This window comes from Eleutherodactylus coqui, chromosome 11, assembly GCF_035609145.1.
Source record: "Eleutherodactylus coqui strain aEleCoq1 chromosome 11, aEleCoq1.hap1, whole genome shotgun sequence".
In the NCBI taxonomy this organism is placed as follows: Eukaryota; Metazoa; Chordata; class Amphibia; order Anura; family Eleutherodactylidae; genus Eleutherodactylus; species Eleutherodactylus coqui.
This window is the reverse complement of record NC_089847.1, coordinates 49,243,376-49,315,464: the sequence shown is the minus strand read 5'-3', so window position 1 is coordinate 49,315,464 and position 72,089 is coordinate 49,243,376. Positions and strand designations below refer to the sequence as shown.

The 72,089-nt window shown below is 45.1% G+C and overlaps 1 protein-coding gene across 2 annotated transcripts; it reads right to left on the bottom strand.

Moving 5' to 3' along the window:
• Window positions 1-22,332: 22,332 nt before the first annotated feature.
• Window positions 22,333-71,163, bottom strand: RBL2 (RB transcriptional corepressor like 2). 2 transcript variants are annotated; one of them, XM_066584039.1, is made up of 22 exons: window positions 70,887-71,163; window positions 69,005-69,135; window positions 67,995-68,195; window positions 65,290-65,354; window positions 50,991-51,119; window positions 45,490-45,650; window positions 43,917-43,981; window positions 43,653-43,836; window positions 42,709-42,875; window positions 41,586-41,695; window positions 39,408-39,511; window positions 38,735-38,872; window positions 36,726-36,887; window positions 35,219-35,336; window positions 34,867-35,106; window positions 34,535-34,782; window positions 33,501-33,677; window positions 33,176-33,247; window positions 30,977-31,076; window positions 28,917-29,122; window positions 26,999-27,166; window positions 22,333-25,285 (listed from the first exon to the last, which is right to left on the bottom strand). In XM_066584039.1, the coding sequence occupies exons 1-22, from the start codon at window positions 71,049-71,051 to the stop codon at window positions 25,106-25,108; spliced, it is 3,291 nt and encodes a 1,096-aa protein (XP_066440136.1). In that variant the 5' UTR covers window positions 71,052-71,163; the 3' UTR covers window positions 22,333-25,105. The 2 variants fall into 2 exon arrangements, with proteins under 2 accessions (XP_066440136.1, XP_066440137.1); XM_066584040.1 differs by lacking the exons at window positions 65,290-65,354; window positions 67,995-68,195; window positions 69,005-69,135; window positions 70,887-71,163 and adding an exon at window positions 58,398-58,582.
• Between the last annotated feature and the right edge of the window lie 926 nt (window positions 71,164-72,089).

The window sequence follows — 72,089 nt, the reverse complement described above, 5'->3', positions numbered from 1 at the left end:
ACCAACCACACCACACAGAACAGTTTAGGGAGACAGGCTTACAGACCAACCAAATTTAATGACACCAACACAAAATCATGACCTCAGGACTATTCAAAGAGGTTACCACATACACAAAAAAACAAACAACAATATGGACACACAGACAATCCACACGGGGTAGACAAACATGTACTAGAGTGACCCTAACTTTGGGCCACTATACAGGTACATAAAGACTGTCTCACTGTGTTTTACAGGCTGCTTTACACTGGCTATTCACAGGCGCAATCCCACTACTGATCAGCACGGGGGTTTGACGACCTGCTCCGTTTCCGACCTGGGCCGGTTCACCCCTCCTTAGGACAACCTGGTGGCTCCGAGCTCCCCAAGAGTCACCATATTGATACCGAACTTTGGGTGGACACCCGATCAACATAGCACAGAGCAGACCAGAACTCCTGGACTCAAGTGATCCACCAGCCTTCCAAGTAGTTGGGATTGCAGATGTGCTCCACAAAGCTCAGCAATTGCCTGACACTATTTTCTCTTACTCGAAGCTACAAGTGTCTGACCTTAGCGGCAGCACCATAAATTGGCCTCATTATAGATGACGACATCTCTGATGCCTGCATGCACTCAGCTGCTCCATTAATTTCAATAAGGGTGACTACCCACTAGCGTTTGCGAATTTGCAGTGTTTTTTTTCCAGGTGTCTATGGGGCTAATGTTAAAAACGCATCGCGGCAAAATCACAATTTACCGCAAAATCGCGAATTTGCGCTATGCGATTTTAACATTACAAGTCCCATAGACCCCTGGAGAAAAAAAACGCTGCGAATTTCGCTGTGAAAAAGAACTGTAGTCGGTAGTCACCCTAAGACTGGAGCTAGCCCCAGCAGTCCCAATGAAATGAATGTGTATAAGGACACTTTTAGATGATTTGTTCATGCGCAGATATGCTTTGAAGCGGCAAGCATATTTTGACATCTGCTCGTCTAAAATCGCCCCTAGTCTGTATAGCTTTAAGTCTCTGCTGTGTAGGAAAGCAGAACATACTGCGTTTTTTCTATACATTCAAGCACTGCAAGAAAACGAACGATGCAATATGCATAGTATGCTTTGTTTTCCTACGGTGTAGCATACAGTTGCATATATTGGAGGCATTCATCAGAGCTACAGATTGAAGGCATTTTCAACATTTTATATATATATATATATATATATATATGTGACATAAACTGAGCCCAAGATCAGTCAACTACAGAATGTCTGAAAAAAAGTTAACCATGAGTTAGGTCTTTCTCCTTCTCCACGCGATGAGTGATGCAGGGTTAGTGCGGTGTGCAGTATGACCTCAGGAACAGAAATGACTACATGTGCCATGTGCACTCAGCGTGGACTACATTGTCTACAGCCCTGATCTGTGCACACAGACATGCAAAAAGTGAAGATGAACAGCAGCACCAAATATCAGATGCACTATAATAAGTGTGGAGAATCCTTAAATACTCGCCGTGCTCGCCTCCTGGATCCTGGACACAAAAGGACCCACAAATGGGTAAATAGTAGATACTTCTTATAGATGACAGCACCGGCTCACGGGATAAACCGCAATAATAAAGCTCACGGGATAAAGTTGCGGTAGACGATCACTTAAATATTCATCACTTTATTGTACAAAGTAAAAGCCCAGTATGTACAACAGCATTGGCGACGTTTCGACAGCACCGCTGTCTTTGTCAGGCTCATATTGCAACAGTAAAATGCTTCCTTAAATAGTGAAACTCCCTGCCCATAAAATTAACACACAATACAAATCACCTGAGTCCTAGGTGGTGCGTCTCCACAGCGGCCTCCCACCGGCTACCTTCATTTTCAGTCACTATGTGGAACCGGAAGTACGTCACACTCAGCCTCACAACAGGGCGGAAGTGACGTCTCGCGCATGCGCAGATCATTCGACACATTTAGCCTCATACCAAGGCGAAAGTGGCGTTGCGTGCTTCACAGCGCTTGCGCAGTACATTCACAACACCGTGCCGGAAGAAAACCCGAGGTACATAAAACCGGAAATACGTCACTCTCGGCTTCATAACATGGCGGAAGTGACATCGCGCACTGCACATCGTCTACACAGAACAATCCCATCAACAGCATCACACCAGAGGGAAACCCGAGATGTGTAGAATAGGAAATACATCACACTCGGCCTCAAGGCCGGGCGGAAATTACATCGTGCAATGAGCAGCGCGGGTGCAGAATATAAACCTGTGTCTATAGCTACATAGTAAGCATGTCAGGCCAATAAAAAGCCTATGAGAACACAGGCACCCGGGAGTGACTCCCAAATAATAGATTTAAAATAAAAGATGAAGCATATTTCAACCAATTCAATGTATATGCACCCGCAGTGCATTAGGACCAGTGTCAAAAAACTTGTCATGGCTTAGTTTATATGCTGGAATTATAATAAAGTCAATAATCAAAGAATAGATGATGAATGGCCACATAAACGTCATAGAAGGAAATGTTATACCTAAACAAATATGTCCCAAATATACACTAGGGTACCATGAGAACCACATATTTCATATCAACAAGAAAAGGTACCATGTTTCATATATATATGTGTGTAAGTACCACATGTTCCACATAGACGAATCTATCGATGTCAAGTCCAATATATGTGAAAAACACAACCATTTTATTTGCAATATATGAATTACATTAAATGCCATAAATGCGCTGTCAATATGAAAATCGCAAATATGAAAAATCGCAAAATGCATAATCAAAATCCACAGTAAATGACACAAATGGAAGAAATGAGTAGGTGCAGATGGAAAGCCATGTTGGAGCCGCCATACCAAGGACAACTAAAAACATAAAGAGAAAGAAAAAAACTGTTAAAAACATGGCAGCAGAACAATCAGTGCAATAACAATAATCATAAATACGGAAGAAAATAATATTCAAGATTAAGGCCCTTGGGTTGGAGCGTGTCTAGTTCGAATATGCATTTGAGTTCCAACAGCTTAAGTTTTTTATCTCTGTCCCCACCGCGAATATTTGGTGGTACCCAATCTATGACCCTATAGCGGAGTTGGCCGATGGTGTGGCCAGCATCATAAAAGTGCTTTGCTACTGGAAGGTGCTGTCGAAACATCGCCAATGCTGTTGTACATACTGGGCTTTTTCTTTGTACAATAAAGTGATGGATATTTAAGTGATCGTCTACCGCAACTTTATCCCGTGAGCCGGTGCTGTCATCTATAAGAAGTGTGCACACAGACATCACCACCACCAGTGCACTCATTGTCATCAGCCTGGAACATCCCTATATTCAGTGACACTGCATTCATCCTGATGAGTGCATACACTGAAAGGGAAATTCCACCTTACCTACAGCATATTATTTAACTGCAATTCTAGGACTCACCTGTGTAGCTTATATTTTCATGCCCTGAGGACAAACATGATTCCCCCAAATTCTATTGTTATGTTCTTTAGTGGAATGGGGATAATTTTTCAGCTGAGTGCAATGATGTGAGTTTTGCAGATACTAGCTCTACAGACTGAAGTCAACCTAAATGTGGTCATAAACATAGAGGCATAGCTATAGAGGTCGCAATTGTGACCAGGCCCATAAGCCAGAGTCCAGAGGCCCCCCTTAACATAGTCACTGAGATGTTGGGCCTCTGCCAGTCCATAGACCCCAAAACTCCAAAGAAAGCAATGAAGCAGCCAAGAAAAATGTACTATAGTTTGCCACTGACACTGCTGCCTGATGCCACTACATTGATTGACTTATCCCCCTCTCTGACAGCTAGAGACTAGGGGGCGGTTTGGGCTGTGCCTTGTATGCAGCAGCCCAGTGTCATCAAGCAGCAGCATCAAAGTATGTTTTTTGTGACTCTGTATACTGTGTGCAACCTTGTGTGACTCTGCAGGTTTTGCACACAGCATGTTCCGCTTTGTACATTGTCTTTACGCATGTGGGTTTGGTAAAAACCTCTGCAGCGCCACCTATTGGATGGCAGCATTCTGTGAAATCAATGTGACTTTCTAACAAGTCTAACAATGATTGGGAATAAGAAGCCAGAGAACCATGCACTGACAGCTGTTTCGGGGTGTTTGGCCCTCATCAGTGTGCAGTAGGTTTCTGGCTTAGCTCGTGGGAGGCCAGCGACGTGGGTCAGGAGGGGTGTCTTATCTTGTATTTTTTACTGCCGTTTTTTAAAATTGCAGCATGACCTATTATTGCCGTATTTGCCTCCATATTGCTCATTTTTATTTAGCAAAAACGGGTGAATATTTATCCAGTAGTTACAATGTCTTTCCATGTTACAATGTCAGAATGTTCTTCCTACAATGTGTTGTGACGGTCAGCGATGGGACGGCTGTATTCCCCCAGAATGCAGCTAGTGCCGGTGTACATAGTAGTATCAGCAGCCTGCAGGGGTTCATTAGACTGTTTATTGTCATGGAGAGAAATCTCTGCTAGTTGATGTCCCCCGAGTATCCTAAAAGCCTCATGTCCACGGGCAAATTATGAATTAAAATCCGAAGCGTTTTTTCTGCATGCGGATCCGCGCCCCATAGGGATGCATTAGACACCCGCAGGTAGTTAAATACCTGCGGATGTCATTTTTCCCTGCAGGCACGGGTCCCGCGTGCAGGAAAAATCCGGACATGCTCCATTTAGGCCTCATGTCCACGGGCAAAGTCTCCTGAGCCCGGGTGCAACCGCATCCCTTGCTTCCCTTATAGTTACGCCAGTGCCTACAAGTCACCCAATTCTGACCGGGAAGTGCATAAAGAAGACCCGGTCACAGACCTGTACACCAGCGTATTCTCATGGATAGGCCGCACTGTTTCTTGCTTTATTACCCAGTAACGTCTATGCATTTGTTTCCCTCTTATTTTTCTCTATGTCTCTCTTTCTGGTAATCTGAATAAAAAAACTCCTACAGTACGAGAACAAGCTAAATGGATACTCAGATTGAATAGTCGGAATCCACTAGATCTAAATGAGGGGTTCTCCTCAGCATTTATCTGAATAATTGTGGGTTATTTTTCAATCCCGTTGCCTCACATATATACATGTATTTCGGTGCACATGACTATAGGTGTTGTATTCTCATTCAAAAGATGGAGATTTGACTTAACAAATGCATTCTAAGTTCATTTGCATGCATTGTTGTGGCATTTCTGAGATGTAGCAGCCTTCCTTTTTTATTTGCTCTCTCTTCATTTTTCATTTGCAGCAGTTTTCGACTGGATAAGATATAAATATCAGGTCATATTATCTAATAAATATATGTCTCAGCGTGTACTGTGTCTGTTTGCAACTGAAATACTGCCACCTTGTGGTTGGATGATTACATGACTCGCTAAGGTATTTATATATGTGGGCCAATAAAGGGGGACTTGACACCTAATTGTTTATACAGTAGAAGACATTGTGTCCCGCACTCACCAGCGGAAGGGTTGGTGGTGAGGGAGAATGATACCGTGCCACCCACTCAGCAGTGTGGCAGAAAGCAGCTCCCATTACACTAAGCTGTGCGCATGGCTCTGCTGCTTCTGCTTCACCAACCTGTGTCCCGCCTCTCCTGCTGCATTCAGCGCTCCCATCGAAGCCCTGTACAGAGATGTATAGCGTGATGTGGGTAGTACCAGGCTGGGGGAGGGGTGGTTGGGGTCAGTGCTCCTGTGCCCAGCAGATTCTGCCCCATTCAGTGCTTACATCTAAACCCTGTACAGGAATGTACAGCGTGATGTTGGCGAGCACATGGGAGTCCATACTTAGCGGCCCCTGTGCCAAGCCTTTTCTGCCCTTAAGTAGATGCCTTATGAGACGGGCTATCCAATAGTTTAATAATTTGTATTATTGGGTTTTGTTACCTAATAATGATATTTTTCTACCTATTTATGAAGGTCACATGATTTGAATTAGACTATATTTATACTCATATTTACCTATATGTTCATACTGACATTTTTGTGGTAGGATTAATATAAGGTGAACAGATTTTTCCAGGGTCAAAGCAGGACAAAGGGGTGTGGTCAGGGGGCGGGGCTTATCACAACATATGATTATATGTTATAAAAAGTACAAGGCTGTTACAAAAACCACAGGCAGCAAATTCCACATCCAAAAACAAGTCAAAATTCGTACAATTGGTTCGAATTTTGACTGGAAATCAGACGCGTATCCACAGCTGATTTCATACTATGCGGTGCTTCCCCTCCTCCGAAGGCTTCCTGCTGTCAGCGCTCCACAGCTTCCAGTTCCCAGCGGCCTGTAGTGGCCTCACCTGACCAGCATCAACTGACCAGCAGCGCCGCACCTCCCGGTCTTTGTTGTGAAATGGACACCACATGACCGGCCAATCAGAATCCACAGCATCGCTGCCCATTCTCCTGGCATCAGTGCCCACATCCTGGGCACCATGATGCCAGGAGGCTGCAGCAGTCAGGTGACTTCCGCTGACATCATCTGTGACAACAAACACTGTGACCATGGCGGGGCTGCAGCACCGGATAATGGTGGCAGGGGAGGGGTAAGTACTGATCCTTTTGTTAGTGGTATTGATGAAATGTTGTCTGGTGAACTACCAACCTCTTAATGAGAGCCCTATAGTGTAAGCTTTACAGTATATAAATTATAATAATTAGGGATGCTTCATGTTGGGCCGTATTACTAAAAGGCACATTTATCCTGTTAAAGGAATCTTTTTTGGCTTAGATTTCTTCAACTTGATGGAAACTGGGGTGTTTAGGCCCTGAAAGGGGTTGTCCCGCGAAAGCAAGTGCAGTTATATACTTCTGTATGGCCATATAAATGCACTTTGTAATGTACATCGTGCATGAAATATTGGCCATACAGAAGTTATATACTTACCCCCCCCCCCCCCCCTCCGGTGTTGGCGTCCCTGTCTCCATGGCGCCGACCGAATCCGTCTCCTGGCTCGATTAGACGCGCTTGCGCAGTCTGCCTCTCTGTCCCGTTGAATGGGGCCGCTCCGGTGTGCTCACGCCGCACAGCTGACCTGTGCGGCGCGAGCACGCGGAGCGTCCCCATTAAACGGGACAGAGAGGCAGACTGCGCATGTGCGTCTAATCGAGGCAGAAGAAGGCTTCGGTCGGCGCCATGGAGACGGGGACGCAACACCGGAGGGGGGGGGTAAGTACCATGAAATCAAGATAGGGCTGCACAGTTCACCACCCTAACTGGCAGCTCTGTCAGCCCATAATCAGACAAAACAATAGACAGAGACTTAAAGGGGTTGTCCAGTTGTAAACTGTCGATGGTCTATCCTCAGAACAAGTCACCAATAGTTATCGGGAGCATGTCCGTCATCTGGAACCCCATCAACGAGCTGTTCACATGACCGATACACTAGCGCACTGCGACAAATTTTGCAGAAAACAGGCGGCTCAGTTTTTGTTGCGTGCAGTGACCTTGTGAAGAGCTGATCAGCGGGGATCGTGGGCGCAAGATCCCCATTCGATTCAATATTTATGACCTGTCCAGAGGATAGGCCACCAATAGTCTACAACTGGATAACTCCTTTAAACTTTCACAAGTAGATATGGCAGAGAGGCAGGTCAAAGGTCAACACCCCCACCCACCCCGCAGTTGCCACTGTTATATACATTCAATATTTTGATCATTATATCCAAGCTTCTAAAAGGTCGTATTAGTTATTTCAAACAACTTATCAGTTATTGAAAAACGATAGAGGACAACTCATAGTATACAAAATGTGTGGTTTATGGTATACATATACACACAGATAGGATTTTAGCATAAAATTGAGGATTTTCTCAACCAAATAAAAATGCTGAGAATGCAGAAAATAAAATACGATAAAAAATAATAAGCACTAGTCCATAGAACATTTCATTAGTTTTCTATATCTGTACTAGAACATTGTATTAACGATATATAGTCAACAGATGTCACTGTATCTCTACTTCCTCCATCGTGAGACTTCTATGTAACAGCTTTGTATCTATTGTTATAAATTTATGGGCATACTTATACATATGAGATCCTGTTATACTAAATAAAACCAGGTTAAAAGCTAGCAGTAATTACATTAGTAGATAGATCCTAATATTAACTTCCTGGATATCACTGCACATGTGGAAAACCATGGGGGAACTAGAGGGAAACTTTAAACTAAAAGCTATCATAAGGATATAGATACCAAGAGCTGTATAGCTCTATCTAGTTGTCATCTCCCAATTTGGCCCCTTAATATTCCCAAGAGCCAATTTATTTGTACCCGCTGTAAGTGTACAGATAGAAAGGAATGTATGAAATTGGCTGACAAACTTCAGGGGAATTTTTTGGCAAGTGGGTATGATGGTCAAAAGTTAGACAATACTATAAAAGAAATAGGGGAAATATTGAGGAAGGACCTATTAGTCCTTCGCTCCATCGGCCTAAACGACACTGCTTTCCTGGTTCTCCTCCTACCTATCTCATTCAGCATATCCTTTGCTGGCTCTACCTCCCCCTCCTCTTCCCCTTGCTGTTGGGATCCCCCAGGGCTCAGTCCTTGGCCCCCTCCTCTTCTCCATTTACATGGCCCCTATTGGACAAACTATCAGAAGATTTGACTTTCAGTACCATCTCTATACTGACGACACCCAGCTATACACCTCTTCCCACGACATCACAGCACCATTCCTTCAGAACGCAATCGACTGTCTGTCAGCTGTCTCTAAAACACTCTCTTTACCTAAAACTGAACCTCTCAAAAACTGACCTACTGTTGTTTCCGCCCTCTACTAACCGACCTCATCCTTACATCTCCATCTCAGTGTGTGGCGCCACCATAACTCCCAGACAGCACACTTGCTGTTTTGGGGTTATATTTGACTCTGATCTCTCCTTTACCCCCTACATCTAATCTCTGACCCGAACATGTCAGCTGCACCGCAAGAACATCACAACAATCCACCCTTTTCTCACCGTGGACACACTTAAAATGCTTACAGTTGCCCTCATCCACTCTCGGCTCAATTATTGCAACTCGCTGCCTATCGGCGTCCTCCGCGCCAGACTCTATCCCCTGCAATCCATCCTGAATGCGGCAGCCAGGCTCATTTTCCTGTCCTGCCACTACTCAGACACCTCTGACCTGTACCTGTCACTGTACTGGCTGCCTGTCAAATACAACTCAAATTCATTACCCTCATCCAAAAAGCTCTCTCCATGCTATCTTTCATAAACTTTTGAAAAAAAAACAAATATCTATAGCCAGCACACTTCTATGAATACTGTATGCGTATCTATAACGATCCAAGCCACATGAAATGTAAATGTTCCTATGTTTAATTGAAGTCTCGTATTTTTTGTGGTGGTTTAAAAGGATGAGCTTTTCTTTTTGCTGTGTTGAACTGTTATCATTGTACGCTTTTCGTAGTTTTACTGCACAACTCGGCTTGTAGTTACATCTCAGGCAAATATGGAAATGATTACAGTTGTGGTGTGATTAGATGAGCGGTCTTGGTAATGGAGGTCCTAAAATTGATTTCACCCTCTGGCCTTTAAAAAGGGTCTCAAAGGCTACTTGTATGTAGTGACCTCTTTTTCTGCTTGTGTAGAGCTTGTTGACCACTAGATATCCCTTTACACTGTAATCAGAAATTTTACCTAGTTAACAGAGTTCGAGTGGGGGCGTATTATTGGATTGTGAGAAGCTGGATGGTCGAATTGACGAATTCCCTGCCACATGGGCTGTTCTGACCAGATTGTTAGGAGGTGTTCGGACCAGTGGATGTGTGAGGGTATGCACACAAGGTGACCTGGCTCAGGATGTCTTTAATAGACCAGCAGTGTAGAGGTTTATCTGATCGTCCAACAAGCACGAGCAGCTCCAATTGCTTCATTATCTGCTATTCAGAGACAGGTGTTACCATCGTTACACCTCTGTGTCTGTCGGAACCAGTTCCATGCACTTTGGTAAAGGACATTTGGTCTCATGGCGCCCATCACATGAGCTGCCTTTGACACCCACCCACCATCTCCTCAGTTTGCATTCATGAACGACGAAACTGGACTGCTATGGCGTGGAACCAGTGTCTTCGGCAACAAATCCAGGTTTAGTTTGGGCACTGACGACGGCCGTGATCGTGTCTAGAGACCTAGGTGAGAGTGCCTCAGTCCTGCCTTTGCTGTGGAGCAGCACACTGCGCCCTGCTGGTGTGATGGTCTGGGGGGCATCACATGACAACTGGGCACCCCAAGTAGTGGTAAGAGAAGGACAATGACAGCTCGGCGATATGTTCAGGACATCCTGCAGCCACATGTGTTCCTCTTATGGTGGCTTTCAAGAGGCATTTTACAGCAGGATTATGCTCGGCCGCACACACAAGGGGGTCACAGGAATGTCTCCACAACATCGCTATATTTCCATGGCCTGCCCAGTCGCTAGGTTTATTGCCAATGGAGCAAATAGAACATTTATGGAACTATCTGGGATGCCAACTTTGACAGCCTCTATGCCCGCCCTTTTCACATCTTGTATCCAAACTAGAGGTGATACAACAGGGTACTTTGTTGCTGTGTGCATTTCTGTATTGCACTACTGGAATGGCTGCTAGATGCCACTTGTTCTATAACGGCAGGATTTAGTAGTTATCTCAAAAAAACTTGTCTAAAAAACAAACTGATTACTTTTCTTTATCTGGCCATAGTGTGTACACAGAAATCCATGTGAGCGCCATCCCCATTACAATGTTACATGGTCACAGGTAAGTAATCACTGCCCTGCCTAAAGCTCCCAGTCCGAAATCCAGTGTTTTATTTAATGTGAACTTAGATTGAATTCATATTTCCATTAGTATGGAGGTTTGAATGCAGACTACATATATTTAGAGCCAAGGACAAAATCATATTCAGTCAATTTCTTGTAATAACAATGTAACTGTGATGAAAAACTATAAGATTACTCAACATAATAGGACTCTTTCACATTGACATTGGAGGTTCCCTTAGGAGTCTCTGTCTCCGATTCTGTCCAAAATACTGGAAAAAAATTGCACAGCAAGCAGCTTTTTTCTGGTAATATTCCAGTTACCATGACAGAAACCCAACAAACCCCATTGTAGACAATGGGGTCCATCTGGTGCCGTGGATGTCCAGCGTATGCCAGATCCAACATCGCCAATAATTTTCCCTTTCTACTCCTGTATCCAAGTAGAACAATGGAGAGTTGTAACAGTGTGCAAATGCCAATGTGTACGTGGCCTTACATGCTCCATACTTGTGTTCAAAAATCCATACATAGGTCTAACATTTCACGTGCTTATGTTCTACATGCTAAAATGTCTAAGAATGTCTAAATGCCTAAGAGATAAAAGATCTACAGAAACTAATCCCTTTCCATTTCAATATCCCTTTCATCATATTCTTTTACTCGCATATTTCAGGTGGCAGATCTGCATGCTGAGTGATTATCACATATTCCCATCATTGAACTCAGCACTTGACATATACTGTATGTACATAATTTTTTTCTTTGATTTTGGCATGTTTTTGTAATATTTGAGTTAGGCCCCCCCCTGTCCACGGCCGTTGTGGAATATCGCTAGTGGGGTATGAGGGGGGCCACTGTCAGTTCTCTGCATGCTGCAATTTGAATCCTGCGAGCGGAGAATATAGGGTAGAAAAAAAACAAAAACTAAAATAATGTGAAGCCATAAAAATGCACACCCTGAAACCAATTCTTTGTTGATGTACCCTTTGACTGTATAACAGCATTCAGTCTTTTTAGGTAGGTGTCTATCAGCATGGCATATCTTGACATGGCATTCTTTGCCCACTCTTCCTTGCAAAAGTACTCCAAATCTGTCAGATTGTGAGGGCATCTCTTATGTAGCGCCCTCTTCAGGTCAGCTCACAGATTTTCAATGGGATTCAATGGGCTCTGATTGGGCCAGTCCAAAACTTTGATCTTCTTCTGGTGAAGCCATTCTTTGGTGATTTGGAGGTCTGCTTTGGGTTGTTGTTGTGCTGAAAGATGAAATTCCTCTTCATCTTCAGCTTTTAGCCGAGGCCTGAAGGTTTTGTGCCAAAATGGCGTGATATTTGGAACTGTTCATAATTCCCTCCACCTTGACTAAAGCCCCAGTTCCAGCAGCAGAACAACAGCCCCAAAGCATAATGCTGCCTGCACCATCTGTGTGGAGTTCTTTTGGTGATGCTCAGTATTAGCTTTGTGACAAATATACTTTTTGGAATTATGGCCAAAAAGTTCAACCTTGGTCTCATCAAACCATAACGCCATAACTCCTTCTCCCACATACTTTTGTCAGACTTAATGTAGGTTTTGGCAAAACATAGCCAAGCTTGGATGTTTTTCTTTGTTAGAAAAGGCTTTCATCTTGCCACTCTACCCCACAGCCCAGATATATGATGAATATGGGAGATGGTTGTCACATGCACTACACAACCAGTACTTGCCAGTAACCCCTGCAGCTCCTTTACTGTTTCTGTCCGCCTCTTGGCAGTCTCCTGGACCAATTTTCTTCTGGTCTTTTCAACAATCATTGAGGGACATCCAGTTCTCGGTAAGGTCAGTGTTGTGCCAAATTTAATCTTCTTGCTGACGGTCTTCACTGTGTTCAATGGTATATGTAATGCCTTGGAAATGCTTTGTTCCCCTTCTTCTGATACCTTTCAACAATCAGATCCCTTTACAGGTTTTTCTGACAAATGCAACTAAGAAAATGTCAGAAAAATCCTCCTAGAAGAGCTGAACTTTGTATAGGGGTAAATCAGAATCCCTGTAAATAATGGCAGCGGAGTACTGACTGCTATTTATCATGAGTTTAACCCCTTAACACTGCAGGGCGTACATTTACGTCCTGTAGCGTCGGGGTATGTATAAAGAGAGATCGCGGGGTGATCTCTCTTCATACAGCGCGAGTCGCGGCTGTTTATTACAGCTGACACCTGGCGGCAACAACTCTGATCAGCCACATAGCTGATCAGAACGGTTAACCTTTCTGAGGCTTGCACTGAAATAGGACATGCTGCGATTTTAATACTGCACAAGCTTTCACGCTGTCAAATCGCGGCTCTCAGCATAGGATTGCATAAACTAATTCGATCCTATGGCAGCGTGCAACGTCGGAAATTATGCGCGAAATTTCCGGCCGTAGACATTGGGCCTTAGTGAAACTCTAATCCGTGTGATTGTGGCTGTAGTTCAACGCTATTGACTGGAATGAATTTATTTATTTGGGACAAGAAGTATATGGACAGTGACACAATTTCGATAAATTAATAATCTGGCCTCTGTACACCAATGGATTTACAGCAAGGACATCAATATGACTTTCAGCTTAAGGCTTTTTTCACACAGGCAACAGCGATATCGCAGCAAGAAAATTACAGTCACACTGTGCACGTCCGTGAGCGTGTGAAACGTGGGCATTCACAGTGCACTCGCTGTCATACAAGGTCTCTGCCAGTAGAATGTATGCCTGCAAAATGGGTAAAAGGCTGCAGAGAGACCTGCAGTATACGCTCATAGGCATGAGCCCTTTGTAGGAGTTCTAGTGATGTTGTGCTGTATAGGCAGAAGATGGTGAATAGTATGTATGACCGCCGGCTGCGGTCGTCGGCATTCTCTCTCACCTCCCCCTCCCTGTGCCCTACACTGATTTTTCAGGATTTTCAGGAAGGCTAGAAAAAGAAGCTCTACCCCGAAAATAAGCTCCAGCTGCGTTACATTAATTTAAAAACAAAAAAGGAATACATTACCTTGCAGGCTCGGTCCAGGTCCCTCCCGCTGCTCTCCAGAGCTCTAGCGCAGTTACCGCAGTCCTCGGACACTCATACAACATCACTTCCTGGTTACAGAATTCATAATTCCTGCCTCCAGGAAGTGATGGCTGTGATTGGTGTTTCGAGCGCTGCTAAACCAATCAACGCGACACTCTATGAACCAATGAGAGCCATCGCATTGATTCATTAAGCACTGCATTAATTGGTTGAGCAGCGCTCATAGAACCAATCAGAGCCATCGCTTCAGGGCGGCAAAATTTATGAATCCTGTAACCAGGAAGTGATCTTCTGTGGGCGGCCAAGGACAGCAGGAACTGTACCGGAGCTGTGGAGAGCAGCGGGAGGGACCCTGACTGAACCTGCTAGGTAAGTATAAGACATTCCTGAAAAGACACACAAAACTCGCATGAATCTTGAACTCCATTGTTTTGAATGGACATGAGTCATTAAAAATCGCAGCATGTTCTATCTTTGGGCGCGCAGAACGCCTTGTCCATTATTTTCAATGGGACCTTAAAAGACATTGCATGGCACTCGGATGCCGTGCAATATGCATTCAAGTGCGATGTGATGTTTTCCATTGAAATCAATAGGAAACACTTGCAATCCTCTGATGCCTGTGAAACAAGCGCCAGAGAATCGAAATTTCACAGAATAAAAAAAATGCCTCCCATCAGTGTGAAAAATACACGTTGGCAAGCACAATATTGGGTTGAGAACCACATTCGCACGGGCAAGCGTGATATCCGGTTATTGCGCCCGCCCATGTGAATGTAGCTTAAAAGTGGACTGTAACTATTGGACTAAATCTCAGACTAACAGGCAAGGAGCCAAAGGAGTGCCAAGGTATATATTGGGAAGAAACCAGTGAACAAGAGACAGGTGATCGATGGCAGGGGAGTCTAGAGCAGGGAGTTAATGGTGAGCTGGGGGGCTTTTTTTCCCCTCATGACATATATTAAATCTTTTTTCACAGTCTGTTTTTCCTGTTTTTTAGTTTTAAAAAGCTAAAATAAATGTTTTATTTTTTTATTTTATAGGTGTGTATTTTTAATATTCATATATTTACGTTAAAATAAAGTACAGGAATGCGTTTCTCATTTTGTTGTTGAAGTTTTAATATACAATTTGTATGATGAATGACATCACTGGATGGCTGTGATTGGTTCATCGAGCGCCGTCTCTGATTCGCTGAACCAGAGGCGCTCATGATCCAATCACGGCACTCGCTTGCTGGAGGCAGGGTATTCAAAGCCCTGTCACCACAGAGTGATATGTCAGAGCAGAAGACACAGAAGCCTGCCACAGCGCCGGAGAACAGAGACTCAGACGCTGCAGGCCAGGTGAGTATAAGACACCCCCCAAAATTAAGATGCTGTGCCTCTTTTGGGACAAAAATTAATATAAGACAGTGTCTTATTTTCAGGGTAACACGGTAGTTATTTGATCACCCCTTAACCGTCTTTTTTCCAGGGTAAATAATTCCAATTTGGATAGCCTCTCTGTGTAATCTCGTCCTCCCATTCCATTTATTAATTTAGTTGCTCTTCTTTGAACCCCCTGAAGTACTGTAACATCTTTCCTGAGCACCGCTGTCCAGAACTATGCGCAGTATTCCATGTGGGGCCTAACAAGAGCCTTATATAGTAGAAGAATAATGTTCTCATCCTTCGCTCCTATACCTCTTTTAATGCACCCCAAGATTTTGTTTGCTTTTGCAGCAACTGACTGGCATTGATTGCTGCAGTTTAGTCTACAATTCACTAGTATCCCCGGGTCTTTTTCCATATCACTTTTCCCTAGCGGTACCCCATTAAGTGAATATTTGTGACATCCGTTTCTCCTGCCCATGTACATAACCTTACATTTATCAACATTGAACTTTATTTGCCATTTTTCTGCCCAAGCCCCCAGCTTATCTCGGTCCTTTTGTAGCCATACATTGTCCTCCGTTGCATTGGTTATATTGTATAATTTTGTGTCATCTGCAAATATTGATATTTTACTGTCGTTGATAAATATATTAAACAGAATGAGGCCTAATACTGAACCCTGTGGCACCCCACTATCAACGATGTCCCAGTCAGAGTATGAACCATTTATTACCACCCTCTGCTTTCTATCTCTGAGCCAGTTCTTTACCCACTTACACACGTTTTCACCCAATCCGAGCTGTCTCATTTTATATATCAGCCTATTATGCGGCACGGTGTCAAATGCTTTTGAAAAATCCAGATATACGAGATCAATAGACTCTCCCAGGTCCAGCCAAGAGCTTACTTCATTGTAGAAGCTGATCAAATTGGGCTGACCTGATCGACCCCTCATGAACCCATATTGATGAGGAGTTAGGAATCCTGCACACTTGCATATTTCTTGGGCTTTTTTTTCACTGCGTTTTTTTCACGCGATTGTCAATGGGACTTTCTAACGTTAAAAACGCATCACAAGTTGGTGCTTTGCAATTTTTGTGCGATGCATTTTTAACATTAGAAAGTCCCATTGACAATCGCGTGAAAAAAACGCAGTGATATGGCATAAAAAAACGCACAAGAAAAACGCAAGTGTGCAGGAGCCCCTATACTGTTGTTTTCTTTGAGGTTTTCTAGGATGGCATCTCTCAGAAACCCCTCAAATATTATTGAAGTGAGACCTACCGGCCTGTAGTTACCAGGCTCCCTTCTTGACCCCTTTTTGTATGTTGGAACTACACTGGCAATACACCACTCCAGTGGTACAAGCCCAGTCTCATTAGTGTCCTTAAATATAATAAATAGTCTGTCTATCCATCACTCAGTAACTGCAGAACCCTTGGGTGTATTCTATCTGGGCCCAGCCATTTGTCAATTTTAATCTTTTTTAAATGGCTCTGCACTTCCTCCTGAGTTAGGCAGGTGATATTTTGTGGTGGGGTTCGTTTTATCTCTTGCATCTCATGTGACAGTTCTATATTCCTTCGTGAATACACCTGAAAAAAGTATTTAATAGATTTGCCTTTTCCCCATCATCTTCTATGATTTCTTCTGCATTGTTTGTTAAAGGACCAGTGCTCTCATTGCAAACCTTTTTACAGTTTATATAATTGCCAAAGAGAGCAAAAATAACCATAAACTATTTTTCAATCAGTCTCAGCCTCCTCCTTTGGAGTTTTTATTTGTTTTTTACACGATTTGTTCCCTATATGTTTTTAGTGCTTCTTTGGTGCCTTCTTGTTTTAATAATTTAAACGCTTTCTTTTTTTCATTTATTGCCCCCTTAGTCTTAACGAGCCACATTGGTTTTCTTCCACTTGTAGTTCTTTTACTTTTGAAGGGTATAAACTGCTCACATGAGGTAATTAGGATGTTTTTAAACTTCTCCCATTTGTCGTCTGTACTATCATTTTTGAGGATGTTGTCCCAATTAATGTTACCGATAGTAGATCTAAGCTCATCAAATTTTGCTTTACTAAAGTTTAGTTTTTTTGTCCCACCATGATAAGGCTTCTTATTGAATGACAGCTGGAAATGAACTATATTGTAGTCACTATTGCTCAAGTGTCCCTGCACCTGCACCCCCGTGATTCTGTCCAGTTTGAGACTTATTACAACAGTCAGTTAATAATAAGTCCAGAGTGACCCTTCCTCTAGTTGACTTCAGTACAAGTTGGGTAAGGTAGTTATCTTTAATTGTTCTCAAGAACTTATTCCCCTTGTGAGTTTCACAGGTTTCGTTTTCCCATATTATATCTGGATAATTAAAGTCCCCCATAATAATTACTTCAATGCGGTTTGACACCTCTTCTTACACCAACTCTGGAGCCACTTATTTACCTTGCTGAGCTCCCGCTGCCTTTCTGGTGTGGCTTGTGATACAGGTAGTATTTTCAAGAAAACTACCTTGGAGGTCCTCGCCCTAAATTTAGATCCTATGTCCCTGAAATCGTTTTTGACGGTCCTCCATTGACCACTAACATTGTCGTTGGTGCCAATGTGCACCATGACCGCTGGATCCTCACCAGCCCCTCCTAGCAGTCGGTCAACCCTATCCATGATGTGTTGAAATCGAGCGCCAGGAAGACAACACACCGTTCGATGATCGCGGTCTTTGTGGCAGATTGCAGTCTGTCCCCCTTGTAATTGAGTTTCCCACCACTATGACCTGTCTAGCCTGCACTGCGCTCCCCTTCTTACTGGAGCAGTCATCTCCCTGGCGTTCAGAGGGCATGTCATGCTGAAGCAGTGCTGGCTATGTAATGGCATCGCCCTCATCTGCCAGCTTTGTAAATTTATTAGGGGGTGCCAGTTCAGGACTAGCCTCCCTGGTTCTCTTCCCTTTACCCCTTTTGTAACCCAGTTAGCTGCCTACTTGTCCTGCTCCCCCTAAACTACTATCCTCCCCCGCACCTAAACCAGCGAGTGCCTGCTCAGTGAACAGCAAACTCCTTTCCATATTGTCAATGGATCTCAGTGTTGCCAGTCGCTCATTTCGATCCAGGATTTGGGCTTACAAATGTGCAACGAGTACGCAGCTTGCACAACAGTATGCGACCTCGATCGGCTGGTCAAGCAATGCAGACATTGCACAAGTAGCACACTGAACGGCATTGTCAAGCATGGAGCTCATCCCACTGGGGATCTACAAATTTACTTACAGAGGTAACAAAAATAAATCATAGAATGGTAGAGTTGGAAGGAACCTCCAGGGTCTGTCAATCCAAGACTGTCAATCATTGAGTGAAACCACCAGCTCAACTCCTAAACCCAGAATAAGCTGAGGTTTAAACTGCTTTTATGATAGTGTGCAGGAGATGTCTATGCTATATTTGTAGCCACCCAGTGGCTGTGTTGCTAATTGCAATGTGTCATGATATTGTATGGAAATGGTATCATGAGAAATTGGAGTTCTTAACTAAATTTTTGAAAAATTAAGCATGGCTACATGTGTATGATGGGCAGGTGCCACATGCATCAGCCGAGGGGTGTAACTTGCTAAGTCATTAATAAGAAACAGCTATCATTTGATAAAAGTACCAGGACTGAAACGTTGCAAACCATATAGATAGTGTATGATGGCATTTATTTTTGCACTGTGTAGGATCTCTTTGCTTTCGTCACCATATTTTCCCACATCATGTGCCAACAACAGCCGATGCCAGAAGGTAATGTGTACAACTAATGTTATAGGGTAAGTTGGGACAAACTGCTTTGCACCAGCATTTGTGCATGTGGTTTCTTGAACTTTATATTGAACATATCATTTTGGTAAAGGCATTCAACTCCTTGAGCAATGACTTGCCAGAGCGCTCATACATAGTAGATAATCTACAGCTTAACAAGGAGAGCTGCAGTGTGAGGGTGCGTTCACACGAACGTATATCGGCTCGGTTTTCACGCCGAGGCGATATACGTTGTCCTCATGTGCAGGGGGGGGGGGGGAGGCTGGAAGAGCCCAGGAGCAGAAACTGAGCTCCCGCCCCCTCTCTGCCTCCTCCCCACCCCCTCTCCGCCCCTCTGCACTATTTGCAATGAGAGGAGGCGAGACGGGGGCGGGGCTAAGTGCCGTGAATTAGCCCCGCTCCCGTCCCGCCTCTCCCCATTGAAAATAGTGCAGAGGGGCGGAGAGAAGGCAGAGAGGGGGCGGGAGCTCAGTTCCTGCTCCTGGCTCTTCCAGCCTCCCCCCCCCCTGCACACGAGGACGACATATATCGGCTCGGCCTGAAAACCGAGCCGATATACGTTCGTGTGAATGCAGCCTAAAGCAGTGAGAAATTGTTGTGACTGAAGATCAGTTCTATTCATCTGAATGGGTTGCTTCTGCAACAAGCACATGGTATTATGCAAGTCGCAGGAACTAAAATCTCTGAAACAAATTTGCCAACAGTGAATCAGGGCGGACTGATCCAGTTGTGTACCTGGAAACTTACCAATGGCCCGACTGCTGCGGATCACTGTACACATGAGCGGTGGCTGTCACTGAAGTAACTACAAGCGACCTGCCCTGTATATAAGAACTGCACCACCCCCAGCCCCACGTACAGCATCTTACTCCAGGAGAGGAGGGAGGACTCTTCCTTCTATCATTCTGCGCTGCACCCCCTCACCGGTCCGCTGCTTCCAGAGGAGTCTCACCGGTCTCTAGGCCATAATCACATAATGTGGAGCTGGTCTGGAGACATTAGAACATCCTCAGCGGAGCACAGATAACAGGGTAGCTCCCCTCTCTCCGATCCTTCCGATGGACCAGCAGCAACTACTCAAGTTCACCAGCCCAACTCCCATGGGCCGCAACCGACCAGCAACTTATGAGGAACAGACAAAGAAGGGCTTGGACTTTATTTCAGTATTGTTTACCTGCGAGTTATACATTCCACGCCTTCAGATGTTGATGGTCTATCCTGAGGATACACCATCAATTTTTTAAATCGGTGGGGGCCTGCACTCAAGACCCCCACTAATCAGCTGATTGAGAGGGGGTAAATTCTGTAGCCTGTTCAATGTTTACATCTGAGCACAGCTATGCTTGCACTGAGTGGCACTGTGAATACAACAGGCTGTTCTCATGCACGGCTACGGTACAGGCCTGCAGTACTCAGAATGGCCACTATAAATAATACAGTGATCCAGGTACGAGCACAATCCTGCTCAGATGTGAACAATGAAGAGGCTGCGGTGCTGCAACGGGATTGGGTTCAGTTGATTGTGGTGGTGCTGAGCAACGAACCCCATTGATCATAGATTCATTGCCTAGCCCAAGGATAGACCATCAACTTTTAAAGGTTGGGTAATCCTTTTAATCTCCTAATGAGTGGCCTATTGTTACTCCTTAATGACCAGCCAATTTTTTCCCCCGGTTTTTTCAATATTGCATTCTAAGAACGGCACCATTTTTACCTTTTAGTCAACATAGCTGTGTGAAGTAGTTTTTGTTTTGGGGGGGAGAAGAGTTGTATTTTTAAATAGTAACACTTCGGGGTACATATGATGCATTGTTTAACTTTACAACTTTTTGGGGGATGTGAGTAAAATACAAATTCCGCCTTTTTTTTTTTTTTTGCCGAGTTCACCGTACTGTACAAATCACATGGTACTTTTATTCTGTGGTTCAATACGATTGCAGCGATACCAAATTAAGATTTTTTTTTTTTATCCATCACTACTTTTCCACATTTAACACTAAAAAAAAATAAAAAAATAAAATTTAAAGAGGTTATGGGTCTTGGAACGTAAAAAAAAGGCATTTTCACCACCAGAACTGTGTGAGATCTCATTTTTTGTGGGAGGAGTTTTAAGTTTTCATTGCTACCTTTTTTCATACATACAACTTTTTGATTACTAATAATATATATATATATATATATATATATATATATATATATTTAAAAAAATATATATTTTTTTTAAACACCTTACAAAATGGGGCCAGTTTTACATTTTTCTCCAGGGTCGCTTTACGTTTTAATCCTCTCCTGCTGTGAATTCACCTTCTTGTTCATCTGTTCCTGAAACTTACATTGCATAATCTTTATGGCGAGATGGTCCAAACTGTGCGCTTCACATACAGATGAATGTTCCAGGGCTCCCGCACACTTGTGTTTTTCTTGCGTGTTTATTTTCACGCGATTAACATTAGAAAGTCCCATTGACAATCGCGTGAAAATAAAACACGCAAAAAAAATGCAAGTGTGCAGGAGCCCTCAGCGCAACGTTTCTCAACTCCAGTCCTCAAGTACCCCCAACACGCCAGGTTTTCGGGACTTCCTGAAGCTAAGCACACAAAGTCCGGCTGACCCTGTGCAACCAAGACCTGCTGTGCCACGGTGGTCGATGGACAAACACTCCTGTGGTAAAGGCGGGTGGGCTGGGCTTTGGCCACATGTAGTGCCCCAAGTATTGCACAGGCGATGTAATTAATCAATGCCTCAAAAATTAAGGTGCCTTCTCCATAGGACATCCTCAAATATTCTCCTATTGGGGAATGTGAGGACTGGAACTAAGGAACCCTGATTTAGGGTGAGGGTTAAACCGGTGAAAGTCACCAACCATGCCCGCACGCAGGGGTGAATGACTGCAGCTTGACTATATGAATATACACTAATGCTCTAAGGGGGATGCCTTAGGAATCTTTCACATGGAATGGGATTGTTCTGCAACATTCAGTAGGATTTGCCACTGTAGAAATCCAGAATTGCTGGCAGATGTAAGCCATTTCCAATTTCGCATCCTACAGATTTTGGTTTCAATGTTTGCACAAAGGCAAATTATGCTGAAAGTTGTGGAACTACCCCACCGCTGTGAAAGGTCCCCATAACGCCATTTAAAGTATAAATACAGTAAATCTGTTACAATACACCAGGATACCAGAACGCTGGAGCACAAAATTATTTCATATGACACGCAATACACATGAGAGCATCGACGGGGTCCAAACACTGAGACCCCCACTGCACCCTATGACTCCCATCATCCTCTCTTAAGAATAGGGTTATCCTATCCTTAAATGTGCTGCTGTAGATTATTTTGCTTTGGAACAAAACAGGAATGAAGCAGACCATAGAATTCTGTACAACGGGTTATTCATTAACAAGCAGTCTTGTACAACCACAGGGTTAATACAGCAACATCTTAAAACATTATGTACATAAAAGTGTAATTTCCACCATCTGTTTAGGATTATATGTAATTACCATTATTTTTCATTTAGAACTGATCAATCACTTATAAGCCACACAGGAGCGGCCGATATTAAAATAAATAAAATAATTTATACCTTAATAAAACTTTTATATGAGGTGTTCTCCAGCACCGACAAAGGTTTAGGCCTCATGTCCACTAGAAAAAAAAAAACAATCTGTGCAGAATCTGCCGCGGATTTCCTTCAAATGGTATTTTTTTTGCATGCAGCTATCCGCACACATTGCTATCAATGTGATAGCAATGTTGCCGATCCTCGCACAATGGAGCATGCCGCGTTTTTTCTCCTGCGCGTGAAAAACGCAATTCTTTTAAAATGCCATCCGCGGGTGCAAAAATCAATTTAATGGACCGCAGATGGCCAATGATTCCCTATGGGCAAAATCCGCTGCGGAATCCGCAATTCCATTTAGCTAGTGGACATGAGGCCTTAGCAGTGCATGCCATCACTTTGTAACTGCACCCAGTCATGTGAGAAAGGAAGGACACGCTATGGAAGGTGTCTTTGGAATTTTTTTTTTTCTGTTCTGCTACATCATCTTAAAATATAGACTATCGAGTGGACTTAGAGCAAGGTGACGCATTCACTCTGCTCTAAGTGCTATCAGAGGTAGCAACAGATGGTTGACCTGCTCTCCCATAACTCACTGCAGTCCCAGTGTCATTCAGCTTCACACTGCTCTGCTGCCTCCTGCTCTCCATAGGGTTCTCTTACAAGCAGGAGGCAGGCAGAGCGGTGTGAAGCTGCATCTTATAGGATACACTGAAGATTCTGCACACATAGTATGGCCGCTGAAACAGGCTGTGCATGCAAGAAAACTCTCAATTATCGCCTGCTGCTTGTAGTGGTTTCTGCCAAATAGCAGGTAGCAGTACATACTTTTTCCATGGCAGATCTGCCAAATCTAGAGGAATCCACATGTTAAGCAATAAAAACACTTTGCATTGGGTGACCTAACTTTTTGACATGACTTTAGATAATAAGGATTACAAAGTGTGAGCACTTGATTGAACGTAAAAGGGTTTTCCCACGACTTAAAATAGTTTCACAACCGCTCCATCCTTCCTGGCTGCTGCAGCCCATCACTGGCCCCTGACCTTCTATTGGCTGCAGCAGTCCCATGGTCTGGTAAGCAACAACCAGAAATGAAAAAGTGGTCGTGAACCAATTTTAATTTGTGGAAACCCCCTCCCTTTAACTTCATTTATTAGCCCAATAAAAACATTTTTACTGCCGATGTAGTAGGGTGCAGTTAGGCTTGAAAGCACCACAAGTCTGCTCAGTAAGCCAGTGCACTCATGTAAAACATCATGTGTCTTAACTAAAAAGTCTCAGAGAACATCTCTGCCGGGCAGATTGTTGCTTGCGACATCCACAATGATTTTATAGAGCATAGTTTGGCCAGGCTTTACACATCTTAAAAGGTTAATGTTGCCCAGTTATCCCTAGCACAGGGTAATGGCACCTCGCTCTACAATAGCCACTTCGCCATTTACCCTAAGAATCCTTACTCCTCTCCCATATTTAAACATAAATAGTTGGTTAAAGAGAAAAAAAAAAAAAAAGTAGAAACACACAGCTGCTACTGAAAAGAACGCAACGAGTATAGGCAGGACCGTACGGAGGGGCGATCAATAGTTTACAAGGACTGCTGCATAAAGCCGAGTGGTTCTGTCTTCTATAGGTAGAATAAGAATATGTATCCCGTCCACTGCCAGAGGTAGCCGAGCACTGGGCTTTTTTTTCTCTTCATCAGTCCCATAGAGATAAATGAACTGGCAGTGAGCATGCTTGGCTGATGCTCCACTCATGAGGGAACTCAGGACTCCCATTCCCATGATTTGGTGGGAGTTCCAGCGGTCAGACCCCCACCAGTCAGATACCTATTCCCTAGGAGGTAACTTTATTTCCTGGGACCTTTAAAGAGTACATTGGAAGTTTAAGCCATGTTGTAATGATCGGATCTCTGTGAGATAGAACCGGGTCTTAGGGTGCCAAGCCATAATACAGTGTCTCACACTGCCAACTTGGGAGAATTTTCCTATACTGCTGTGCCAAACAGAGGCACCATACAGCAGCATATAGACTGCTTAGCCGTATGTTCCTTCTGTGCTGGCCTAGAGGTTCTGCTGTACTAAGTCTATAGTGAAACCCTGGATACTGCAGCATGTCTGCTCTAATGTCCATGACGGCATGGATGCCCATCAGGGAGGCCAGATAAATTACCAACTAGCTTACTACCATATTCTAGAGTGCATTGCAGACATAGGACCTTAGATTGATAGATGGTGACCATACTAAGATTGTGTATGAAGACGTTACAGATTTGTCCATCTATAGGGTGGAATAAGATTTGTTAAGAGCCCTAAGTGAACCCCAACACTACAGTCGTGTGCATTATTGCTTCAGCTGGTGGCATCAACTATCTGTAAGACTTTTGAATCTAAGTTAGCAGGGCTCTGTCCTGTACAAGATGTTTCTAGTCCAACCTACAGGCAGGGTTACGGTCACATATAACTCCGATTGGAGATGCTACAGGGCACACTCCACAATCGGGTGTCTCTACTTACATAATGTTACAGAATTATTATATATATTAAGATCTGTTATATTCTAAAGCTGGGAGAATCCAACCATCTAGCTTGTACAGAAAGTGCCTCTGTCATTAGCCACATCTTGCAGTTTTCTATAGAGGACATTGTGGTTTTCTTGGCATATCCGCTTTGCTGGAGATTCACTTCCTTCTTCCAAGAGGATCCCCCGTTTCTTGGTTGGCGTTTCTCCTGTTCTGACCATGCTGTTGATCTCTTGCAATTTCTGTTGGTTAAAGTCAATGGCAGATTTAACAAAGGCAAGGTTTTAAGACGGTACTTCAGAATTTAGCTTTTTTCTAAGGGTATTTGCCCCTTTTGCATTTTAATAAAATGGCATTGATAAGCGGCATCTGAAGTTAAGCCGAGTAACAAAAATTGTAAAACCAATGTAATGAAAAAAAAAAAAAAAGGACTGATGAGTAGGGGTCTCTACCATTGTCCCCCCCTCTCCTCCTCACTGCACCTACCTGAGGAGATTGAATGGAGCAGCAGTTGAGCATGCGCAGTGCCTATGCATTCATCTTCAATGGGACTGCCGGAGACCGCCAAGTGCTTGTACTCTGGTATTTCTGACAGTCCTACTGAAATGATCGCAGTGGTCCTGCACCTGTTCAATTGTCGCTTCATTCAATCTCCACGTTACTGCAGGCGGTACAATGGGCCCACAGTGAGGAGGAGAGGAGGTCACAGGACCTCCATGCTTAGGATCAATGGGGATCTCAGACCTTCATCACCTATGGTAAGACCCTACGGCCATAAATTTTATTTTCGGGATACCCCTTTAAGTAACCAGCAATATCAGCCCCCAATTATGCAAGAGCCTCAAACTCAAATGCATGCTACATTACTAGACTATTAAATGTGAACCTCCAGGATGCCTGACGGGGTGAAGTTGGCCATAGGAATTACATTTTTGTGGGCTCATCCAGCCTGACAATGTCAGGTCTAAGGAGTACAGTACAAGTTTCTCCTGGTTGCAGAAATTGGGGCATAAAGGTTCCGACAAACTGAACTTTAACCTGACTAATATTTTTTTCCTCCTATAGATAAGCAACGTAGAAGACGAACATATGTAAATTGGTCAGTGCACTTTGAGGCAACTTGTGTTATTCTAACAGCCAATGTAATACCTAGCAAATAGTAAAATTACTTAATTTAGCCAAAATGGCATTTTTGTGCTGTATTTTTTTCTCTAAAGTGCTGGCCACTAGGGGTCTCCCTTCCTTTGAACTTGCTCTCCACTGCCTTTTGTACAATCAAGTCTGTCTCTAGTAACAGTTACATCAAGTCAGATTACAAGAAGTCGAAGTGTTATTGCTTCAATCTGCCCATAGAAATCTATGGAGAAGTGAGGGGATAGAGGATGCAGTTGCGGTAACACATCCACGCGAGTCTCTCTCTGCAGCAAATACTAAGTGCTACTGGAATCACATCTACACCGTTCAGTACTTCTCTAATGTCCTCCACGATGCGGTTATTTCTGTGCGTGTGTTGCACGGTGTTAGGGAACAGAAGCCGCAGTTTTCTCTATGTGCGGTGTATAGAAAACATAGCAGCTAGTTTCTACCCTCCAGCACATGGAAGACTGAGAATTAGAGCTACATCCTGCAGAGTGGAAAATTGGTGATAACTGCAGCATGCAAGTCATATAATGGCCTTATAAACAAACATGGCAGCTTATTCTGAAAAATCATCTGAAAAGTGCAGGTCTTCTTTAAAGGGAGCAGGTCTGATTTCCTGTGGCTTCACTGCAGCTTTTACAATCTGCCCTCCATCTAATAGAATACAAGCTCTTAGGTTACTTTTGGTAATTATCAGAGTAAAGGCTGGTATATCTCTCCCTTGAGCCCTACAGATCTATGTGGGGGGGGGGGGGGGTCTTTATGTGCATATAAGAGTATATATGATATTAATTATATCTATCTCTCTGACTCACCTTTGCAGGGCTCAGGTTAAAATAGTAGGAAATCTTTTCTCGAGGAGATAAGGTAGCCGAGTCCTCATTGTGAGGATAGATGAAGATCGGGTGGCTGTGGGACAATTTCACACGCCGAGGAGACAAGATCCGCATAGATGGATAAGGGGAGAGCGGAGTAGCTTCACTCTGCAATACAAAACAAGCAAGAAGCTGAGTATTTGTACAACTGCTGCACTGAAAACAAAATAGAATATGTCCGCCTGCATTTTTTAGATGCTGTATTAGCAGCATACAGCTCCACTACATTGGTATGTCAACCAACCAATGGAAATAATCTATACAAATGCAATTTTTTTCTCTTTTGCTATATTGTTACATTAATAGCCAACGTAGAGAAGTTGGGAACGCCAACTATTTAGTTGCCGTGAACAATTTTTGATTGCTCCAGTAACATAACCATAGAGTCTATTAAAAGCAGCCTGTGGATGTAGAATTATGTTCCTTCTTAGAAGGGGATGTTTTTTTGTATATCCTCTGCATATTGTGACATTAAAAATGTTGAACCACCAAGCAGGACCTCCAGTCCATACATTTTGTTGTCACCCATTCATTTGAATGGTCAGCATGTAATACTACACTTGTGTTGCCACTTGAGCTTTCCCTGGTGATAGCAGATGATTGCCAGGGGTTAGATAAGACCTGCTACAATCATCTGATCACAGGACTGGCTTTTATTTAAAAGATTTTTACAGAAGCCCGCTGAAAATCTCCAGCAATAAGATGGTGTTACAGGGACTTACAAAATGAGGAAGAATTGTCTAGAGCAGGGCATCTTAAACCTTTTTCTACCAAGGCCCTACCGGCCAGCACAATGAGCCAACCTCAGCCATGTTAAAAATTACAAATATTATATTTTGTCCATTTCTTGCACCAAATATAAAATAAAATAGGCAAATGGGGAGTCTTTTCATGTTTCTAAACCAGATGTTGCTGCAACCAAATAATGGCCTATGCAGCAGGAGAGAGCAACGCTCCTGACAAACTCCCTCCTGTGCCATGTCTCAAGGGCTGAAATGACCAGTGATGCCCTGGTATAAATTCCCTTTACAAAATTAGAATAGGAAATCTCTGTTTAGGCAGTTTGGTTGCCGAGTAGGAGTACATTTTTGAAAGTGTTTTTGCAACTTGGCAATCTATCTGCAAGCACTTCTATTGGTTTAAGCTGTGGACGTGGCAGAAAGACGTGACAGGTTTACACTTTATAGAGTAGTGTTCCCCAACTCCAGTCCTCAGGGACCACCAACAGGTCATGTTTTCAGGATTTCCTCAGTATTGCACAGGTGATGTAATTATCATCAGTGCCTCAGACATTGCCACAGGTGTTCTTACCATAGGATATCCTGAAAACAAGACCTGTTGGTGGTCCCTGAGGACTGGAGTTGGGGACCCCTGTTATAGAGTATCTGCCCTTTTTTAAATGTACAAAATATGCAATTCTAAGCATTTTTGCAAATCGGACTATTCTGCATGTTTTTCTTAAAAACAACCCTATAGGTGAAAACATCACTGAGAACTCAGTCTTCACCTATTTGTATAATAGCAGAAAGCGCTGCATGCAGATATAGAACAGATGCAGGCACTACTGTACTGTTGTGTATAACTGTATATGTGGGTGTTTATTGGATAGATTATTTGTCAATAACGCCTTGCCGCACTCTGTCCTCCCCTTCCATGTGTTGTGCTACTCTCCACACTCATAGGCAGCCGCCATTCCCGGGTGCTGTGAAGGGAAGCTGTTCTATTCCACAGACGGCTTCATCCCTCACAGCGTGCTCACTAGATATACTGACTGGGCTCTCTGTGCGTCGGGTTATGTGCAGGTACTTGTTAAACTATGCTCACTGTACTAACAGAAATCATCTGAAAGGACATTTACCGCATTTGCTTGCGAGTATTTCAGGGCAAAGCTTTTCATATTTCCAATATAGATGTTGTTGTAAAAGTGAACAAGGTCTCCTCTTTCCTCCTCCTCCATGTCACTGCTGGCTCCAGTTATTCGTGTCGGAGTAGGGGGAGCACTGTTGGGCTGGGGTACAGGCAGAGTACTACTAGATCGCATTACTGGACTGGGCTCTCTGCTTCCTGGAAAACAAAATTTGACACAGAAACCTGCTGAGATGCTTAGGCATAAAGAGTTTTCTCTAAATAGCAGAAGTTCTCAATACATGGATGATGATATCCGAGTTAGGGCCAGTAGCTCCACATCTCTTGGCTGCCTTCACGGTTCAATTCAAAAAGGCAAATTCACTTGCGACAGAAACTTCTGCAACTAAACATCCATTTCATTCATGTAAATTGGGTTGTTCCAGCAGCAAGCACACAGATTTCTGCAAACCCCATTCAGATGAAAGGAACAGTCGCAGAAGTTCCGGTAACAAATCACTGCGTGGGACTTCACAGTTAATACCTTGGGCTGAGTTATCGTGTTCACATCACTCTAGAGCTTTCCGTCAACTTTCCAAGCCTCTAATGGAAGCCCTAATAGCAGAATATGGTTTTTGACTGGATGCATCTGTATAGAATAGCTGCATCTATTGACATCAGCCAGGTGAATACGGTCCTACGGATAAGTTTGACATAAATGCCAGAATGTTTCCAAACATATACAGCAAACTTAGGACTCTAACGCGATGTGAACTTAGCCTTAAAGAGGTTGTGCCAGGACAGAAACTTATCCCTTATCCACAAGATGGAGGATAACTTTCTGATTGGCTGCGGTCCAACCACTGGAACCATCACTGATCCCAAGAGGGTCCCTATATGAACGCAGCACCAATCACTTGAACTTGGCCTTCTCTAGCGCCCCAATTGAAATGAATAGGGCAACAATGTGCATGCATAACTGCTGCTCCATTCATGCGGGGACCTATGTCCTCGGGATTGGTGGGTTCCCAGCAGTTGGACCACAACCAATCAGAAAGCTATTCTCCATCCACAGAATAAGGGATACCTTTCTCTCTTGGCACAACCCCTTTAATCCGGTTTGTAAATTGAACAGTTTTGCTGCTCCCTATTGGATGCTTGTGTTCCAGTATGTGAGTAGTGGCACGGGCTGTGTGATGACTACACATCTGCACATGAAAGACACGCACATAAAATCTGCAGGAATTATTTACGTTCTGTCCCACTATGGACGTGCGGGGCCTCTTTACATAGAGTTCTGTGGACCCTCTGCATTTGGGCGTGTGTGTAAGTAGCAACAGCAATATAAACAATATTGGCCCCAAAGACCCTATGGGGGGTGTAAGGTTAATAAAAATCCTGTAAAAGTACAAGACACCATTAACTACTTCAGTACTGGGATATTCTATCCTGTTTAAGAGCAGCCCCAATTAGCAACCTTTATTACTAAAATGGTTTAACTATCAGAATAATGGAAACAACTGGATAAGCATTATATGGCGTTTCCATTGTTTTGATAAACCCCTGTATACTTTTTTTGATGTTACATGGGACTTTATTTATTTTTCACATTTTTACTATTAAAATTTTGTTACATAAAGTTGCACAAAAGGTCTTAAAATTCCCATTTACGGCACACTCAAACACATGGCAGGTATAGTTTTGGGGATGTTCTGGTTCCATTTTGTTTTCTTTTCGATGGTTTTAAATTGTTTAGCATTTTGAGATTTATTTATTTATTTATTTTTTAAACACAAAGTGTCCCCAATAATCTTACATTTGGGGATATTATGTTTTCTCTGTAATAATGGCTATGGTTGGTAAATCATTAGAACACCACTGGTGGATTAGACCTCATTTACTGTATCTTTGATCGTGGTCCTTGCATTAGAACGTTGACTGTCACGTACTAATGGATCCTGGTCGACGCAGTAGTCTATGGGAACGGCCTGCTTGCTATTGTGGGGCAACCTGAACGGCTCACAGATTAATCACATTCATAACTGTGTTTAGGAGTAAAGAGCGAGTGCTTACCCAGGTCCTTATTGGTTTCGGTGGGGGAGCCCGACGGTGCATGGTCACTGCCACCAGACTGCTGCCTTCTCCTTGATCTTATAAGAACACTTCTATACACCTGTGTGGGACATAAAAAAAATGAGCTATTTCTTTGTATTAAAAAATAAATAAAAAGGTTACTATTGCCCTCCGATTCTGCGGGCATGACGTATGATGAATTTATGTTAAAGGCTATAATCACCTTAACCCCTTCCCGCTCCAGGACGTACCGCTACGTCCTGGGAGCCTGGTACTTACCGCAACAGGACGTACCGGTACGTCCTGGGGATAGCGCGAGATCACATAAGATCCTGCGCTATCCCGCAGCGGGAGTCGGCTGTCAGTCACAGCCGGCGTCCCGCAGCAACAGCGGAGGGGCATCGGAGATGCGCCCCCCCCCCCCCGCTGTTAACCCCTTCCCTGCCGCGATCTAACTAGATCGTGGCAGGGAAAGAGTTCACAGAGGGATCGCGCTCCCTCTGTCTCCAGCCGGCTCTCGCCCGGCCTGTCACCATGGCAACAGGACGCCAGAAACAGGCGTCCTGTATTGCCTGTGCCTATAATCGCTGTACAAGCGATAAGGCATGGCAGAGCAGTAGCTCTGCTATGCCTTATGACAGCGATCATAGGCATAGTGCTGCAAGTCCCTCAGAGGGACTCAAATAGTGTAAAAAAAAAAGAAAAGAAAAGGTGTAAAAAAAAGAAAAATGTAAAAAAAAAAATGTAAAAAACACCCTTTTTTATGCTTTTTCTAATATTAGCATAAAAAAAGGGAACAAAAATTAAAACCCCACATATTGGGTAATGACGCGTCCGTAACGACGTGTACAAAATGTTTAACACGCTTTTTATTTTGTACGACAAAGCGTTTAAAAAAAACGCTAAAAAACAGAGGCAAAATGCTAATTTTTAGCATTTTGCCTCACAAAAAAATGCAATAAAAGTGATCAAAAAAGCTGTACATTCCCCAAAATGGTACCAATAAAAACTACAGCTCGCCACGCAAAAAACAAGCCCTTATAAGGCCGCGTTGACGGAAAAATAAAAATGTTATGGCTTTTGAAAAATGGAGATGGAAAAAAACCAAAAAAAAAAAAAAAAAATCGCTTGGTCCTCAACGCCAAAATAGGCCATGTCATTAAGGGGTTAAGGACCAAGTTTGACTCTTTTTTTCATTGTCCCAACACATGCAATATGAAAAATGAAAAAAAAAACTTTGTAATAGGTTTTAACCTCTTCCCATACAGCACTATAATACTACAGCATTGGGCACAGGTAGTTCTTGTGCCACACAATTACAGTACAAGAATGCTGCAGGCTCAGGAGCCGTGCCCACACAGGGGGGTCAAGATACAGCTGACACCCTGCTCCAATGGCCAGGGATGGAGTGAACTCTGATCACAGCAATTTAACCCTCAGATGTGCAATCAATACAGACACAGTACCCAAGCGATTTTGGAAAGGGAGGAGGTTCCCTTAAGTCCATTGGAGCCCAGTCAATGTGATCACAGAGTGTCGGTGGTTTGCCATGGGAGCATAACAGAAACTCCCATGTCTGTCATGCCAGAGAGCTCATAAGACCTTGTGAAAGGCAAGATCTAATAGGCTGCCTGCCAGTGTAACCCATAGTAACCCACTGACAGGCATAAAACAGTACAATGTGAAGTATTGCAGTGTATTAGTGCGCAAACAATTGTATTGTCAAGTCTTCTAGTGGGACTTAAAACAAAAAAAAAAACTAATTTTTTTAAAAAAAGGGGATCTCCCAATCTTGTGAGGGTGACAGGCACTTGAATTGCATGTATAACGATTAGCATAAAAGCAATCCAACTCACCAACAAGTTTCAAACTAGTATTGGTAGAGCATGGGCAGCGTTTGGCCAACTGCAGATACTAAAGAAATGTTTAATAGGTATTGGCTCATCCAAAGATTGGAAAATAAAAAAATATTATTAATGCATATTAAAAATACAGATAAGCCATCACCCCACTGTTACTGCTTAGAGGAACAGTGTGGGTTATTTTTTTTTTAATTTTAACATGCATTAATAAAGTATGGTTTCTAAATTTCCCAAAGTTTAGAGGAGTCAGACCTCTCACATAGATCTTCTACTGCATGTACAACCCACTGACCTCTTACTTCTATTCTTTCAAGCCTGTCTGCGGCATTGTACTTACATGACTCTTGGCATGAGGTTGTGTGCGATAGCATCTCATGATGTTGTGGAATGACGTGTCTTCTCTTGTCACCTGATAAAAAAAAAAAAGGTTACCGTATCTTTTTTATCCTTCATGCTTTATACCACATTCCCAAGCCCACGTGGAAGTCCTTGTAAGATTGTAGATTTTCATGACCAGAAGAAAAATAATTTATACAATAGGAGGAACTAAAGCCCGACAAGAAAGAGTATGTGGCAATTCATTTTCACAGAAAAAAATTCTCTCACTTATTAAAGCTACGCTTTCCTATTCCGTGTTTTGGATATTTAAGGAATATCCTCACCTTGGCCATCACATACACTGCGCACATCAAAAGCTGGTCCAGATGTCGGTCCTTCATCAGGTCTGGAAAATGCACCAGTGAAAACTCAAAGCAAGTCCAGATCTTTTTCCGAAGTTCATCCGTAATATCCAGCTTGTGACAGAGATCACGAAGGCGAACACTGGCTAGATGATAAACCTTATGAAGAAGAACAGGAACACCTCAAAATCTACTACACACTATATAAAAAGGTGCCCACATATTTTAGAACATAGTCCTAATCCTAGAAGAGTTCAGGGAGTTCTGATCTTCATAGACATGTACAGTTGGTAAGATATTAGAATATTTGAAGACCAAGGCAGATGCTGGCAAACTCTTTAAAGGGGGGTGGTAGCACAATTGACTTTTTTCACCTATCCAAAGGATAGCCGATATGAGTCTAATCAGTGAGGGTTTGACTGCTGAGACCCCACTGATCCCAAGAATGAGAGTTACATGTATCCTTGTTCTTTTCGCTGCAGGGCTCGCTGCCCCCTCCCACAGTGACATCCGACCGTTCATTTCAATGGGGCTGATGGAAATAGCTGAGTACAAGCATTCGGCTGGGATCTGAGACCCCACTGATCAGAGTTTTATCACCTATCCTCCAGTTAGCTGATAAAAAGCCAACTTGGGAATACCCTTTAACTATAGACATAGATGCATGCTTGGCTCTCCATGGGTTTTCAAGGGGAAGAGAAGAATAAGTAGCTTCCAGATACTTTAGACGGTCACTTATCTATTGCATGAAGATAGACTTTTACCATAACAGTCGGGTTAAGGATTGCTACATCAGGCAAATTTCCCACTGAAGTGAATTGGAACTTTGCCTGTAATAGAACTGTCGCTTCCTGAAAAAAAATCAGCTCAGTGTACGCACACAATGGCCTGGCAAACAGCTGGTCTATGGGGATTCAGGCAGCAAAACGCTGCTGATCTACTATTGCTGACCTTATCCTGAAGATAAGCTATCAATAGCTTACAATTAGACACCCCCTTTAAGTAAGTGCTCTTACCCTTCTGCAGAAAAGCACCAGAGAACCAACTTTCTTTAATTTGTTGTTGACCTTTTGTTTTCCTGGAGAAGCTGGGGCCTTAGGAATGGGTACTTGTCCTGCAACCTGCATCTGTTGTGTGTTCATTGGGCCAGCAAGTGCCTGAGCTGTGAGTGGCTGAATGGAACTAGAAGAAACCCCACGGGGTTGTCCACTCATACTGACTTGTACTGGAAAAAATGTGATCCCTCCATTCTCATTAGCAATACCTGGCAGTAGGATAATAAAAGAAGAGGGTCACAACACAAGAAAGTCTAATGTCCACAAATATCGTAGCCTTCAGTATGCCTCACCTTGTACAGGGATAGTGAGGGTTTGGCCATTATTTGCAGTCACTGTGGCAGTCGCCATTGTTACTAGGGTCTGCCCGGGAACAGGGGAGGGAGTGGATTCCGCAGTGGAATGTGGAGATGCTTGAGCTGGACTCCCTTCTTCAGATGGGCTATCGGAGTCATTGAAGAGACGGCGGCGAGCTGTGCCAGCTATAGGTGAGCTATATCGGTCAAACAAGGTAGGCGAGGAGGAGGAGAGACCTAAAAAGGCGTGAAGTACATATGTAATAAGAGCTGCAAGAACAAAAGACTAACAAACATATATTATTTGTAGACTTTCTATTCTACTAGAGGGAATATAAAGCTCACGCACTTTTTGCTAGACTAGATGCATCTGCCCGGAGATCACTGACTCGTTTTGGAGTAAGAGGAGCGGATGAAGCTGTTATGCTGTTACCATCAGCTGCTTCAAAATGATGTTCGTGCATTACCTGGAAGAAAAAAATATAACTACAGATTAACCCCTTAATGCTCCATGATGTGCAATTGAGTCATGGAGATTCAGAGTTTGTATGGAGCAGGATCAGGGGGTCGATCCAGCTCCATACAATGTGGGTGTCTGCTGTCTTTAACAGCCAACACCCACCCGTTACAGCTGCTACCAGCGTCCAAGCTAATCATGACTGTTAAGTTTTCATTTCCAAAAACACATTGATTATCCGTTTTTTTTTCCCCTCCTTTTAAAGGACGCGGCCCGCTTAGACCCAAATAATGCGGCGATTTGTTTTTCATTGTAACATTCTGAGATTTATTGCTTTATTTTTTGGTGATGAGGTCAAACCAAGGCTTGTTTGTTTGGTGGTTCCTATTGACTATTGTGAACTCTTGATGGGAGGAATGAAAAAACACACACCGCAATTTCAAATTTTTTAACAAATTTAATTTTGCACTATGGCATAAGCATTCCCTCTATAATGTGGATCATAATTATTAAGATTATACCAAACTTCTATTTTTGTAGTTTTTTTTCAACTTTTGTGCAATAAAAGTATTTTTTCATTTTAAAAAATTTGCAATCATTTTAGACAGCCATAACATATTTGTCTGTCACAATAACTTTGTCAGGGCTTGTTTTTTCCAGGACAGTTCTTCCTGGTTCCATCTTGAGGTACAGCCAACCTTTTGATCCCTTAGTTTTTTTTCACCTTTTCTTCAAAAAATGAAATAAAAACAAAACAAAAAAAAGCCATTTTGTTGTTTTTTTTCCCCTTTAAATTGTGTCCACAGGGCAGGATAAAATAGTTTCGTTTTGTACTATGGGTTACTATGAACACAGCGATATCACTTATTTGTATTTTATTATTCTTCTATTTGTCTTTTTTATTGTTTCATATGTTCTAGCCATGGCCACACTTTTTTTGAAAAGTCCAACATATCAGGATTTTTTTTATCTATAAACCAAAATGTAGAAGACACATTTAACATAGAAACTTAATTTAAACAAAGGGTCATGTTGTGACAACAAATTCACTTTAAACAAGTTATTAAAACTTTTTTCACTTTTTCTTTGTCTCGTGTGACTGCTTGTATAGTACACTGCAATACTTCTGTTTTATACGGACAGGCAGCCTATTAGACCCCATCTCTCACTGGTTTTCATAGACTTCTTTAGACGGCAGGCTTGCGATGCATTTTTAGGTCTTTGACTGCCATAGCAACCCATCAGCACCCCGCAGTGGGGTCACATGGGTGTTAGTCGACAAAGACATATGTTACAGAGCGTGAATAGATGAAAGAACAAGGTCTGGTTTTTATTCATATTGACTAAACACCAGGAGGTCTCATCAAGTGGCTCCAAGAAGTTGGTACAAGAATGTTACCTCTTTACATAACGGAACTTTGCTCTCGTCTCTAATCTTGTCCCACAGAGGGGAGTCACGAGTCCAGGCCATGCTCTCAAGAATCTGCTCTTCAATGTGGTTCAGGTGTTTTACGACTTCGCGACATAAACCATCTTCTGCCTTGATGACAAGCTCAATTACCTGGCGAGTAAAAAATAAAAAGGCAACATCTAAAAATCGACAGCTAGATACATTTACCAGGTTTCCCAATCATCAGGGATCTCCTAGATCCCGCATGCATCACTCCCAGAAAGGCGACTGTAACAAACAAGTTATAGTTCCCATACTATGAACCAGGCTTGATGACAGTTTAAAGTTGCTTATATTAAAATTCTGTGCTTCTAAAGGAAATTTTAGGAGAAATTATGAAACAAGAAGCTTTGGTGATCAACCTGATTGCACCCCACAATCTAGTTGCCCAAGGTGGGAGGAGATGGCTGTTCAGAGGACAGACTATACTGCCCTTTAGATGCCATGCTGAGTTTGACCGTGGCATCTAAAGGGTTACCGACCAGGATCGAAGTTCTCTCTGATCCTGGCCACTGTTGTACAGCACCTTACAGCCAGCACTTGCTGCTCATGGAGTGAGCTCCATCTTTTCCATACTAAACCTGCATAATATGACATTAATTAACGCTGGATTGCGCAAAAAGGTTGAAGTCTACATATAATAAGGGGGAGCTGGTGTGTTAGCACAGAGCCTCATGTAGTCCGTCCTGCTATGCTTATGTCAGGCTCCGTTTATCTGGCGGCAGTTATCACACATGCTCGCAGTTTATGCAGGGACCCAATCACTTGCTGAATCTTCAGTACATTGCAGTGTACTGCTGCCTGGTAGCACGCACCATCTCCAGCAAGTGTTACAGTCATGACCCTGATACTTTTATATAATTAGCAAGGCAGGATAGCGTCTCTCATAGACCGGTTTTGTCTAATCTGTTACACTCGTGTTCATGCTATATTGAGACTCTGATCTTTTCAATTCATTGCTACCACAATATATTTTACGATATATTAATTAATAAGGCCGGCTGCACATGGCTGGATTTGAAATGGGGACAATCCATTGCATTCCACATCCATTAGCAAGAATAGAACATTCGCATGCCCGCTACCACAAGTGGACAGCAGTTGCAATTTCCGCTCATGGAGGAAAATGAATAAATAAATAGCAGCATGTTCTATTTTTGCGCGGATTCTGCGCGGGCGGCTTCCATTGAAGTCTATGGAAGTTGTCCGACCTACAGCCCTTACACAATTGACACTGCAGAAAGGTCATGGATTCTACATCATTGCCTAGCGATGGCCCAGGAAAAGCAGGGACCATCAACATACAGATTAAATACAGGTATGTGCGGATGCCAACCGGGCACAGGGTTGGATTATACAGGTAGCCTAAAGTTTACTTTTTAAGGGGATCCAACTTTGGATTTCAGCTTATGGCAAAGGCTGTGGTGGAATTGGTTACATATAAGAAGAGACATGCTTTGCTGCAATTGTGGACAAAAACAATTAAAGCTATATTCTTGCAGATAACTGCATACGTAAAACTGCATTGTTTAGGCGCTTAAGGCCCTTTTACACTGAACGATTATATTGTTTAGGTTCTGGCTGGATGGTGGGAATCTGAATATATTGTTCAGTGTAAATGCCGGCAGGATCTGAATGACAAATGAGAAATTTGCTTGTCGTTCAGATCATGCAGGCATAAAAATCAGACGACGATTGGCCTGCGTAAAAAGGCCATCATTTTTATAGAAGCAACGGCCCATTTACTGTGAATGGAGGTGGGGGCTGGAGCCATCTCTGGCCCGCACTGCCTCCATTCACTGAATGATCAGCTCACCTACGTGAAAGCACAGGAGCCATTATCACTCGGACAGAGGTCAGCGCTTCTGCACCCAACAGTCGTCCCGTATACAAGGGCTCTTAGTTACTTTCCATGAAGTTCATTATACAATGATGTGATCTTTATCTTCTATACGTACCTTGTAAAAATGGTAGGGCGCCAAATCAAACATGACTATTATCTGTGGGAAAGTGCCGGGTGGTTTGTATGAAAAGATGATAACTTCCAGGCAGCACGCTATCAGGGACTTGTGGAAGATCTCCTGTTCCAGTATATTCTGAAAAAAAAAGGCAGCCAGCACATCAGTAATTGTGATCTCGTGTGGAAAAACCACAAACATGGACATAACACTGGCCATACACCATAAAGGATAGTGGGATGCTGTTGCCACTAAACAGATCACTTTTGCATTGGCCAACATCTAAAACAGAACATAAAATGTAGCAGTTAAAAAGGCTGATATGTTTGCCATATGCCATCAGTTACAGGATGTGGCATCTGACCACACATGGAGCTGCCATTGCTGGAGAGATGCTGCATTACATGTTATTTACTCCCATGAATGGCGGTCTATGAAATGCATGGATGGGTTGGGGTTTGCCAGAACTGCAGCATCTCCATGTTCTGGCTCATCTAGGGGGATCCCAAGCAGGGACCCCCTTTCTGTGATATACATATGCTCTACTAGGTCATCTAAACATGGTTCGCCGTGGTAAAACAACCCCTTTGAGTAAGGAGATTCAATTTTTCTCAACATACAAGTCATTAGGGGTTATGGGTCCGTCAGGGTCATTAACTCTGTGCTTACTTACAGACAGATCCACGTCTCCAAGTCGTTTCTTTTCCCGTCCGACAACAGATTCCACAACCTTATAGTACAGCGCCTCTGCTAGCCGAAAGTACTTCTTTGCAATATCTGGAACATATACGAAGTTTATATAGAAGGCCTCATGTCCACGGGGAAATTAAGAATTAAAATCCAGAGCGTTTTCCCCGCACACGGATCCGCGCCCCATAGGGATGCATTGGACACCCACAGGTAGTTAAATACCTGCGGACGTAATTTTTCCCTGCAGGCGCGGGTCCCGCGTGCAGGAAAAAATCCTGACATGGTCCATTTTAGTTCGGGTCTCCCGCGGGGACGGCTCCTGCAGGCTTCTATTGAAGCCTATGGAAGCCGTCCGGATCCGTGGGAGACCCGCACCAGAATTAAACTCACCTGCTCTGGACGGTACGGGTCTTCCCTTCTTCGCGGTCGGATCTTCTTTCTTCGGCCCGGCGAATGTGCCCGGGGCATGCGCGCGGCACGCAACCAGCGTGCCGAGCATATCTGCAGGGCCGAAGTAAGAAGATCCGGCCGCGAAGAAAGGAAGACCCGCACCGTCCACAGCAGGCGAGTTTATTCTTATTTTAATGCCTCATGTCCGCGGGGCAGGAGGGACCCGCTACGGATTCTCCATGGAGAATCCGTAGCGGGCCTGATTTTCCCCGTGGACATAAGGCCTAAAGGATGATCATTTTTTGGAAATAATGGGGCAGATTTACCATTTTGTTAGAAAAATATTACATTTTTCTAACAAAAGCTAACAGATAATGAGTGTCACTTTGCATCAGTTATGGGCCATTTACACAGGACGATTATCGCTCACAATTCGGTCAAATGAATGAAAATCGAGCGATAATTGTCCAGTGTAAATGCAAAAACATCATTTACTATTCGTTATCACCAACTCAGTCAGCAGAAAAACTATCGGTGGATCGCAGGCTTGTCGTTCAGTGCAAATGTTCCCCACGTAGAAGGTGAAGCGCTGAAACCTGCGACCCAGGGTGACGTCTGCCAGTCTGAACGCACTGCGTAAGCACTAACGACCTTAGTGGTGACATTGGCGCTCGTGCAGTTCTTTACCCGACTGTCAGCCTGTGGAAAAGGGTCAGTAGCCATCAGTTTTCAATGGGTCAGTTCTTTCTGTTTCTCTGAAATGTAGCTCTACTTTACAACTGCTCGCGTGCACTTGTTTTCAACGGACCAACTGAATGGACCACGAGTGCAATGAAAAAAAAAAGAAGAGGGACTGGTTTATTCCATCCAGTTTTTTTTTAACCCTTTCCAATTCATTTATTTTTTTCTCACCCATTCTCCCCTGCTCCAAATAAATCGGAGCTGGGGAGAATGCGTGAGAAAATACATTTTCCCTGCACCCTCCTGAACTGACAGAGTTCAGGAGGGTGCAGGGAGGGACCTGCTTACCTGTCCGGCGTCTTCTGCATTCTCCCTTCTGCCTCCCGGCTCGGCGATCATGTGACCGCTGGGGTCAGGTGGCACCTGGCGGTCACATGATCGCCGGGCCGGGAGACAGAAGGAGAATGCGCAAGACGCCGGTCAGGTAAGCAGGTCCTCCCACGGTGCAGGCTCCCGGCTCAGCGTTCATGTGATCGCTGGGAGTCAGGTGACACCGGCGGTCACATGATCGCCAGCCGGAATCTCTATGCATTGCATAGCGCTAATTGAGCACTATGTAATGTGTAAAGGAGAAGGCAGAAAGGGTTAAAACCCTTTCTGCCTTCTCCTCGGGGGTCCTCGATGAGGACCAGCGCAGGAGTGTATATGCACCCGATGTGTCTGACGATCGGGTGCAGATCCACTCCTGCACTGCAGTGTCGGGCCTGCCCCGACATCGGAGCTGTGGAGGGAAATTATGATGTCGAGGCAGGCCCGACATTGGACTGGAAAGGGTTAATGCATAAAAGCAACGTTGTGCAGTTAACTCATTCTTTCCCGTAAAAAAAAGAAGGAAACCAGATAGAACTGAACCATTGAAATCATTGAGAATTTTACTGGAACCATTTTTTTTTTTAGTTTTTCTACTCTTAGGATGGAATAGGAAAATGAAAATAAAATATGAGCCCAGCCTAAAGTGGTAAACCAGCGAGTGCTACTATAAATCCCCCAAACCAAAATTCATATACACGAAATACATCATGAGCCCTACCTTTACAATGCTGACTGTCTCCACCTTCTGATATCGTCTGCTCACAAAACACGTCAAGCATTTCTTTCAGGCACTTAGAAATAGTTTGTGTGGGGTTTCTGGAACAGGCACTGCAAAACATACACTATTAAATATAATAGGACCGTTTCCGCCCATAACTGTCCTGTGGAGCCCAACAGATGTCACATCTAATGCTACATATCTAATGCTACATATAATTAAAGGGGTTGTCTCGCGAAAGCAAGTGGGGTTAAGCACTTCTGTATGACCATATTAATGCACTTTGTAATATACATCGTGCATTAAATATGAGCCATACAGAAGTTATTCACTTACTTCCCTGCGCTGGCGTCCCCGTCTCCATGGCTCCGTCTAATTTCAGACGGAGAGATGGGACCGAAGAGATGGGAGAAGACCCTTCTGCGCAAGCGCGTCTAATCGGGAGATTAGACTCTGAAATTAGACGGAGCCATGGAGACGGGGACGCCAGCGCAGGGAAGGTAAGTGAATAACTTCTGTATGGCTCATATTTAATGCACGATGTATATTACAAAGTGCATTAATATGGCCATACAGAAGTACTTAACCCCACTTGCTTTCGCGAGACAACCCCTTTAAGTATATGGCACCAACATTCTGCAGCGCTTTACAAATCGGGGGAAATAACAAACAAGTAAAACAACAAGTGATCAAAACCAATGGGATAGCTCCATGTCCTGAAGCTCCTTTGGCACAGGCATTTGTTCACCCAATCAAGGTGCCTATGATCAGTCACCAAACGAGCAAACGCTCATTTATCGGGTAATCGCATCTTTTAGGCGTCACCAAAAATCATCGGTTGTCGGCAGCATGTGCCAATGATAGCAATGGAAATACACGAGGATGAATGATCACACTGACCACTGTTTGGGCACAAACAGTAGGGCTCCATGTACAGTTGATCGATCACCGATTACAAAATGCCAAATAGCGTTCGCTCCTGGCAGAAAATCTGCCACTGTACAATGACCCTTAGTTATCAAAGGCTCCAATATCTACAGTACCGTAGGGCTCAAGAAATAAGAAGACACAGCTCACATATTACAATGTCACAACTGTGTACATATGAAGAATAAGGCCTAACCTTAACACTTGCTGCAGTTTCTCACTAGGGGCTGCTTTCAGACCGGACAGAATAGCAAAGAGGCGACTGACACAGTATGTAGCGCTGGAGACCGGGGTGTGGTAGGACGGGCCCTCCTTAACGTATTTCAGACTGGTAAGAGGAGTGGATATCCGTAACGACTTCATCTGCAGGGATACAAATGGGAATTTACCTCAAAATACTCATAACAAAACATGTTTTACAGACCAATTAGAGAAATACATAGTACGCAGGGAAATTGTTTAATCTAGCATTCTAGAATTCTGAAAATCTGATAATCCGGCATTTGCTTTCAGCACAAAAGTGCAATAGAAATGTGGAATTTCAGAAAACTAAATAGAAACATAAGACATTATTATTTGGAGCCTTAATCATAGACCAGGAACTGATTACTTATGCACAGTCTTCCTACTGATTTTGTAAGGTTGCAAATTGCATTTGCAAAAGAAGTAGGTGAAAGAGAGTACTGTGATTGGATCACGAGCGTCACTGGATCAGCCACTCAGAGACGGAGCTCGTTCATTCACAGCCATTCAGTGAACGACATCACTGAATGTCTGATTGGTTAATCGAGCGCCGGCTCTGGATTGGATCACGAGTGCCACTGGCTCAGCCAATCACAGCACTTGCTTTCTGGAGGCGGGGTATTCAAAGCCCTGTTACCAGGAAGAGAATGCTGTCAGCACAGAGGACACAGCAGCATGCCGCAGCGCTGGAGTCCAGCAGGAGGCACCAAGATGCTGTCAGCTAGGTAAGTATAAGACGCCCCCGATAATAAGACACGGTGCCTCTTTTAGGACAAAAATAATTATAAAACAGTGTATTATTTTCTGGGAAACACAGTATGAAGGTAAGACAGCTGTTACCTGCGAGTTTCACTTCTGGCAACGCAGAGATTGCTGCCCGTTACCCGCTATATTTACCCTGTCAAAGTGCTGCTGTAAATGGTACGACACCTGCACCCTCTCCATGGACTCGGCTCCCAGCTCAGGATTCAGCCAACGGCCTACCGTCCCGATCTCTTCCTCTGCATCCTCCAGGAAGACTCGCTCGTCCAGGTGCCCCGCAGAGAGAACAAACCCTTCATAGGCCTTAGTGATGGCTTTCCTGCAGAGGATTACACACCGTGTACACAGACTCGCTCTCTCCATCACTGAACACAACATAGAAAAAGAAATGAAACTTACAAACTGTCGGCAAAGTTTCCTGGGTCCAAAAATCCTGTGAGGGATTCAGATTTTCCCTTCAGTACCTGCGGGATCATAAATACAACCTTATTACTGCGCTTATTTGTGCAAATCCTGCATAAAAGGTGGAATAAAAGGATAAGCTATGAGCTCAGCGACAGGGAGCAATCACATGACACATACGGTAGGTGCCTTTGGTTATGAAGCTATACGGCAGTACTACCTCTAAGAGACGTACCGCATGTTATTAGGTCTCTCCACTGCCGAGATGGACAGAACTCACACCTAAGAAGAGCCTATTCATTTGAATTGGTTCATTCACACAAGCGATTTTTCTCTCTGACCGATTGTCCGAGTTAGAACAGTCACTGCATGTCCCTGTTCTTGTGCAAAATTGCACTCACCCATGTAAGTACAGCCTTAGCTGGAGGCAGGGTGATGGGTAAATAATCCTTGAGCGAATGATTGTTTGGGGAACAGTTTCCTTCTATCCACATTTAGTGCATGAGAACACACAGGCTATTACTACTCATTAATGTCACCAATTAGGGCAGGATAGGAAAGGCGTGTGCCACACTTGTGCCCTGGCATAAGCAAAGGTGGGCAGACTTCTACCTCCTCTGCTGATCTCAGCACAGAAAGGGAGATGTTACATGCAAGTTGGACCACAAATGTAGCAAAATGCTTGTATCAGTGACTCGGACCACTTTGGCTGTATATCGCAAATAGTACGACTGTATGTCATGGCAACTGCCGGCAGTTCCCCTCACCATCTCCTCCTCCCGTCGGTCAAGAACAACGGCATCTTGTATGTTGGCAGCATATCCTGAAGGGCACGCAGATGGCCTACCTCTGCAACAGCCAATGCACAACGAGCTTTCCTGTACCCAGCTTATCCTAGTAGTTCTCCAGTTATTTGAGGCCCCACTGAAGAGTGTCTGAGCAATAGGCTTTGTTCTATGAAGATGCTACTAATACTGATTTGACTCCTGCTTTTGACCCATACCAGTGTACTCCGCTTTCCTACATTCTTCCTGCAAGGACCTTGCTTCACCTCATTGCTGCCTGCCCTGACCATCTGCCTACCAGTTGTGCTTCACCACCACCTGTCCTGACCTTGGCCTGTTATATACACCACCCTCTGTCTGTCTCCCCAGTACCTTGCTACAGTATCTCTCACCTGTCTGTGGTAGCTACTTGGAGACTACTACTGGGGCAACAGCCTGGGGTCCCCCGAAGCAAAGATCAGATCCTCCCAAAAGTGGTTAAAAGGTGAAAACCAGAGGACCCTAGGTGTGGCCATCAAAGCCTGATTGGTCAGTGGCACAGTGGTCCACACTCATGGCATGAGGACCCTTTTCCTCTTTCACCTCTTCAGATGCTGGGAGCTCTCCATAAGATATCTTAGGATAGCCATGCCAAGTACTACTAGGAATAGTGACAAGTTGGTGCGTAACTTATGTGTTTGACTGGAGAACCTCTTTAGGGTCTGCAATCGGGTGAGAAGTTGAACACAGCTTATTTTAAGCACAATAGGCACAAAGGACGATGGCATTACAAAATCTAAGCATACCTTTTTATCAAACAGCTTATGTATATAGGGCTTCCAAAAATGTTCCTTAATGCCTTTGACTTCCAGCAGCAAGCCTTGGTGGAGGCAGCAGAGTGTGTCAATGATGCAGGGAGGCTCGGAGGGAAGTTTGAAGTCTTTACTGCAGAAATCCTCCGGAAGGCCTGCAGGCAGTAAAGGTAAAGAATTATACACTCGTCAACATTAAAACTGCAACACCAAGAACGAAAAGTCATGGAATCATGTAAATTGCAGGCTCTATTAATGATATGCAAATGATGGGAAAAAAGTACATAAAATATTTAAAACGCCTCGATTTCTTCAGTATCGAGTAGGAGTGCCATGCGCAGAAATATATGTGCTTACATGCCTTGGCATGCCATCAATGATCTTATTAATGATTGTCTGACAAATGTTCTGCAATGCTGAATGCACTTTGGTAAGCAAATCAGCAAGATGCGCTGCGGTCAGCTCCCTTTGTCGACCAATGACATCCCAGATGTGGAGAAAAGTCCGAAGAAACGGCAGGCCATGGCAGCGCCTTTAGGCCATGCAGGCTGCTTACAGTTGCATGACCAACACGCGGGCTTGCGGTATGGTGATGAAAAATGGCTTCTGGGACACATTGGAGAAATGGCCATACCACTGATAAACACAGCCAAACATCATAACACTGAGCTGGTGTACTTGGGACAACTATAGGAGTCTGGCCACAATATATTTTGCCCCCCCTCCCAATCCCCCAGCACAAACCGCGTGCCGGAGGTTTTATCTACAGGATGTGAAAAGCATCTGCAAAGTCAGCAGCGGAACAGATATGTGATATGGATGGGTGATGAAAGTGCATTGTGGGGTACAACCCCTTTCACTTTCATCTTGTCAAAAGTGATAAAATTACCAAAATTGCATTATTTACTAGTTTTCATCCCGATAAATTCCCCATCCCAACCCTCTATATACTTTTAGGATATGACTTGTGGTAGTTCTTTGCTCGCCAGTCGGGCGTGCGCACATGTCCTCCCAACGGCTGCAATGTAAAATGCTGATCTGTCATGGCCAGAAAGCACTGCATACGCTCAGCTTTGCTGCCATGTTCTTTGCGGAGCTGTCAGAGTGGGGAAACAGTGCAACGCCGGTGCCAGGCGGGCATGAGTAGAGGAGCCCTCTTCCTCTCTGCCCGCTCTACTCAAGGTCCATGTAAGTAACTCCTTGCCACATGTCACACAGCTCCCAAGTACCCGGCACTGACCGCTCCAGCAGCGATGGTTAGTTAGCCAATATAAGGATACGGTGGTGAGGGGCATTTATATTGGGGGTGGATGATGGGGCTAAGGATTAGACTAGGTGGAAGTAATAATACAGCATATTAGGCAGCTTTATGGATGGAACAAGGTTTGCATCTGTCTATACAAGCCAGATTGCCGGCAAGCATTTAAAAATCATTTCCGCACTGACTTGCAGGTCTTCCGCTGTGGTAATCCGACCCGCCCGTGGACATGAGGTTTAACAGTAAGCAGGAGAGAGGAGCTAAGTAGTCACGCTTCTGAGAGCGTGGAGAGGGCTCTATGATCTATGCAAGGGAGGTATAAAGTAAATTTAGTATTGCATGTTGTTATGAGGACAGTGATTTTAGTTGATCCATCGATCGTGTGATAACCCAAATGGTACAGGGTTGTTGTGAACGGGCTGCTGAGGAAAACCTGCAGCATTCTGGCCATGTATGCCCATACACTATTAGTAGGGGCCCAGACCTTCTATGTCTGTCCCTGCATACAGAGCAGCAGGGTCGTACCTACAGTGATCAGCGTGAAGACTTCTAGATGCTCCAAATAAACATAGGAAGCATTTTTAGTCCTAGGCCACATTTACATGGGCGAGTGTGCCGTCTGTACAAGAAACTCGTATAGAAATCCAACTAATACCTCGCATTTATTATGTATTGTTCACATGCAGTGCGGCTTTTAAACGCCAGGGGGAGCCCAGGGTGGCAGTACCAATGTGGCTCACCTATTGAGGTGCAGGGCAACCCGCCGAATTATCATGGCGTCATTAATGGGTTGCTGGTCTGCATGGTGCACTACATGTATCAGAATGGTCTGCCACTTTGTATCCACTCTGTGTGGGAGTATACACCAAGCAGCTACCCCCCTCTATATCAAGAGGCTGTGTTAAGTAGCTGTCTCATCGGTATCCTGCACAGGTGTAATTAGCTCCCTCATTTGGCTGTTTGCTACCTGCATGCTGAGGTGTTTGCCCTCCTGTGTCAGTAAGTATATGGCAGCTTTCAGTGATTGTTTGTAATATCAGAGCGAGTGCGGCGCATTACGGTAACATGCCCCCCCCTTTTTTTTTTTTTACAAGGATGCTAAAATCATACTGTTTCAGTAGAAAAATATTAAAATCACATTGCATACGCAAGAAACATGCATGCAAGTATCACGAGTGCGATGCGATTTATAACTCGGTCACAGTAAATTGTGAGTTTGCAGTGATCTTGCTGAAAAATAGAACATGCTTCAGTTTTTCCAGCTCACGAATTCTGCGTATTACGTAAAACGTACAAAACTTGTGCAGTTTTCCCACCCATCTAAATAGTCCCTTAGAATGAGACACCGCACCTCTGTGCAAATGCTACAAAGCGTCACCGCCATGCAATGTTCCTTCCGGTAGCAGTTCCTGTAAAACAGATTCCTTCTAGCTGACCGCCGGGCGGCTCCCTCCAGTGCTCGCAGACCACCTGCTGTACAGTCAGGGGTGCCCATGCTCCGCTAGTAAAATCCGACGCTTCCACGCTGTCCCACCGGACGGGACTAAATGACGTTTATATGTAATCACACACAAGATGGAGTTCCATAAACACCCGTACAAGGTGTGATGTCAGCAATACGACAGACAGGTCACTACAATCTAACCGACAAGTACTAAGATAAGACTCGCCTGATCCTTACGACTGCAGGATGCACTTTTTATAAACTTTTTTCCAGTCTAAACAAAAACCACAATGAATTGCTGAGAAAAAAAAAAAAAATGCGCTGCCGACTCAATGGAAAGTTAGGAGGGTTATTGTATACATAGGTGGTTATCGGACCAAGTGAGTAAAAGAAGCTCTACCTGGCGTTCACTGTCAGAAATGGGGGTCTAAAGGACAGGTTTAGATTTTAATTTATCAGATAAAAACTCCCAAAAGTAGCTTTCAGATTTGCAACTTTTCTTCTTTGGAGAAAACTCTCCTCCCATCTCACAGGGTCATCGGCATAAACATGCTACATGCAGGCATGATATATGACATATGACGGTCCGGGGACTGTAGGTGTCTGACAATATTACATAGAACAATACTGAAAATCTTCAAGAAACCCATCCAGGTAAAATACTTCATCCTGAAGGGTTAGGCCACTCTTACAAGGCCGTTTACAACGTTTAGTGCAGTGTTTGACACGCTTCCCTAAACGTTGTAAAAAGCCACCATTTATTTAGATAGGGCCTCTCAGTCGAGCGTTCGAACGCACGTTTTTCTAATAACCTGCAGGATTATTGGGAAGGTCTTATTGACTGCAACTTGCTTCGCACAACTCAATGGGATACAAGCACCATTTAGGTCAGCCTGCATTTTCTCAGTGCGCTGTAGATACAGTCTGTCATGAGCCGATGACTTGATTTAAAAAGTACTACCCACGCCACTAGAGGGCAGTCACCTATTGTGGATGATGCAGTATTGCCATGATTACACTATGTGTTGCCGAGAACAAAGACCTGACGTGTACCTTCACCCACTCTGTGGCTGCTAGAAGGTATAGTGAAGATGGAAGCAGCTCAGGAAGGTCCATCTCAGCTGCTCTTGGGCTGTGTGTACCCATGTCGGCTGTCCCCCTCTACAGGGACTACAATATAAGTAGAGGAGAGCCGAAGTAGCCTGAAGATCAACCCAACCATTCCTTCCCTACTACACAGAATGGAAAGGGAGGACAAACAAGCACTTGGTCCTTCTAGACAATGCAGTTGGGGATTGTGGCCTCATGAAGCCTCCTCTCCTCCATCTATGGCTTAGATGATTAACCTTTCTATAGATACTTTATATTTTTCACTACACGTCCCTCTAAAAGGGATATTCCCATCACAGGCATTTAGAGCATATCCTGTTGATAGCTAATAAGAGTCTGAAAGATGCAGGTCCCAACTCTGGTACCAAACCCTTTGTCAAAAATAAGGCTCCACTAATCCCCTGAGGTTGCTGCACATGCGACTGCTCCCAAAGCTGAGGATCCCCACCTGAATATACGTTGGCAGTGTCATCCATGCCGGCTGTTACTGACTGTATACTGATAGGGTGAATACATTACATTTGAAATTCATACTGGCATCTGAAGATTTCCCATAATATACCATTGATGTTCTGACAAATACAGTGTAGATATTGGCCCTTACTTATGACTATTAGCATATGTTGCACCAATTCTTTCTAGAACTCCATAGCCTTAAATTACGCCAAAGTTCACAAAAGTGGCCCACGCACTTGGTGAAAATTATGCTGTGGCAAAAGTAGTTAACAGTTACAACAGTAATGTGATCTGCCCTCCTTGCTTGCAGCTGTGCAACAGATTTGCACCAAAAAAGTGTCAATTTTCACATGACGGTGCTGGGTGCACCAAAAGGCGCTAATTTGTATTCTGAAATATAATTTTGAGCCACAAATTAAATTTTGCTTTATGAACAAAAAAAAAAGGCAGCATTCTATAATTACTGATTTTAGCACATAAAATGGTGGGCAAAAATATTGGGGGGGGGGGGGGGGGGGGGGGGGAATCCATGTAGTTTATTTTGCACCACAAAATGCGCCAATTTCCGTATAACACTAGTCTGTGCGCCAAAAGTTTTATTCTGCATCATTTACTAATATAAAATGTCTAGTCAACTGTCAAAATAATGAAAAAACTGGGACCAAAAATAAAAAAATAAAAAAGGCAATACATCAATGTAGTTGGATTTGAGACACCAAATGCCTCTTGATTTGGACCAACTTTCATTAGCGCCACTTGTTACCGTCACTTTCTTGTAATAACTCCTCAAAAGTGTGTCGGAAAGAGACAGAGGCTTGCTTTACCAACTTTTGGGAAAGAGAAAAAAAGAACGAGGAGCTGGTCGCATCTTTATCTTCTTATTGGCGCAAACCATTTGTAAGTTTGTCTGAAGCTCTGCGCTGCTTAATTTTGGCGCAGTTTTAGAAGGGAATCTGTTTGAAACACATTGATAAATTATGGCCATAGCGTTTATATGGATACACATACTAATGCTGAAGGTCTCTATTATTTCAGCCTCTTCTATTATGTAACGAGTCGAGGCGATGCTTCAGTTTCTTATGTGTTTGGATTGTCAGCAGCGTCAGACAGTAATTTGCACAGACTCCGGTGGTGACAGTAAGGTGCTGTTGGTATCCTGTGGATATGCTGCAATGTCCATTATGGCAATAGCCCCTTAATGGCTTCTTTTCTCTGCAGACGTCTTACCTTGAAAGCTGGGGTTCAGGAGCTCTCGACGGTTTGGACACAGCAAGGCATTCCCATAAACAAGGTCCAAGGCACACAGCAGAAGATGGTAGGAGTTCACCAAATCATCACTTATCATTGGGAAGTTGCCTACAGATACAGAAGAAAAAGAAGGGGTCTAAGCGCCACAATGTTATAAACAGGATGAAGCAGCGGTCACATGCAACAGTGCGGGTTGTTTTTTTTTTTTTGTAAGGTCGAGATACAATTACTCCCAAATTAATATTACATTCTTCATATTGATTATTTACATCTCATGTGTCCAGATAGTTGGACTCTATTCACTCACATCTATATATATATAAAATTGAATGTATGTCTGTCTGTGTGTCTGTCTGTTTGTCCTTTATGCGCTACTACACCATTCATCCGATTGCCATGAAACTTTGGGAAGTTGTTGAGTACACTCCTGGGAAGATTATAGGCATAGTAAAACTATCCTACGATAAATGGCGCGCGCGAGCGTCGTCGACAGCTGCGCCCCCCCCACGTAGATCGTTTGATTTCCATCACTGCCACTAATTCTCTCACTTCGCGATGTTGTAGAAACATGAAATTTGGCACGAGCATGGATTATGTCATAAATAGGAAACGCTAATGGGTCCCAACTCGATTATTCAATTGTAAGCGCCAAAGAATTAGCGTCCAAATTTTACGTACGGAATCTAATTCTCTCACTTCCTAATATATATAAATAAATGTCTGTCCTTTATGCATTACTACACCATTCATCTAATCGCCATGAAACTTTGGGAAGTTGCTGAGTACACTCCTGGGAAGATTATAGGCATAGTACAACTATCCTATGATAGGTGGCGCGCGTGTGAGCATTGTCGACAGTTATGCCCCCCAGACAAAGATCGTTTGATTTCCATCTCAAGCACGAAAGCAAAAGGCATTACGAGTAGCGGGATGAGTGTTCAACCAGAAAATGATGCATCCGCCGAACGTTTCGCAAGACAATTGCTGGATATTGAGAATGCTGAGGTAAAATGAAAGCTGTGCTGTGATTGGTTATTATTTCTTATACTGCTGAGGTAAAATGAAAGCTGTGCTGTGATTGGTTGCTATTTCTTATACTGCTGAGGTAACATGAAAGCTGTGCTGTGATTGGTTGCTACTTCTTATACTACTGAGGTTGCATGAAAGCTGTGCTGCGATTCGTTGTTATATATTATACCACTGAGGTAACATGAAAGCTGCGCTGTGATTGGTTGCTATTTTTTATATTGCTGAGGCAGAATAAAAGTTGCGCTGTGATTGGTTGTTATTTCTCTTACTGCTGAGGTAACATGAAAGCTGCGCTATGATTGGTTGTTATATTTTATACTGCTTAGGTAACATGAAAGCTGCACTGTGATTGGTTGTTATATATTATACCACTGAGGTAACATGAAAGCTGCGCTGTGATTGGTTGTTATCTAGATATATAAAAACGAATGAATGTATGTCTGTCTTCGCAGCAACGCGCAACGGGTAAGCTAGTATGTTTATATAGTTGGCATTGAGTAGCCTTCAGCGAACCAAATCAGTCAAACCTACCATTTTGGACTGAGATTTGAAGTTTCACAGCGAACCCAAATCTCAGACAGAAAGAAGGAAGAAGGCGGCAGGGATGGTGGTTCTCTTGAGGTTCGCATTCTTGGCTTGCAGTGCTGGGGGTCCTAGGTTCAAATCTGACCAAGGAGAACATCTGCATAGAGTTTATATGTCCTCCCCGTACTTGTTTGGGTTTTCTCCTTCATGTTCACTTGTTTATATAGTGCATACATTTATGGAGAAGAGGAGGAAAGCAGCATAGTTCCTCAGTCATTACAACTGTTGCCTTACAGCGCTGTGGTCCTAGGTTCAAATTATGACCAACGACAACATCTACATGGAGTTTGTGCGTTTTTGTGTGCGTTTCCTCCCACACTCCAAAAACATACTAAATAGATGAATATAGATTGTGAGCCTTTATGGGGACATAAAAGATCAGTGGTGCCATATGTATGTGCTTTAAGAATAAAGGGGATTATTATGAAACCTAGGGAGAACATACAAACTTCATGCATGTGTCAGATTTGAACCCAAGATGAGACAACAGTACTAACCGTTGAACCACAGGACCATCACCACCGCTTGGCCAGGATCATTATTTTATGGGTATTGGTGCGGTTGCAGTTCAAACTAATTCATACCAAACAATTTTTTCCTATAATTCAGTGAACCAACCAAACTAAACTTTTCAAAAGTTTGTTTATCTCTACCAGGTAAAAAGTGCTCTCAGGAGGCATGTTAAACTCCGATCTGTTGATGTGCAGGTCACTCATTTCCAGTGTCCGTTGGTTGGCCCAATGTTTTATTACGGTGGCTTAGCCATGGAAACCCAAACTGTGATTATTAATGCCCAATAACTTACCTGTGTTGAACTGGGTTGCCAAGGGTCCACCAGTAAAATTCACTCTGGGGGTACACTACACAATTAAGGAAGGAAGGGCGCAGGGTGGGGGGGTTAGTTGCCAGCCTCTCGATATGCCTAGTTATCAATTCAACCAGGCTATATGTCTACGTAAATAAACTAGCCACTTTATTATATGGGCGTATAGACTGGCTGATACGCTGCCTGTCTGTATATGCTACAGTGAGGTTGACAGATTTAGGGGGAGTGGGGCGGGCGGGCGGACACTCATGGCTCAGAGCCCACTGGGATATCCGCCTGTGGGTCAGTCCGAGCTTGATACTATATGCATATTGCTGCAAGAGACAGCTTGGAACCTTTATTTGTTTTGCCTTTTATAAAAAGGAACAGACCCCAGACTACAGAGTGAAGGATAAAACAGTGAGGTTTGGTCCATTTCTATTGGTACAATACGGCACATGAAGAACAATCAGTTTTTCAAGTAACACGACTCAATTTCACAGTTTTTCTTACTGTACATTTCTGCATGTTCTGCTGGAAATTAATCCTCATGGGAAAAGCAGATATATACAGACCGTACAGTGTATCTCCATGGTGCCACCTGCATAGGGTTTATATGTTCTCTGTGCTTATGTGGGTTTCCTGTGGGCACTTCTGTTTCCTCCCACAATCTAAAAGCCGTGTAAGTGAAGGATTTTCCCATGACACTGGGCCTAGACATGCGGTTATGTGTGTGGTTTAGTATTTCAGCATGCCAGAGAAATGATACTGTAGGCTTCATATGAGACGAAGTGGATGAATCTAAGGAGCCAGATGAAGAATTATAAGTAAAGGCTACAAATAGTTAACGGCTAGGTACTTGTAGGATGTGGGACCTGTGAACAAGAGCAGCTCTTTCTGATGGAGGGTAAAGACCTTTTACTCTATAAAGTTCATGGATCCAGAAGCCCCCCTTGGTAATACTAGAAAGCACAAGCAAAGAAAGGAAGGAAGTTGGATGTAACAAGGTCTTACACTTGTATCAATGGAAGGAATGCAAGTTTGTAGCACAGAGGCAGCACACACAATATTGTATCACTAACTCCATGGAAGGTCTCGCATTGTGATACAGCATGCCATCGGGCAGTGTAATAAATACTTGAGACCACATGGAAGATAATGGTTGTCAATAGATTTATTACATCAGTGTTATTTCACAGCCTGTCAGGACTCTCAGCTGCACCCCTGGGCCTTGTTCAGACACCGCAGACATCCCTGCGAGTCGGGGAAAATCTAAAGCCAAGTCCGCGTGTGTGTGAACTATAAACTGATGACACAATGGCCACGCCGTGGAGGTATCTGCATCGTGCCACAGCCATCCATGAGCATTGTACTATAAGCCTGCGGTGGACGTCACTCTACAGCAGAGGTCCCCAACTCCAGTCCTCAGGGACCACCAACGGGTCATGTTTTCAGGATATCCTATGGTAAGAACACCTGTGGCAATGTCTGAGACACCGACAATAATTACATCACCTGTGCAACATTGAGGGAATCCTGAAAACATGACCTGTTGGCGGTCCCTGAGGACTGGAGTTTGGGACCCCTGCTCTACAGCACTGTCCACATGGCCTCTTACAGTAGAAACTGGAATTTACATTTAATAGTGTCCCATTCATTTCAATGGGAATCCATTGAAGTCATGTCATTTCTTGATGCGGAATCCATCGAATGAGGTCAATCTGCTGATTTCTGCATATATTTCCAGGAAAATAGAACATTCCAAATCGGGTGCCCATGTTAACATGGCCTTAAGTGACACTTGGTCCAGGACAAACAAAGACGGCGGCACCATTTCTTTGACTACCCGGTGCACCCTGACATTAGCATGCATCGGTAGTCTAAGACAGTGTTCCCCAACTCCAGTCCTCAGGAACCCCAGCAGGTCATGTTTTCAGGATGTCCTCAGTATTGCACGGGTGATGTAATTATTGTTGGTCCTCAGACATTGCCACAGGGGTTACTATAGGATATCCTGAAAACATGACCTGTTGGGGTCCCTGAGAACTGGAGATGAGAAACACTGATCTAAGACACTACATGCCCATGTAGACACTTCTGGCCAGCAAGTAGTGTCTAAGACTAATGATGCATATTACCCCTTTCCAATCCACTGTCTGACGTCTGAAGACATTATGATTTAAGGCTGTACAGCTCCGATGTTGGAAGACGTCCGTCGTGGTTCTCTTACTGTATATTGCCAGCCTCTCTGCTGTCGGAGCCTAACCAACATGTCACCTCATTCAGTACTGGCTTTAGCCAGCAGATAGCGCTATTTTATAACGGCATTTTTCCCGGTACTCCCATATACACGAATGTTCAAGCGTCTTATGTCGCTGGCGGGACTTATCTACAGGGGAACAACAGGATCAGGCACTGAGATTCTACGATCCTGATCCCACTTTCTGTCGGGGAAGTTAGGAGGCCACCATACACATACAAGAGTCACCAGAGACTGGTAGGGTGGAGTGCCTGCAGCCTAAGCTACAGATGTAGCAGAGCCAACCCATGTTGCATTAGCCTGCTACTGTTAGGCTGGGTTCCCACAGGACGGCTTCACTGTGGAAATCTTGTGGCTTTGCTGCAGCAAAAAAAAACCCCAAAAACGCGAGATTTCCGCGGGATAAGCGCAACTTCAAAACCCACAGCAGTTAGCCAAGGGTTTTGGAGCAGCTTTGCCACATATGCTTTTCCGTTGTGGCCTGCTCTTCCATAGAAAGGAGCGAGGGTGCAACGGGGAAAAAAAAAAAAAAAAAAGAAAGAAATGACGTGCTGCGTCCCGGGAATCCGCACCGCAGCCCCGGCTTTACAAATCTCGTCCACATGGCTGGCTAATCCCGGGATTAGCGGCCACAGCGAAATTCCATGGCAAATCCACCCTGTCTGAACCCAGCCTTATTGAGTTAGGCTGAGCCTCACCTGCACAGCTGCGCTCATTGCATGGCACAGCCGCTATTCACTATGAATGGCAGCGGCTACAGGGCGCTGGGTGCGCTGCGATATATATGCAGCAAACTAAGGTGACCAGATATTCCCAGTGTCAAAGCAGGACAGAGGGGTGTGGTCAGGGGCGGGACTTATCACAACATAGGAGTTTACCTCCATCATTATAAAATGTACAGGGCAGTTTAAAAAAAAAGACAAAGGAGCAAATTCTGCAGCACTTCTGTATCCAAAAAGCAGTCAAAAATCGGCATCATTGGTGTGGATCCGCAGTCACGTGTCCACAGCTGATTTCATACTATGCGGCGCTCCCCCTTACCTCCTCCATAGGTTTCCCCGCTGTCAGCAGTCACCGCCTTCAGTTTCCAGCGGTCTGTTTTGGCCTCATCTGACCAGCGTCACCCAACCCGGGGCGGTGCGCACCCGACCAGCGTCACCCAACCCGGGGCGGTGCGCACCCGACCAGCGTCACCCAACCCGGGGAGCTGTTACCTGACCAGCATCAGACCCGTGTAAACAAAACACACAGTGGCCCCAATAGTAATGGCGATCCCCCCCACCCCCCAATAAACTCCTGGCTCGGACATTTGTTCCTTGCTGCAATAAGGAGCCAGAAGTGTAATAGAAGGCAGCGCTCCCATTGACTTCAACAGGAATGAGGCTGCCCATTACACTTTCAGTGCTGACGTTTTTGTAAAAACAAAAACAAAAACAAAACAGTACGTCCCATTTTTGTCTGTATTTATGGGCCAAAAATCACCCCTTATGCCTAGGCCTCCTTCCCATGGACGAATTTCCGCCGCGTTGCCTGCAGCTATTAGGTTCTATTGAACCTAATAGCTCAGGGCACACGGTGCGGAATTCCATCGCAGAATTCCGCACCTTGAAATCTCCCGTCCTCACCCGCTGCATGCTCTATTTGCCGCGGGTGTACATGCGGCCGGCTTCCATTGCAGTCAATGGAAGCCGTCCGCTAACGCTATCTTCCGCTGCTGTAACACAGCGGAAGATAGCGTGAAATCGCCTCTCCGCCCACCGCTGCCGCATCATGACACGGGCGGCCGTGTCACGTGATGCTGTGGGCGTGTCGGGCTTCGCCGCGGAATATTCCACGGCGGAGCCCGTCACGGCCGTGTGCAGCCGGCCTTAGGCTGGGTCAACACAGGGAGGAATTGCCGTGGAATTTCCATGCGGAAAGTGCGCACAGCAATTCTGCCCGCGGCTCCTAATCCAGGGATTAGCCAGAAAAGTACAAAAATCTTGTTCACAGGCTGCGCACAAGCCGCACGAAAACTGACATGCGGCGTGGAATTCAATTCCACAGCATGTCAATTCTTTTCTCATTTTCACAGCAGCCTAAAGGCCGCAGGTATTGAAGCTGCACTTATCCCGCGGAAATCTTGCGGTTTTTCGATGCAGCGATTCTGCAAGACTTCTGCTGAAATTCCATCCTGTGTGACCCCAGCCTTAAAGTCACAGGGATCGCATAAAAACACAGCGGATAGCAGTTGCAGGTGTAGTCGCTGCATTTTTCATGTTGCCAAGAGACAGCGGAGAAAAAAAAAAAAATTGCAGCAACTATGGGTACAATACAAATATTTAAAAAAACGGAAAAAAAACCAAAACACATGCATCACACAGATAATGCGCATGCAACGATTATGAATGAGCCCTTCGGATAGTAACCAGTCTGGACAAACCTCTGTAAGCTATAGGCTCCGGACTGACACTACTACCTCTATAGGCACCACTCTCTGCACAGCGACTGGACACGAGCAGACAAACCCCTGAAGGGACCTTCTGCTTCAGTGCTCCTGTGATCAGAGCAGCCCCTAGCCCCCAGGATAGTAGAGCCCACAGAGTCAGCAGTGGGTCAAGGTGTTAAGCCTTTCTAGCATTGTGCACACAAGCCTTCTGATATTGTCTATGAGCAGAAGTCTCTGCATTACAGCACAGTCCTGATCTACAAGAAGTATGGTACATACCCGCGCCCCAGCATACAGACAGCTCCAGGGAGAAGACCGGCTGCAGACAGACCGAGCCCTAACCAGACCACCGCCACCAGATTCAAGAGACGTCACTTAGATTCCATTGATGTAAGGGCGACTCGCAGCACATGGGAAGCAGTGAATGTGAAGCAGCTGTCACACTGGCTTGTGTGACAAGCACATTGTCCCTTGCCCGCCTCGGACTGCAGGGAGGATTTACCAGACAAGCCCAAACTTGCCCTGTGTGTGTCTGGTTGCCAGGCAGGACGAGCAGAGATGCTGGACTTGGTGCCGGCTGAACTGCTGGGGGGAATTAAACAACCCGTTGGATCACCAACTTGATGCTTACAAGAAGCGAGTGCGTCATTAACCCTTTGCACACCACAGGCAGGGTTCACATTTTTCTGGAGATCTAAGGAAGCAGAAACCGGAGTCTAATAAAATCATTTTGGAATCCCTCACAGGAATGCAGTATAGAATACGGGCGCAAGAAGCAGCCCTCTGTCCGTGGGTTTGGTTTGGCGCATATAGTGCAGTGTAGGACGTTATTAAAGCATATTGTAGAAGCTCTTGTGAATACCCGTTTATGGGTTGTGTGCCATATTAAGTCCTTCTCAGGCAACTCACCCATATTTCCCGAGTCATCCAGATTTTCTGTGCCCTCACCTGATTATCCCTGCCGTTCGCCTAGTTAGTGATGGTGGATCCCATCCCGACTTATCTCTCTGTATTAGACCCCAGGCTCTGTGTAAGGACTCAATGGACAATGACAGACATGCGGTTTTCACGGTGTATAAGAGAATTTTTTAATGTTCGTGTTGCATCTTTTGTCACGTGTGCAAGAAAAAACTAAACATAATAAAGGCCCAATAGATGTGGGGTTTCCCCACAGGCTCCTGGCAATGTGTAACAACGCAGTGAGGATCATCTGTATTTATTTATGTGCCCATAGACTTTACCTTCCGCGAATATAGACCACAAGAGTAAGGCCACTCTCTAACACGGACGCTTGAAAAAATGCTACATTTTTTTAACACATATTAAAGGAAGTGCGGCACAGGCCTGAAGGAGACATCGATCATCAGTGTGAAGGGGACTTTGGATGGCAATTGAAATACCGCACAAAAAACGTTGAGAAGGATTTTTTAGTCCCGGCAAACAAAGGGCTGCCATACTGCGGCCTTTGTCACTTATGGGGACACTCTGTAGACTGGCCACAGTTCACTGCAATCCCGGCATTGCAGCGGGAGGTCAGCTGTGCGCTATATTACAGTTATTACCCATTTACAGGAATAAAATGCCATAATGAACGTAGAGACAAGAGCTTCCCGTCCCCATCGGCAGGATATTTACCGTCTACAACAGGCAGAGCCGACCTACAACATCCTGCGCAGAACAGAAGACAAGTTACACTGCTAGGCTGTCACATGCCAACTGTGAAGCACAATGTCACGCCAGAGGGCCTGGCACACAGAGTGCCAATCACTGTGCCAAGAAGACACGTCGTCCTGCCACCGTCATCTGTTCATTCCTTTACACAGATATAATACATGACAGTTGTCCGATACACACCACATGGCTTATATACAGGGCAGGGCACAGAGAGCTGTCCCAACAATACACCGCTATGAAGGCTGTCAAAGGAAAAAGAATCAGACTATTGCCCATAGTGACCAATTACAGCTTTCATTTACCCCAGAAGTATGAGAAATGAAAGCTGCACTGTGATTGGTTGCTATGGGCAACACAGATTTTCTTTTCTTAGCTTTCATAAGAGTTTGGTGCCCGGATAAGTTTCCACAGTCCATCACATGCACACACTAGACGTTGTCGGAACCTAATGAAACTTTCTCTGTGTGATTGTAACACTAATATAAGGAAGGGATTACAACATCAGAGCAAAAGGAGGATTTATTGGGAAAACTAAACACTTGTAGGGAGGCTCTAGTAACCTGTTGTACCGCCTCTAGCTTGGATACAAGATGTGATACAGGCGAGCATGAAGGCTCTAGTACCCCGTTGTACCGCCACTAGCTTGGATTCAAGATGTGATACAGGCAGGCATGGAGGCTCTAGTACTTTGTTGTACCGCCTCTAGGTTGGATACAAGATGTGATACGGGCAGACATGGAGGCTTTGGTACCCTGTAGTACCGCCTCTAGCTTGGATAAAAGATGTGATACGGGCAGGCATGGAGGCTCTAGTACCCTGTTGTACCACCTCTAGCTTAGATACAAGATGTGATACAGGCAGGCATGGAGGATCTAGTACCCTGTTGGGCCGCCCCCAGCTTGGATACAAGATGTGATACAGGCAGGCATGTAGGCTCTACTACCCTGTTGTACCGTCTCCAGCTTAGATGCAAGACGTAATAAAGGCGGGCATGGATGCTTTAGAAACCTGTTTTTATAACCTTTAGCTTGGATATAAGATGTGATGCATGCGGGAATGGAGGCTCTAGTACCCTGTTGTACTGCCTCTAGCTTAGATACAAGATGTGATACAGGCAGGCATGGAGACTCTAGTACCCTGTTGTACCATCTGTAGTTTAGATACAAGATGTGGTATGGGTGGGCATGGAGGCTCTAGTTATGTCGCTTTTTTTTTCCCGCACGCAGATCTGCGGCTGAAGGGGAAAATGACATCCGCAGGTATTTAACTACCTGTGGGTGTCCAATGCATCCCTATGGGGCGCGGATCCGCGTGCGGGAAAAACGCTGCAGATTTTAAATGTAAATTATCCCGTGGACATGAGGCCTTAGGCTGTTAAAGCCAAATTTCCAGGTGGCCCCACACGTTTTACTGGTGATAAATCTGACGACTATTGTCACACTTCGGTGGCTACCTGTTGTGGAGGCTTTCCTGTGATACACTTGCTAAGCTGATCAGACGTCCTGTTTTAGGTGGGACTGTTCTGCTTTCCCCAGGGTCCCTGCCCTGCTTTCGGGACCCTAACTGGAGGCGGTTACTAGCTGGGGTGCCGCGGCTCCTCACCTGAAAATCACTCAGCGGCAACTGCTGCGGGATGGACATACTGATGGCAGTGTGTGTACCTGAGGTCATCCTCCCCTGAGCTCTCTTCCTTGGTTTTGCAGGAGGAGAAAAGAGAGGAGTGTCCGGGCACACACACTTCTTTCCGCAGCAGTGCCAAGCAAATGAGCAGTGGCGTTATGAAGACTAGGAGAAGGCAAGTATGTCGTTGTCAGAGGGTCCACTATGGGGGGATGCCATTACTACTGAGGCCACTGTGGGGGACGCTATTACTAATGAGGCCACTCTGCATGTGCCAGCATACCTCAACCTGACTTAGAGTATGGCGGCAACGTTCTGTAATGTTCGCTACAAATTCCGCATCCAAAAAAGAGTCAAAAATCCGTACAACAGGTGGATATTTTGACTGGAAAGTCAGCCGATTTCATAACATGTGATGCTCCCCCTCACCAACAGCCTGGTCAGGTGTGGCGCCGCTGATCAGGTGAGGCCACTACAGGACACTGGAAATCTGAAGCTTGGGAGCGCTGACAGCAGGAAGCCTTTGGAGGAGTGCCGAATAGTATTAAATCAGCGGCTGGTACATGGCCAAATTCCAGTCAAAACCCGCACCAACGGTACGGATTTTGACTATTTTTTGGGTATGGAAATGCTTCGGAATTTGCTCTGTCTTTTTTTAAAATGGTCCGGACCTTTTTTTTTTAACAACGAAGGTAAAAACCATACATTGTGATAAGCCCCGTCCACTGACCACATCCCTCTGTCCCGCTTTGATCTTAGGAAAATCTGGTCACCGTACCATTGCTGTGTGCATCAAGCATTATCCTGCTGCCTCTTGGAAGCCATCATGAGAGGAACACGTGTGGCTGCAGGATGTCCTGAACATATCGCTGAGCTGTCATTGTCCCTCTTACCACTACGGTAGGGGTGCCCAGTTGTCCGGTGCTGCCCCCCAGACCATCACACCAGCAGGGCGCAGATTGCCGGTCCACAGCCAAGGCAGGACTGAGGCGCTCTCCCCTAGATCTCCAGACACAAACACGGCCGTCGTCAGCGCCCAAACTAAACCTGGATTAAAATCGCTGAAGACAACCCGGTGACACTCTGTAGCAGTTCAGTTTTATCATTCATGACATCAACGCAAACAGCGGCGATTGTGGGTGGGTGTCAGTGGCCGTACATGTAATAGGTGCCGTGAGATCAAATATTCTTCAGCCAAGTGCCTGGAAATTGTCACGACAGACACAGAGGTCTAACAATGAGACCACCTGTCTTTGGATGGCGGACTGCTAAACAGTTTGAGCCGCTTGTGCTTGTTGGATGATCAGACAATCCTCTGTCTGTTGAGGGCATCCGGAGCCTGCTGGCCTTGTATACATGCCTTTATGCATCCACTGGTCTAATCACCTCCTAATAGTGTAGTCAGAATGGCCCAGATGGCCATCGATACGACCACCCAACGTCTCACATCCAAATAATGCGCCCCTCTGAGATTCTGCTAGGCTGAGTTTACGGCCGGCACGGAATATAGCGAGCACTAATGTTAGTGATATTCCGCGATGAACCTATCTTCATGATAGGTTCATCGTGAAGAATCGCGGCATGCCACGATTTTTAGACGCGTGCCATTTTCCGCTCGTGTACATTGGGCTGTGTTTGTCATAGTTATCCTATGGAAAGCGTGTCATGCGTACTCCGCGGGGTGATTTATCACTCTTCTGGGAAGGCTTTCCACAAGAATGTGAAGTCTGCATTTGGGAATTTGTGCCCATTCAGCCCAAAGAGCATTTGTGAAGTTGGGCAGGGATGTTGCATGTGTAGGTCCAAAAACTGGCATTCCAAAAGGCCAATGCTCTATGCAGCTAATGGAGTATCTCCACAACAAACCATGTCTGTATGGACAGGACCTGTATAAAGGGTCAGACACTGACTTGCAGGAATGCTGCCTCCAATAGGTGGCGCTGCAGAGGTATTGTTCCATCTTCCTTATTTGCAAGTATGGAGAGGAGCATAATTCACTAACAGATACGGACCATCTAGAAACTGTGGCCACATAGTTGCAAGCATACAATTATCTACAATGTCTTTGCATATAGCAGAACATTACCCTCCACTGGAGCTAAGGGGCCAAACAGTACCCCTCCTCCACCCAATGTTACTATGTCTCCCAGTAGATGGCATTGCTTCAGATCTGAGTGGCGGCATGCTTTATATCACTCCAGCCATTTGGGCTTGTGTGCAGCTGCTCCACCATGGCAAGCCATTTCAGGAAGCCGCCCATGTTCTGGTGTGGATGTCTGTAGCGAGCGATGCAACAGAGCACAGGTTATTTGTATGGCCTCATGGCGGTGCTGTGTTTATCACTATAGCACTTACACTCTAGCAGATCTGAAGCTTCACAAACCAAGTTGTGACATAGGCGCCGTCCCATAACTGGAGGCATGTTCACACAGGTAGGAAATGCTGACAATTTTCTGCAACAAAAATTAGGCAAATCCCCAGTATTTAGAGCACAAGCATTGTGAATAGGATTTTAGGAAATCTCATCCACAAAAATTGGCCGCATGAATTGACACGTGATGCAGATTTTATATGCCCAGACTGTCAATTTCACTGCTTCCAATAAGCAAAAGCAATCCGCACCAAGATCTGCATCAACATCTGCACCATTTAACGCAGATTTACCCCTGTGAACTCCCCAAATATCACAGCCAGCAGCCATGGTTACCCTTGTATATCTTTGTACTAGTATATAGGTAGATACAAAAACACCACTTCTCAGCAGATTGCTATATGGAGTGTAGGGACTCACAAGAAAACGAAGACTCTTGTCCGGGGCGTGTGTACTTACGTATTTTGGCCAAAACATTAACCAATACCTCACATTTATCATTGCTTTTTTGCAGTAAGCAGTCAGGCATTAGATGCCGAGGAGCCTGGGGTGGCAGTCCAGTGTGACTCACTTTGAGATGAAGGGCAACCCAGTGGGCTGGATCATATCATAATCATTTTTTTTTTTTTTTAACTCCTGCTCTCCCGCACCGGAGAGAAGGAATTGAGCTGCGGGTGTGCCGCGGATCCGGACGGCTTCCATAGAAGCCTGCGGGAGCCGTCCACGCGGGAGATCCGCACTAAAATGGAGCATGCTGTGGGTGATTTCCCGCACACGCAATCCACGCCTCAAGGAAAAATGACATCCGCAGGTAATTAACTACCTGCGGGTGTCCAATGCATCCCTATGGGGCGCGGATCACACGTGGGGGAAACCTGCTGCGGATCTGTCCCCGTGGACATGAGGCCTAAGGCTTACCTACACACGGGTGAGCGTGATATTGGGTCGAGAAAAATTAGGCCCAGTATCACGTTTGTGAACATGCGATTTACCCGCAGATGCGAGGTGTTTTTCAGGTACAAATGCCTTGCATCGCATCTGTGAAGTTACGATCCTCTCATACAAGTGTTCCCCATTGATTTCAATGGGAGACTGCGCATCGCTCGGCATATGAGAGCCATGTGATGCATTAAAGGCCCCATTGAAATCAATGGGCGATGTCTTCTGAGGAACATGATAAGATCGCACATGTTTAGGACGCCATTCAAAAGACTGGGGTTCATATCCATGTGAGTTTTGTGCATCTCACAACGCACAGATCTCATGCGCGTTTCTTGGCTGTATGGGTGGTACTGCAGTCAGTGGCTCTTCAGTACCACCCATACGGCTACCAATATTAGTCTGTGGAGATTACATAGCTGTGTGCTCGATTTTATGTGTCAACCACAACCAGTGCGATTAGAAGGAGTGTCAAATACTTTATACTGATGGCCTCGCTCACACGGTCCCCAATTCAGCACCACTTTGGCATTTGAATATTATAATCTTCCCGTCCATCTACATTACCTTTGGCATTGATGAAGAGTACCCAGCAGAAGTGAAACACCTCGGATAGCGTGCAGGGCTGGCGCCTGGAATGACAGAGCAAAACAAAGACATGAAAAAAACAGAGACAAAGATCTGCACTAAGGCTGATCCCTATTCAGGTACAGATTGAAGAACGACCGGGACTATACCCATCACTTTGGGTCATTTTAGAGAGGGGCGGGGGACATGAAACAACACGACAAGTACATGTAGTATACAGTTATTTGGAAACAAACGGATACAGGAGGTACATATGTGCAGTCGCCAGCAGGGTCGGATTTTACTGTGGGCTCCTGCATGCAGAATCCGACTCGCCCGTAGGCATGAGGCCTACGACAGATTTGTCAAATTTGCATTGAGCAATAAAAAAAATAAATAAATAAAATAAAAATAAAAAAATCATTGAGTTTAATGAATGACCCAGTGCTGGCGAGTACTTATTTTTATTTTTTATTACAGCTAGGGATGATTTTCAGGGAAGGGCTTATACTTAAAGGAGATGTCTCGAGGAAGCAGTGATTTTTTTTTTTTGCCCAATCCCCCTAATTAAACATACATTACTAATTACCCCTGTAAATGACTTTCCTAGCTGGTTCGTACTTACCGTTCCAGCGTTTCAGCAACTTATAAAAGTTTCCCCAAGATGGCCGCCGGCTCTTTCCCCGTCGCTCGCTGCAGCCCGACGTGCGCGCTCCCGAGACGCTGCCAGCTGTGTCTCCATGGCAACCGGACGCCCTGCAGCCGCCCCGCAGCCGCCGACCAGACGCCCCGCAGCCGCCGACCAGACGCCCCGCAGCCGCCGACCAGTCACCCACCGCCAGGCAGCAGGTAACCGGCGCTAGCCCCCGGCTCCCCAGCGCTACGCTCCCGGCTCCCCAGCGCTAGACCCTCAGCCCAGGTGAAGGCCCCGGAGCCCAGCGCTGGGCTCCGGGGCCTTCACCTGTCAGTGACCATCACCCCCGACCCATCACTTACCCCCCTGGCCCAGCGCTAGTTCCCCCCGGCCTAGCGACAGCCCCCCCATCGCAGCGACAGCCCCCCCCGGCCTAGCGACAGCCCCCCCATCGCAGCGACAGCCCCCCCGGCCTAGCGACAGCCCCCCCATCGCAGCGACAGCGATCCCGGCCTAGCGACAGCCCCCCCATCGCAGCGACAGCCCCCCCCCCGGCCTAGCAACAGCCCCCCCGGCCTAGCGACAGCCCCCCCATCGCAGCGACAGCCCCCCCCCGGCCTAACGACAGCCCCCCCCCCCCCCGGCGCATCACAGCGACGACAGCCCCCCCCCCCCCCCCCCGCGCGCAGCGGCAGCCCCCCCCGGCCCATGACTTACCTGGACGGCAGGACAGCTGGGCGGCTTCTCCGGACGGCAGCTCCAGTTTCTGCACCTTCCTCTAACAGAGGAAGGTACAGAATGGCCGCTCCAGCGCGCTCCCGAGCAGTGACAGCTTGTCTGCGCATGCGCAGAAGAGCTGTAGCGGGGAGCACACTGAAGCGGCTCGTGCTGAAAGGAGAAGACCGGACTGCGCAAGCGCGTCTAAAAAAGCAAGCTGCCAGCGAATTTAGACGGAACCATGGAGACGAGGACGCTAGCAACGGAGCAGGTAAGTGAATAACTTCTGTATGGCTCATATTTAATGCACGATGTATATTACAAAGTGCATTAATATGGCCATACGGAAGTGTATACCCCCACCTGGTTTCGCGAGACCACCCCTTTAAAGCCTTTATCGAAAATCACTGCAGCTGATTGCTTTCAATGGGGCTGCCGGCAGCAGTGACGGCCCCTATTGAAAGCAATGGTACACGGACCTCACTCGAGTGCAAATCCACCCTAGGCTTATACTCAAGTCAATAAGTTTTCCCAGGTTTTGGGGGGGGGGGGGGGGGGGGGTAAAACTTGGTGCATTGGCTTATACTCGAGTATATACAGTAATTCATCTTCCCTCTATTTAAAAAAAAAAAAAAAGGTAAAAACACCCTGTCTTATGTTCCCAAAATCAGGTAAATTAAGACTAGAGCTCATTCCACAAAAAAAAAAAAAAAAAAAAAAAAAAAAAACCAAACCCTTACTGAGCTGTGGATGGAAAAACAAAATTATTTTTGATAGTTCGTGGAATGCGGCAACACAAAAACACATCCTTAAAGGAAAAAAAAAAAAAAATGTATTTTTGGCGTTAAAAAAATAAATAAAAAAAATAGGAATTTAGTATCACCAGGATCGTGCTGAACCATAGAATAAATTTTATCACATTTATTCTGCACGTTGAAAGCAGTTAAAAATGAAAAAAAAAGGGAAAAAAAAAATCCCCAAATCTGCACAGAAAATTCTGGAGACCCGCACAGAAATAGAACACGCTGCAATTTGTTATCCGCGTGTTTTCACGCAGACAGATCGCGGCCGTCTGTCTAGGATAGTGTTTTGTAATGCAATCCTATGCAGGTAGGCAGGGTGGAAATTCTGCGGGAAATCCCGCCGTGGAATTTCCGCCCGTGTGCAGGGGGCCTACATTGCTGGAAAGAATTAAAAGGTTATCACTCTTGGAATGCAACGATGGAAAACAAAAAAGCTGAAGCATTGGTTGGTCATCGGGACATGAAATGCGCCTTTTGATAAGGGGATAACTAATGGTAAACCTGAATGCACAGGAGAAGAACAGAGCAAACAGAGCCGTCCCCAAGCCTACCTTTGCTTGCGGCCCCTGTGCTGACGGGGCGGCTCTTCTTGGGGGTTCTTGAAGATCTTTTGGAAGATGGGATCATACTTTTTGAAGAGTACAGCGGTGACCGTGAAATTGCGTTCAAGCTTCTTATTTCTCTCTCGGAATTCTGCAGGTAAGTTGGCCATGTCCTCCCACTTCTTCATCTTATTGAAGAACTCGATCAGGCTTTGAGGGAAGAACACAACAAGTAGCAGCGTAAGGTTTGTTCACCACTACGTCAAGGCAGGATTCACATTCATGTTTAATGAGCAAAATATGCATGTGTCAAAGCAACTGACATCGGGGCAGAACCAGCCAGACCCAGTGAGGCCCTGGTCACATCTGGGCAGGAGGCGCCTGCACATAATGGCATAGCACGCTGCACTATTTAGTCCAGAACCCAGACGGACCCCATCATACCATAAGTCTGTCATAGGACAGAGCGGAAGATACAGAAGTAGCATCAGTCTTACAACAGATCTGGCAGAGCATCCTGGCCTCCGTTCATAACTACAGCATTAGTGTGAACAGAGCCCAACAAGCCTGACCAACACTATGCACAAATGTCATTGTATCGACTCAACTATCTGTAGATAAGGTGCATAGAATTCCATTCCACATGACTGGGGATAAGTGTCCGAGCGCTGGGGGGCCTGAGATATCCGCACTGCAAATGTCCAATGTGAATGGAGCGGTGCTGCACACATGGGATCACCACTACATTGACTTCTACGGGAGGGAGGAAGATTTCTGAGCGCATCGATCTCCCTCCGTCCCACGCAAGTGAGGAGAGCAGTAGTCACTCATGTGGACCACATGTGGATGCACAAATCTGAGGATCGCTGGGTGTCCCAGCAGCCAGACATTTATCTTCTACCCTGTGGATAGGGGATAAATGTCTTTAAGGGGAAAGCCCCTTTAAGAGATTACAGATCGGGGCGCACGCTGTGACCCTACAGACCGCAAGCGGACATTTATTCTGCAGCACATAATACCTGAGTTCTGAAGAGGTGAGGATTCTGGTGAGAGACACGTAATTTCCTTCCACTGTTCCTCTGCCCACCGTTGGCACAGACTGCCTGCATGCCACGTACAATGCACATGCCAGCCAGTGCAGCGCATTCCCCTGCAAAATAAAGCAGCTCCTTTGTGTTATCTCTATGACATAAGTGCCCACCGATGACCCTCCTAGACGCCCTCTTTAGTAGTTATTCCGGGCATCCTACCCACACTGGTGTCAGATGGGTATCCTGCAACAAGATGCCCGGCATCGCCCACTGAACTGAATGGGGCGAATTAAACGATGTACGCAGGGTTTTGCAGAGTTTTTAATGCTGCCTACTATGCGCCAGCAAGAAATATGGTGACGCCATCCGCTCGCTTGACCTGCGTTTATGCACAAAACATGTAGTAAAAACGCACTTAAGATTCTGTAAGAAAAAAAAAAAAAGACGCAACGGATTGAAACAAACATTTTTTCTTTTTCCAACATTGATTTCAATGGGAAGAAAACGGATTTATTTAAAGTCAGTTTGGCGTCGGTTCCTTCGTCGGAGCGTTTCCATTTCTCCGTTCCGTTTTTGTAATAGAGTGCAAACACAAATGTGAACGGGGCCTTAAACAGCGCCAAATATAAGACTTTATTTATTACATTTCTCTGTCAATTACTATTAAACAAACTTGCAAATCTGATGCCAATCGGTCCCATATCCGCCCTGGGATATATCCCGCTAGCTCACCCCTTGCAGATATGTGGTTAGTGCGCAGCGTATGATAAGTCACCATCAGTTGGGGGGGGGGGGGGGGGGGGGGGGGTTGTGCAGGAGCAGGAGCCCCCCCCCCCCCCCCCCCCGGCTGCCAGCATCTCTCCAAGGAGACGGCATCAAGCTGCCGGCAAGTCCCAACAAGCAGCGTGTGTACCAGGCTTTACAACAACCCCGCAGCTGTCAGCCACTACAACAAACACCCCCTGGCAACAGCATCGCCCCACGGGCACGCTCCCAGGGCCGGCTCTGGTCTTAGGAGGTTTCATGCCATAAGTGCCCACTGGTTATGTAGTCTATTGCGCCAATGTTGTGTTATATGAGGACGGGTATAGTGACACCAGTATTATTGCATTAGCTGCAGATATGGCCGATTGTTTCCACTAGAGATCTGGCTGGGAGTCCGTGCCGTATCCATGTGCTACGGGGAGAACGCGTGCACAAGGCGACACGACATAGGAGACGCCGTGACAACGCCCTGAACGCATGCTACATTTAAAAAACTATTTTAAAGTTCCTTTTTCGTGCATTCTATGGGCGGTCTCACACGGCCGGATCCGCGGCACACGGAGGCGTTCAATGGTATGCAGAAATCGCGGTTTCCTTCACTCTCGCAGAAACATATGGCATATTCCGCAAGATATGATAAATGCCGGAGCGAAGGAGCCTCAATCCGTAACGCCTCCCAGCCAACCGCCTCATATATAATAATTCCCGGAGCTACCGCAGTATACATAGCGACTCCTTAGATAGGGGCTTATTCACACCACCGCGATTCCCTCACATATTACGGACACGCGGAGGGCGGAGTCAACAGAAGGATTAGGCGGCGGCACGCTGTGCTCCTCTGCCGCACGGCCCTGTACGGCGTATGCAGCACAATGCTCATTAACTGCGCTACACTGTAAACCAGTGCAGTGACAGCAATGCGTTTTATCCCCACTGCACTGCACACGCCTGTGTGAACGATGCCTACACCAGCTGCGCGGCGGCTTCAGTCACGTGACAGGATCGTCAGCCGGATCGCGTTAGGATCTGCAAGCACCCAGAGCCCCGCAGGGGGCAGCACTCCTCGGAGGCATTAGTCAACGTTAGCCCCTTGTTAACCCCTCACCTCCAGCGTGTAGTTCTGGCTGATCCTCGCGTAGCTCTCCCAGGCCTCCGCACGGGCCCGCTCGTCCATGTTCAGCGCGCTGCACAGCTCCTCATAGCGGCGGCGGAGCTGCTGCTGCTCGTCGGCCTGGGGAGCAGGCCCGTCTTCTTCCTCCTCTTTGATCATGTTCAGGCCTTTCCTCGGCTTCCCCGGCGCAGCTCACAAGACACACAGCTTCGCCGCTGACACTGCGTAGCCATTTAAATGGCTGTGAGTGACAGGAGCGCAAGGGCATTCACAGCCGGAGCTACGGCAAGGTTGTCATTCTAAACCATTCTATCTACATAGCGCTACGTAAAGTGCGTACTGCCGCCCCCACCGAAGGAGAGGAGGAATGGGCGGGACCTGTAACACAGTCTAGCTCTACCATTGGTTAGGGATGGGACACGTTGTTTTCCTATTGGTCCTTGCAGCCTGGGTGCCTACTACTTGTAGACTGTTGTCTTGTTATGGTCACGTGTTTACTACACACCAGCTAGAGGTAACCCTTTCCTGGCCAGAGCGTAACACATGTTCAGGATTTCGGCGCTTCCTTGAGTTTGTTTGTATAAAGGCTCAGAAATGCAGCAGGCAGTAAGGACCGGTGTGATCAGGGGGCAGAGCCGGCCTGTACCGCAGCTCAGGGGGGAGACTGCGGGGAAATGGCACGCGAGTTTTAACCCCTTCATGGCCTGGCACTTTTTAGGGACTTTACCCATGTGGTGGCTTTACTGCCCTATTTTTTTTTTAGCTGCTCAAATAGTTTTGCTGCGTTTTTACCCCCGTGACATATAAGACTATTTTTATATCTTTCTTTCTGTTTTTTTTTTTGTTTGTTTTATTGGGGGCAAAAAGCTAAAAAAAAAGTTTTTGTTTTATTTTATAGCTGTATTTCTTTTTTAATTCGTATATTTACGCTAAAATAAAGTATGGGAACGGGTTCCTCATTTTGCTTCGGACGTTTTGATAAAAATTTGGTATAGTTTTGGATGACAGGGCGCATACGGTGACAGTTTTGGTTGGTGTCCTCCATGACGTCATATGAGGCCTCTGGGGGTAATTCACATGTCATTTTTTTCTTTTATTTCACACTTCTGCGCTATAACTGGGGCATCCATTGGAGCAGAATCCATAGGAGCCCAGTTGTTTCTCCCTTCTCCTCTGGGTCCTGGGCTGTGTGTGACA

Bases quoted from the DNA above. Each gene is read 5' to 3' on its own strand.
- RBL2 (XM_066584039.1), bottom strand. From the start codon at position 71,051: ATGATCAAAGAGGAGGAAGAAGACGGGCCTGCTCCCCAGGCCGACGAG. The intron at 42,876-43,652 runs GTAAATATAGCG...GTATCCCTGCAG, and splicing joins TACAGCAGCACTTTGACAGG to ATGAAGTCGTTACGGATATC. The intron at 39,512-41,585 runs GTAGGGCTCATG...TATATGTTCCAG, and splicing joins AGACAGTCAGCATTGTAAAG to ATATTGCAAAGAAGTACTTT.